Consider the following 60,948-nt stretch of genomic DNA (forward strand, 5'->3'; position numbering starts at 1 on the left):
TAACAAGCCAGGTTGTCTTTAGCCCAGAGGACACAGTGTCTATGTTTTCCAAATAAAATTTCAAATTATGATTCGTCGGACCACAGGACACTTTTCCCACTTCACCTCAGTCCATCTTAAATGAGCTCGGGCCCAGAGAAGGTGGCAGCGTTTCTGGACCCGTGTTTATATATGGTTTCTTGTTTCCATGGTAGAGTTTTAACTTGCATTTGAGGATGCAGCAAAAAACTGTGTATACAGACAATGGCTTTCAGAAGTGCTCCTGAGCCTATGCAGTGATTTTCACTGTAGAATCATGTCTGTTTTTAACGCAGTGCCTCCTGAGGGCCCGAAGATCATGGCCAGCCAGTATTGGTTTTCAGCCTTAACCCTTGCATACAGACATTTCTCTGGATCCTCTGAATCTTTTAATGATCTGACGTACCATAGATGATGAAATCTACAAGTTCTTTAACTATTTTACATTGAGAAATGTTATTCTTGAATTGTTGCACTACTTTCCTGTGCAGTCTTTCACAGAGTGGTGAACCCCACCCCGTCTTCACTTCTGAAAGACTCAGCCTCTCTGGGATGCTCTTTTTATACCCAATCATGTTACTAATCTGTTGCCAATTAACCACCAGGTGTTTTTTAGTATTACACAACATTACTAGTCTTTTGTTTCCCCTGTCCCAACTTTTTTTGGAACATGCTGCTGGCATCAAATTCAAAATGGTCATATATTTTTCAAAAAAAATTCTCAGTTTCAAAATTTGCTATGTTGTCTTTGTACTATTTTAAATATAGGGTTTAAATAATTTGCACATCATAGCATTCTGATTTTGCACAGCATCACAACTATTTTGGAAATGGGGTTGAACTAATAAACTGTAATACATGAAGCTGTTTGTTGGATGGTTGGTTGTATGGATGGTTTAATAATCATCCAGATTGGGGTAGTTACAGAATACATATAACAGCATTACACAATTAGAATACAAAAAATGCCTCCTTATACCATTACAGTTAGCTACAGAATAAAAAAAACAATAATCAGATTACAGATACGTTATAAAATATAGGGTTGTTACTAGCAGTATTACATTAAAATCACTGTTGGCACTCATGGAGATTTTCTTTCACAATATAAACTTTGACTTTGCAACTGTTGTTTGTCTGATTATCACTGTTAAGATAATGCTAACTTCTCCTAGCACCTCTATGGGATTATGTTAGTGTCAAGCTAATGGTGCGAAACACTTTCTAACACTGTGTTTAATACCAGCTATGGCAGTTGTGACTTAAACGAGACATTTGAAGCTTGTAAGACATTCAGGTAGCACATGCTTTATTATGTATGTTATATATAACATGTTATATTATAAAAGAGGAGAAAGGTCACTGCTTGGAAAATGAATGGGAATGCTTGTAAAGCTTAACGTGGTGTTTACAGGGAAAGCTTGTTGGAAAAGCTCCCCCTCGTTCTGGAGATCTGTGCACACACAATAACCAGAACAAACAAGCAATCAAAAAAAATACTTTTTGTGTGTTATTTGAGCCAAACGCTGCAAAGTATTAGTCAGACTTTTGTCAGATTTAATCATTAATTTCTATTGTGTAATATGGCCCCATTCAAAGAGATGAGATGCGGGTCTTCTATGTTTGGAAATAACTGCCCAGCAGTGTTACCAAGATGGCCACCAAGTGAACAGATTTTTCTCTAAGGACCTTGGTTTGCTGCAATGAATCCATCAATAAGTATTACAAATTAAAGCTTTAATTTACTGAAAGAGCATGTTTTCTCTCTTTCAGTGATCCACATTACACCTATGTGAGCGCTGATAGCTCCCTCTTGTGGAGAAGAGTTTTAGGCGTAGACATTTTAGGTAATTTGTATATTTAACATATGTAATTTAACATAGTACAAGTTGGCCTACAAAATGATGCCTCGCACAACTTACACCATACAAATGTGTCATCTTTATGTTAGTAATACTTTCATGTATTGCTCCACTTACATTTGAGCATTTGGACATGACTTGGACATGACTCTGTACAACCTTCATGAAGAGCTGGATAAGGGTTGAGAGACGTTTTGAACATGTATTTCCAAGAAGATTTGGGTGACTATTGACTTCTAGTGTTTGTTAGCATCATTAGCCTTGTGGCTTCAGCAAAAAACAAAAGAAGCAAAATTTGGGCACCAAACATGTCTTGCCTGATGAACTATATCTGGGGTAAGTGGAAAATTGTGTAAATGTGATTTTTCACCAAACCATTCTTTTAAGTCTTATTGGCACAAATGACTAAAATTTACCACACTACTGTTTAATTATACTAATGGCAAACCATCAACATACATGCATATATCATAAAATTTTGTCATTCTGAGCAAAGCCACAGCACATAAAGGTGTTGTGATTGAAACCAGCATAGCACAGCGCATACATTAAGCATTCACAGTACAACACGGAGTCATTCATCATCTCTCAAACTTACTGTCATATTAATGCACCGATTGCCTTTTGCTTGATTGTCTGTTGAGAGCTGTCTATTACTTCAAACAGGAGATATCAGGTGGCTGTGGAATTCATTTGAGGGGTGATGCTCGACAGAGCACCTTGCGGTGAGAGTGAGTCAAGCTGTTGTCCTGGCCCTTCCCGACTGGTTCAGATTAATATTTCATATGTATTGCCGCCCATCAATGACCTGTGACCTTGAATTGCAGATGAGTTGTCTGGTAGGGCCTCCACGGGTTCCTGTTTCACTCAGCTCCTCCGTACTCGCCCATAATTACACAATCTCACACACAGGTTGTGTACCTGAAGCTGTCTTTTCCAATCATACAGAGCATTAAAGAAGCATGGGCGCAGTCTGTAATTTATCAGTGAGCATCAGCTTCACTCCACAGCGCTCGTTCTTATTAATTCTTATGGCACGGAGGGGTGGGTGTCCAACGTGGACTCATTCCTCCTGCATGTATTTTTGAAGTTTGACGCAAGACCAGACCCCGCAGGTTATAGAATATATTTCCATTCCAAACAGAGCGAGGTAGCCATTAAATGTGAGTGGGGAGGAATCCTAAGATTCTTCTTCTTCTTCTTCTTCATCTTCTTCTTCTTCTTCTTCTTCTTCTTCTCTGTGTAGTCATAGCACCATGGTAGAAGGGTCTACAGAAGTTTATTTTAGATTGAGTCCTAAACTAACTTGACCTCAAATCAGTCCAACTAATCCACATATATCTAAAACTAGACTGCTGATGACGTCACCATATACAAGAGCTTTAATAAGGCCTGAAGATTTGATCTGAATGCAAATACAGCCTGAGAATTTTCTGTCCAAGCCTGACCCAGACTGAACCCAATCATAAAGTCTAAACCTGACCATAGGCCGACAAAATTCTGTGTGAACAAACCCAAATCACAGCATCAAGTTTAGTGGCTGAAACTGACCCCAGTATAATAAAAATTCAGTCCAAACCTGAACCGGTCCATCATCACCCGAAGTGTGGAATAAAGCCTAATATTACTAACAATAGTGCTTGTGAAATTACCACATAGTGATGATAACAATAGCATTAGTAGTGCTGTAGTACTCGGGGGCAGTCATGGTCTTGAGAGTGGTCATAAAACAGTGCATTAACAGTCTCTGTCTTGTCTTGGTAGAAAATAAACAAGAAACAATTCTTGAGACCAGACAAGCCCAATGCCTCCGTCTGAGGTTATTAGAACCTGAACTTTTCTCCAGTCATTATTGAATATCAGCAAAATTTTCAAACAGAATAAAACAGTCCTCTCTGTACATGCGTACATCGGCTGCTGGTTGAGAATTTAAATGATCCTTTCTGTGATGGTTTAACTGCTTACTTTTTGTTCATTGGTTCCAAAATTCAAACATTCCCCTGAGGACAGATCGTTATGTTATTGTTTTAGAGAAGAAAGGACAGATAATAATGTCACCGTCATTTGCTTCCAAAAGTTATAATGCAGACTAAGACTGGTTTCAATTTTGACACTATGTCACCACTTCTGGTGTGGGACTACTACAAAGTCTTGGTCTTGACTCAGACTCACCTCTAGTGGTCTTGATTACAACACTAGTCATTAGATAACAGACAAATAAGATGAAAACAATACAAAAAGTATCCAACAAAATATATAACATTTATTTACAATATGATATGTACACCGATCAGGCATAACATTGTGACCACCTTCTTGTTTCTATGCTCATTGTCCATTTTATCAGCTCCACTTACTATATAGGTGCACTTTGTAGTTCTACAATTACAGACTGTAGTCCATCTGTTTCTCTGCATACTTTGTTAGCCCCTTTTTACCCTGTTCTTCAGTGGTCAGGACCCCCATGGACCCTCACAGAGCAGGTACTATTTGGGTGGTGGATCATTCTCAGCACTGTGGTAACACTGACGTGGTGGTGGTGTGTTAGTGTGTGTTGTGCTGGTACGAGTGGATCAAACACAGCAGTGCCTGATCGGTGTATATAGTGATTTTTATAAAGACGGCAGTGACAATTAGCATTATATTAATGATAGAAATCAGACAAAACAAAAGCTTTTCAAAAGAAAAATTCATTCTATTAAGAAAGATCAGAAGTTTTTCTCTGCATAAAAAAGATATTGATAGATATCTTCAAAAAAAACCCTTTAAATACCTGAGGAAATCAACTGCAAGATGAGAACGCTTACTTCCAGGAAGTATGTGGCGCCGGATTGGTGGCTTTGGTAGTGCGTCCTCTGTTGGCAGTCTACATATAGATTTCTATGGTCCAAACTCTTTGCCTGCAATATTCTAACATATGGTTCACTGGGTGATGTGTGAATCTTTTATGCAATCGTTTATCTTTTATTGTAAAACACAGATTGTTGATTAGTGAATTCTATGCTATTGCAGGTCAGACATGTTAGGAGAAAAAGTTACAGTCTGAAATAAGCGTTCTATTCCCTGTGCTAGTGTTTTTGGATACGTTCTTGAGGAGCAATTGCACAGTATTTCAGTCCGAATTTCTTAACATTCTTTGCAGTCAATATACAGCACGTTTGGACTGCTGCCTGGGGATCCTGCCAGATTTTTTCTGTAGGTGTCATGTAGCATAGGTGTGCAGACTGGGTAAATAGAGATGAACACCAATCTCTTAAAGGAGGAGTTTGGTGAAAAATCCAATTTGTCTTCCTCCTTAAATATTAATGTAGTTAACCAGCCAGGATATGTATTAAGTTTAAAGTTTGCTTCTTTAGTTTGGCACTGGAGCTACTAGGCTAATGTAGCCTACAAATCATGGATGTTTCTGCCCTATCAGAGATGGAGACTGAGGACTTGAGTTGCACTCAAGTCACATAGTGACCTTGACTTGTTACTTGACTTGGACACAAGATTACAGACTCGTGAAGATTCAGCCAGAGAAAAAGTAGCATTGACAAAACTGATTGAATTTGAAGTGCCAGCATTAAAGTGGGAAACAAATAAAACCTTTTGCTTCCAACCTTATGTGTGTGATTTTGTCTTTCCGTTTTACTGCAGTCATGCACCATGGTGAGGTTTGAGGGCAGTGCAGCATGTACTATTGTGAATTTAGGTTATTAACTTGGCAACTATAGTTACTGGAACTATGCATAAAGCTCTTTTTTCTTTTTGTTATTGGCGCTTTCATATTTTTGCTTGTTTGTTTTGTTTTTGTTTTTTGTTGATTGATTTTTTTTTATTTAGTGAACAATCTGCAATAAAATCCAAGATTCACCAACGTTCTACATGGTTAGAGAAAAGGAAATCGTAATGATTTAGTTAGATTCAGTTTGAATATATTAGCTGGATTAGCTCTTATGCTAGCTAGTAAACATACAGACTAACCAAACATTTCAAGTTTTTTTGGCCCTTTATTACAAGCACTGCATTTACTGCGTGTAGCACTACAGTTCTGTCTTTCAGACTGAAGGTTTTTCTGAAAGGCTTGTTATTTAAAGCCATGGTGGACCTGCCAGGTGCAGCCAATAACCAGATGGAAATACTCCATTAACTCAAAACAACAGCTCTGACTCGCACCCCAGCGACTTGAGACTCGAATCTTACTCGCCCCTCAAGACTTGACTCTAATTTGCACTCAAGACTCATTTGCATAAAGCGACTTCATCTCTGTGCCCTACCAATTAGCATCATACAAACTGCATGGCTACATCATCAGACTGGTACTGTATTCTCTTGTACTCAGACTGTACAGAAAGTTCTATAACTTATCAGTCATGTTAGCCTTGAAGCTCCAGCTAACAATGTAGCTTGTTGCACCAGTACAAAACTAAGCAAACAAACTTCAGATGCCAAATATGTAAAAGTTCTCAAGCTTTCGCAGCCCAGTATCACTGCATTGCTAGTCATGTTTGTTCTCCAGTGAAAAACTTAAGACTTTAATCTAATGTAAGAGGTGCATTAGTTTATTCACTAGTAATTTCATGTATCCAAGACACTGAAGTTCAGTAAATTGCAGCCTGGATGAAAAAAGGACAAACAAAGTCAAAGGGTCGCTTTTTGAGATGCCAGTGGGTTTGTTTTAGTCATGGCACTTTATGAATGAGTGTGATCATTTCACCTCTTCCATTAGTCCACTGAGGGGCATCCGTCATCCTGGGCTGAAGTCAGGTAGCAGACATTAGTGCCGTGACCTGCGCTCTGATGGCTCGGAGTCACATTTACTGCTGAAGAAAATCAAAGCATTCATTTATGATGTTTTCCATCACTCCCCTCCTAGAAACAAATGTGACTGCACAACATCCAAATGTTTACGAGGCTGTATCAGGGTATGTGTTTTGCTGGGTTAGGGTTTGGATGCATTTTAAGGGGATATTTACTAGTTTTGTAGCTCAGTCTTGCTCTCCTTTTTATGTAAACATTTAATTAAAGCAACATTATGTAACAATTCTACCTTAAAAATTACAGCTTTAAAACCATTTTGATGATATACTGTTTTATAATGGGGAGAATGATGTCTCTGTTATTGCTACTACAGGCCCGAAACACCTGCTATAGCACTATGTAACTTTGGAGGAGCATGCGCGGGTCCTCTTGCGAGAACTGTGCAAAACATTATGACACCTCGTCTCACAATAACAACTCAGCTATCCATATGAAGAAGCTAGCTCAGTATTCCCAGTGTGGACATCATAGCAGAGGCTGTGAAGAGACCGAAGAAAACGTTCTCAGATGAAGTAAGAAAGAAAAAAGAGAGATTGACCAAGCAAGAGACCAGACATGAGTAAATCTCAGATTGGCTTTTACTCGTTAGCGAGAGCTAAAACGAGTTAAAAGGATGCAAGAGAGTCTCAGCGCAAATGGGAAAACAATGAAAATGACAACGAAAACGTAGGGTGTAACCTTATCTGTGTCATCCCTGTCTCACAGAGTTTTGTAGTTCCTTTCCGGAGGCAAAAGTCTTCTATCCTCAGTCCTCTTTCAGGCTAGCATGCAAAGAAATAAATCTCATGCCTAAAGGTTTAGTCAGTCTTTGTCAATCTCACACCAAATGGGCCTTGAAAGTTTGCATGTCTCCTGTAATAAAATCCTGTTATATTACTCTACTTTGTAAGTTGACATGGTTAAAGATCTTCTGATGTTTTCTTTGCCAGTGTTGTGCCTGGTTCCAATTCTCTGGCAGAATCCAACTACACTTCATGTGCATGCTCCTCACGCAGGCACATGGACGCTACAGATTACACTTGTAATTTCTGTTATTTACACACACAAACAACTGAAATCGTGAGTGTAATCTGTAGCGTTCATGTGCTTGTGTGATGCATGTTCATGCGAGGGGGAGTCACATTCTGCATCCTTCAGCTCATTAACAAATGCTTGTGTACAGCTGTCCATGAGAGGGGCTCAAAGCGTGACTTGTATTTACAATAGTGGTGTAAAAGGGAAATACAATACGCAACTGTCAGGGAGTCCAAGAGCAAAAATGACCAATTCTTGCATAATGCTGCTTTCAATTGACATCATTAAGTATCAGCTATGGTTACCATGATCATACTCGTTGCATAATAACTACAATGTTGGACACATCACAGTCATAACTGTATGCTTCTGTTTTTGTTCCATTTTCTTTTTTTACATAAGAGCACAGTTCGCATCTAATGTGAAGGAGCTATGAATGTTAGCTACGGTCTCACTGAGCTATAATGATAGCTATGGGCTCACTGAATGGGAGCTAACGTCATAGCTCCAGTTCAGTCAGACAGCATCTTACTTTATAGCTCCAGTTCAGTTAGACAGCAACTTACTTTATAGCTCCAGTTCATTGAGTCAATGGCTAACATTCATAGCTCCAGTTCACTGAGACAATAGCTAACATTCATAGCTCCAGTTCATTGAGACAATAGCTAACATTCATAGCTCTAGTTCACTGAAACAATAGCTAACATTCATAGCTCCAGTTCATTGAGACAATAGTTAACATTCATAGCTCCAGTTCATTGAGTCAATAGCTAACATTCATAGCTCCAGTTCATTGAGACAATAGCTAACATTCATAGCTCCAGTTCATTGAGTCAATAGCTAACATTCATAGCTCCAGTTCATTGAGACAATAGCTAACATTCATAGCTCCAGTTCACAGAGACAATAGCTCCAAATGCCAGTTCTTATTAGTGGATGAACAATGTACTGTTATGTTTTGCAATGTTTTTTCTTCTGTAAATTGAAATATCCATTTTGTAAATTGAACCATCCAATTCATTGCAATTTTGTTTCATTAAATGTAGATTGCTGAGAGCACCACACAAAACCCACTTGATGATGATGACAGCCTGCAGCAAGACAGCAAGAAATGTATGTTGCTTGCAGGTGTTCTTGCATGAGCCCTGCTGAGCACTCAGCAATGACTGCTCAATCATGAGTATCGGTAAAAGTGACTTATATAATTGGGCAATCAATCCATCATCTATGGTTCGGAAGGAATAGCCTTGTGAAAAAACAAACCTGCAGTGATGAGACCCTCCCTGAAGCAAGCCCACAATCAATCCTGGGCGCAGAGTGAAGTATTTAGGCCAAGCGTGAAAATGCCCTGAAGGCGCTGAGACCAAACTTTTGCCGACGACGAACAAACTGTGCTGGCCTGAATTAAGCTCAAACTAAATCTGTAATCAGCCACGATTATGTAACGATGTTGATCTGCTTTCTCATTTCTTATTAGCCTGTGTCCTACATTATATTAATATCCAACGTTCAGACATCACGCTATTGCATACATCCAGTTAAAGGTGTAAAATGTCTTATATATTGAGCCGCTAATACATCTCATTTAAGAGCGTTAAACTCCTGGGAAACTCCTGGCAAATTAAGGTTGAATGAATGATTAAAATTATACGTAGATCTAATAATTCTACACTGCGTGCACATAACCTTTTACCCTTCGTACCCTTGTAACCTTTGGAGACATTTGATGTGGTTATTCAGCCTGATAAATGATGTGTTTACTGGAGCAAAACGACCACATTTCTCTGTACCATGTTTACGGCCCCCAGGCAACGCTTTACTTTTCTCTTTTTCCTTCTCTCTGTCAGAGCATTCAGTCACCGTCTAGGCCTGATCGACAGACAGGGTTGACAAGCTGAGTATGAGGACTGGTTGTTGAACTATTGACTGGAAAACGCTGACTTTTAAAGTCCTTGAAACTTTGAGGATTACTTAAAGGCTTTTGGTGTTGTGCAGTTAATCTTCCTATCCGTAAGCATTTTTACAGTTGCAACCATGGGCACTTTTGGCTGTCCAAATGTTTGGAAAATGGACCACAGGAAAAAAACATTTTAATATGAATAATGTGCCACACAAAACTGGGGAACGGTTTATACAAACTACAAGTGCATGAAGCATTCATGGTATATTCATGAACAGTACAGTCCTATTACAATTACAGTATAATTGGGGCAAATGCATTAAGTACATTCATTAATGAGTTACAAATATGTAAGAATTTAAAACTTGCTTGGTGACGCTTAGTGTAAACGTGGTGAAAATACATTTTCTTTCTTTCCAGGAAAGGACTATGATTCAAAGCATATAATATTGAAAAGATACTCATATTGCATTCATTTTTGATCCCTTAACCCCTTAAAATCCCAGGCTTATTACGTTCTATTATTCAGTAACTACAAGGACTTCAATGCAAACTGGCTGAGCTATTCTTAGGTTATAGAAGTGTGTAATAAAACGTTAGGCCTGCTGGTGGGCCTCAACATTCAAAAAATGTTCATGATTGCAAATTAATGGAATTTACATTTCTATACATTGCATGAACCTGAGCATCTGTTTCATCAAATGTTGTTAATATTTCTCAAGGTGATCATCCTGAATGTGTGATAATGCAACTTTGCTGTAATATTACGCTGCAGCTACAGGAATATTTAATGAAGAAGTATGTATTATAATTTACATAGATTTTGTATGAATCATGAGTTGTTTACCATAAGCAATTTGAACAATAGTGAACGTAATGTGGAAATGTTGAGTAGGCGTACCATGTGTTAGGATTGTAGGCTGTTTATTCCCTCAATAGGTCTGTTAGTAATTAATGAATGTATTCAAAATAAATGTTTCATAGTAATTGTGTAATTTTAATGGATTGTTACTGTGCTGTTTATGCCATGAATTCATCATGCACATGTGGTTCCTGTATAGCATTAGTTAGAATGTGAACTGATTTTGTACTTTTAAAGCAAATTTTAAAGACAAAATTTGTCTTTAAAGCCAATTTTCGCAACAAGGAGAAGTTGTGATAATGACATTTTTTTACACTTTTGAAGGATAAATGAGAAAAAGCATGGCCTGTTACATTAACCCTGGAAAACAATGTCTAATATGTCTGTCCAAGGAAAACTATGCATCTCCATTTTTGTCTATTTATATTTTTCTACATCATTTCAACACACCACCTGTCCTTTACATTGTGTGAAAATCTCATGATGAATGGACCAATAAAAATGCTCTAAAATCATACAACGGAATAAAACCTCTTTACATTAACTTACATTAAAAGGTAAGAGTGTTTTTACCCTCTCCTGTAAAGTTACCATTTTAGAGGTACTTGTTTTTCTTTAGACAGCGACGATATGTTAACATGAATATGAAATGGTTCAAAAGTCTAATTCAAAGCACATTAGTTATAAGTGCTACAATAAAGAAATGCATAAAGTATTGAACATGAAAAGATGATATTTACTAGATTAGATCACATTTCCCACTCTTTTGTTTACATGTTCTTTTGTTGATTTATGTTTATGTTTGTTTGGCTTTTAAAAAAAGTTGGTCATTTTGGTCAGTGTTGGGGTAAGGACATATAAATGTGGGACAGAAACAAATAACAAAAATAACTAATCAACAACAGTATTTATTTAAATATAGTCTCTCTCCAAAATAGCAACTTTACAGGAGAAGGCAAAAAGGTTATTTACTTTTAATGTAAGTTAAAGTAAAGAGATTTTATTCCAAGTAATGTAAAGAACAGCTGCCATGCTCAAATGATGGTGAAAAATAAAAGCAGACAAAAATGAAGATACATGTTTTTCTATATGTTTTAATGTAACATTTATTCAAAGCAATTTTTACTTTAAGTGAAAAGATGTCATTTTGTAATTCAATTCGTTCCTTATTATGCATTGAAAGATTGAAATCACAGATATGGGACATGAATCATACTGGAAATTTAAAAATATGCTTCAGAAACTATAGTACATTTAGCAACAATTTTGTTTGTGGAAAAGTGTTATGACACTAACATATATACACAAATCCTCTGCCAGCACCTAAACTTGCCTCTAATTGCAGAAACATATGTAATCCTAATCCATAATCCTAGATAGACGGCAGATGGCTTCATTCTGAGGAATTCCAAGACCACCTCACAAAACTGAAGCTGTTGTTCACCACACATCTGCGGCATTTCATTTCTTGACTTTAATTAAGCCAGCAAAACTGAATTAATTGGAAATAAAATCCTGATCTGGTTCTTTTCATTTTGTGCCCTTTGAGATGTGATTAGTTTCTGAAATGATTGCTATTCAGATATTAAGCAATAGACGAGTGAATCGTCTTCCCCAGTGTTAAAAATGCCCTCCGAACTGAACTGACTGTGTGTATTGAAATTCAGATTTCAGTCAATTTACATGGAAATCAGACGGCGCACTGATTGATCTGTTGACGCGGAGAAACCAACTATAGGCACAGCCACTGCACTGCGCTGCAGATTGAATTGAATTGAAACTTTATGGCCTTTCTTAAGTTTCACTTTTTGCAATACTTAGCAAGGCCCTGTCTTATCAAGCCAAAGTTGTTAAACCTTGTTGTCCCGCCAACACCTTTCTAAGGTCATCGACTACTTAAACGACACTTCCTTCAGACTGTATTACTTGCCTGTGCTTAAACTTTGGCAAGGCAGTGCACTGAGTCAGTGTCGCAGAAGCCGACTGCTTGTCAGCATATTCAAATTCAGTCATATTTCAATGCTGCAGTTGTTGCGTTTAACCCAAGGTGAGTACAGACTGTTTCTCTGCTCCTGCTCAACTTCTCCAACTCACTGACAGACTGACAGGTGATTTTTTTGCCAATAACAGGCAAATCATTCATTCATATCCTCTCTCTGTGTCTATCTCTCTTTCTCAGCGTATGTGTCTTTTGTTCTATTCTCTTATTTTCCACTTGCTTCTCTTCTCTCTCTGAGATAGGCCTCTGACTGTTCACCTATTTATAGCTTCACCTTGGAGTCGAGATCTGCCTCCGCTGCACGTTTGTTGGCAGAATGATCCAAACGTACACGCACATCCAAGTTCATCACACATACGCCAATAAGGGCAACTCATCTAAATAAACTACAGTTCCAGCAATAATCCTGTATCAGCAGAATTCCAGTAGATTGGGTATGTACTGCCAAGCTCTCCCATCTGTGTTTGTTTATGATACAAGATATTGTTGACGACTGCTTTTCTGCTATGAAAATTGATCCTGTCAGCCTGCTTACACCGGATCAATATGTATAGCCCCAGGCAGTCGCTGTCATGAGGATAACTGGCCTAATATGGCTGTTTTGAGGTGGTGGAGAAAGATATGCTGAAATCATTTTATGGCAGCTGTCAATCCTATCAGTGCAGACAGCCCCCCCGGGCCTGACACCCAGAACATATAGTTTTATCCACACAGTTCACTCGTTGGAGCGCTGGTGTCCCGCTGTTTTACTTTTGATGTCAGCCCCCGAACAGAAAAATGTCTGTCACGAGCAACACTGAAGGCCAAGGGCCAGATTTAGACAACTTATCTCAGGAGTTTTAAAAACCTGACAGAAAAATCACACTTAAAGCACACATAACCCCAAACAGCCCCCCTAGTGGTGTAGACAGTGGTGCCTACACTTTAAAGACACTGAAAATGAAAGGACACTGACAATGAAAACAGTTGACACATCTGTTGTAAAAGTGATTACTTGCATCCTACAGTGGTCCCAGAGTCTCTAGAGTGAGATTTCCTGGTTTAAATACAAGAGAAATCCCTTCTGATGATGTTCCTTAAAGGTGGGGAAACTTTTGAAAAACTACACTTTTTCCCTTTAGCTGATAAGTGCAGAAGAAGCCATATAGCTAACATTACCGGTAGGAAAAATATGTTATTGCAGCCGTGGATTCCAAAAAAGTTGGGACGCTGCAAAATGTAAATAAAAACAGAGTGAAATGACATGCAAATCATTTAAACCCTATAAATAATTGAAAATAGTACAAAGAAAGTGATAAATTTTACGGTTTTGAAAAATTTATGCTCATTTTGAATTTGATGCCAGCAACACGTTCCAAAAAAGTTGGGACAGGGCCAACATAAGACTGGACTGGGAAACATAAGACTGGAACATAATACCTGGTGGGACATCTCACAACTAATTAGGTCAAATTACAACAGGTCAGTAACATGATTTGGTGTAAAAAGAGCATCCCAGAGACGCTGAGTCTTTCAGAAGTAAAGATGAGGAGGTTCACCAATCTGTGAAAGACTGCATAGGCAAAACTAAAACATTTCTCAATGTAAAATAGCAAAGAATTTGGGGATTTCATCATCTGTGGCATAATATATCATTAAAGGATACAGGGAATCTGGAGAAATCTCTGTAAGGGACAAGGGCAAAAAGTAATATTGGCTTGCCGTAATGTTCTGTAGAAGAAATCACTACATAGTCTCAGGAGCGATTCCAAAAAATACTGTCTGTGAACACAGTTGTCCGATGAATCAAAACATGAAATTCTTTTTTGGAAATCATGGAAGCTGCGTCCTCTGGGCTATAGAGGAGAGGGACCGTCTGGTTTGTTATCAGTGCACAGTTCAAAAGCCAGTATCCATGATGGTATGGGGGTGCATTAGTGCACAAAGCATGAGTGACTTGCACATCTGCGAAGGCACCAGTAATGCTGAACGATATATACAATTTTTAGAACAACATATGCTGCCATCCAGGTGACGTCTTTTTCGGGGAAGGCCTTGCTTATTTCAGCAAGACAATGCCAAACCACATTCTGCATGTAGTGCTAAACTGGCCAGCCTGCAGTCCAGACCTGTTACCCATTGAAAACATCTGGTGCACTATGAAACAAAAAATATGATAATGCAGTCCCCAAACTGTTGAGCAGATAAAATCCTATATGAGACAAGAATGGGAATTTTTTTTTACTTTCAGAACTACAACAATGAGTCTCCTCAGTTCCCAAACGCCTACAGAGTGTTGTTAAAAGAAGAGGTGATGCAACACAGTGGTAAACATGCCCTTCTCCCAATATTTTTGGAACATGTTGCTGGCATCAAATTCAAAATGGGCATATAATTTTCAAAAAACAAAACAATTTCTCAGTGTCAACATTTGATATGTTGTCTTTGTACTATTTTCTATAAAATATAGAGTTTAAATGATTTGCACATCATTGCATTCTGTTTTTATTTACATTTTGCAGAGCATCACAACTTTTTTTGGAAGCAGGGTTGTATCAGTCCCATCTGTCATTTCCCACTTCAGAACATGCACAACACAGAGCCACAGAGCTGCCGTTGGAGGAGAGTGCAGATGGGAAAACTACAACATTTTCTGTGAACAGAGTGAACAAATCATACAAAAAAAGAACAGCTAAAGATGATAATAATAATAATGACATGGATACAGGGTTGAATCCCATAACAACTCCATAACAATGCTACAAATAGTTCAGAGGTAGTTAAATGACAAATGCACATACAAGCTAACTAACCAAATAGCGATAATTACAGTGGAGCGATGTAGTGTCGCTCAAGTGGCTACCCAAAACAGCCTAGTAGCTGCAATGTAGCGTTACTCAAGTGGCCAGGCCAAGTAGCCTTGTAGCTGTGGTGTAGTATCACTCAAGCAGCTGGCCCAAACAGCCTCATAGTGGTGCAGCAGCTCCAAAGCAGTTACATACAAAAAAAAAAGCAATCTTTGTGGGCCCCTGTCTCTTTGGGGCCTTCGGAATCTACCCCCCTTTTAATGGCCCCCATGCTATTAAGAGGTTGTGATATGTTTAGAACTTTCTCATCTTGTCAGTACAAACCACAGCTTTCAAAAGTCTGTAGTATGTTTTGGAACAACAAGTGCAAAGAACCCTAAAAGACCCTGAAGAGAAAAAAAAAGTTATTTTATGTTTAGTTGCATGCAGAATCCTGCCAAACACCATGGCCAGCTTTTAAGAGTATAAGGAAGTTAACTTCAGTCAAAAATCCTTTTTTTTCTTTTCTCTGTATGAAGTGGTTTGAGAGATCAACTTCACAGGGTTACTGGTTCTGAAGGCCTCACATCTACCATCTGTAAATGTTCCCAGTCTGTCAGGTTGAGTTACAGCAGCTAACAATTCAGGAAAAAAATTGTAGTGGTGGCCTTGAAATGCTAATGCTACGACTGAAGAGATAATAAGCGGATTTCCGTCACGTACGGCAGATATTATATAAATAACCTGCTAAAATTGATCTGTCAAGAAAGATCTGCACTTGTAGAAAGCTCTGCTCCACTTGCGAGTACTCCTAATCCACAGTCCTTAATTGATCAAGGGCTGAGGCAAGTGGCGTAGAAGTGTGCCACTTTTTTTCGTGAAAAAGTTCAGGTTGGCTGAATAAAAACGAATTACTCAGATCAATGCAGTTGCTAAACTCGTAGCTAATCAAGCCTTGTGGGTTTTGTTCGCCACGTCTCATCCTCAGAACTTTAATTAGGTCTTAACTTGTGTTTGCTCCTTGGAGCTCAGCTCACAGGTGACCTTGTGAGATTTGTAAGCACGAGCAGTCGGGCAAATAAACCGACGTGACTTTCTTCTCTGCGAAGAGAGGCACGTTTGTCTAATACACTTTATTTATCAACCCTGAACTTTTCAAGAAAACTAGCACACCTTTAGAGACTTCGAGCGAATGCTGAATCTATTGTGGGCTTATTTATTGTGAATGCGAGCAGCACAGGGTGCTTTGCTCTGTAGAAGAGTGTAGGTGTGGAGAGCAGGGCTGAATTTCTTGAGTTGGAAACAGGCATGTATTATATGTTGGAAGATCTTCTGTTTCTCTTTGTTTTGTTTTTTTTTTCATACAAGTGCATGAAGTGCCTGCTGAGCTTTTCTCCAGTGCCCCAAAAGCCTACACAAACACATCCAAGCCAGGAAATCTCTGAGCATGCAAGCCTGTATTTTGTGTTGAATGAGCAAGTGCAGGCTGCTCGAATACTAATCTGCTCGAATCCGAGACTTCACAAAAAACGCTCAGAAAGGACAGAGGACCTGGGGCCTTTCACTTTGGTCCTTGATTGGATGCACCCCAGTGGCGACTTCCACTAATTGACTTGTGAAATTAACTCGTTTGCATTTCCGACCCCATGGTCCTCATGGGTTCAATCACTCTTCCTCTCTCTTTCATGATTACCTGTGCATTACTCTAAATGATAATGCATGTGAATTTTGGATTGTGGTGATGTTCTACACTATAATTACTCTGTTCATGCACACCAAGGGTTCAGTTGGTCTAACTCAAGCGCTGTCCACTGTTTACTGTTACTGTTTACTGCATGTCAAACTGCACAAACTGAAATCTTGGCCAAATTCCATGGTGAAAATCAGTTAAGCCACAGGTCAAGTTATATGATTACATCAGAGCAACAGAAAATGATGACAGAAACTGACATGCTTGCAGCTGCTGTTTTTGCTAAGAAACAAAAAGGCTGCATAACCGAAGAAAAAACTCTTGGCATAAGGTTTAGCCTGAAGGGAAAAACATCTACAGTGCCCTTATAACAGTGTAAAAATAATGCAACTACTTTTAAGCAATTTCTAAATAGACAGTAGTTACAGTGGCTTGGAATATGGAAATAATCTCTGTTACAGTATGTACATCATGTGACTGCATGTCTTAATTCAACATGTTGCAATTCACACTACAAGACAAAAAGAGAAAATACAACAAATAGTCTCCACTAAAACTGTTTCAGTATGATTTTCACAGATTTCAGCATGAATTTGTAGATATTTGCACAAACCAACTTAAAAATCATAACTTGATAAGATTAGAGCTGGGAGGACGTTTTGTGGCTATATATTTAATATTTAAATGCATGGAAAGTATTTGTACATGTGCTAAACCCTCACTATAATTGTGTGTCAAAAACATAATTTCAAGTGAATACATACATGGAGAAAGGCTGCTGTTTGGTCAAAGGTACATTGTACAAACCACAAGTGCATGAATGGATTTAAAATCAAGGAGGACTAATTTAGCTATTGCTCTGTAGCTTTGTCAAACTCATGTTTTTGACTCATTGTTCAAATGACGGCACACAATAGATATTTTTGATGTAAAGACAATTACATGGCCTAAACTGTAACTGCACTGCTTAAAATTTCTAATCTATAACGTATCGATCATGTGAATAACAAGTCAATTACATGTTTGACAGTCAAGCTGATACAGTTATAGAAGCAACACTGCGTTTTTCATTTTCTGTCTTGTAATGTGAATTGCAACAAGTTATTGAATTTCAACATGCATTTACATGATCAACATCACGATTCTCACCATATGTAAGTGCAAGAAACCTCATCTTAAGTAATCGTGTTAATGTAATATATTTATTCCTGTGAAACCAAGGCACAAATTTCAATCCAGGAAATTCAAATCAACCTAAAAAAATTACTTAATATAGTAATAAGCAATTGAACTTGTTTTATTCAGCTCAAAAAATGACTTTGATTGAAAGAATCCTTCATTTAAAGTATTTATTTAGGTTGAATAAAACTAGTTAATCTAATTGTTCCCACATGAAGTAATTTTAGGTTGAATTGACAAGCCATTTTTACAGTGTGATACCATTCTCCCAACACAGGATACAAAGTCTTAACCAATGTTGAAAACCTGAGAGATTCCACACATTACGATAGATTTCACCATTTTTTTTATTCAGCAGTTTATGATTTGCACAAATATTATATTACAATAAATGCTGCTGCTGTCGGAACAAAACCTTGTATCTCCATTTTTCAGTTTTTGACATAGTTTGAAAATGCCTGTTGTCCTTTACATTGTATGTAAATTTTATGATGAAACGGCCCAAAATGACTTGCAAAGAAGTCTGTTTCCATTGACTTACATTAAAAGTAAATTTTCTTCCTTCTCCTGCAAAGTTACTATTTTGGAGAAATAAGGTTTTGTTCCGACAACAGCGATATATTAGATGTTATATGCTGTCATTTTATTTAATAATATAACAGTATCATGTAACCACTACTGGTAATAGTCATGACAGATGTCACTGTTTGATGTCAAGTGTTCTGTAGTTGGCCATCATAATATCAAACATTATAAAATCTGTCATAACAATTAACAGTAACATGACACTGTTATATTAATGGACATAATATCATGGCAACTCATGACAGCATATGACATCTGCCATGTTCATGGCATGGTTATGTCAGTGTTATATAGCAGCATTCAAGTAAAGTCTTACTGAGAAATAAATATTATCCTTATCAACATTTAGCTGCCCTGCTTGTGACCTCAGCTTGGGTCTCAGTGATTAGTGGTCTTTCATGTATGACGAGTCATGTTGAGTCTTAGAAATTGAACATGCTTAATATTTATGAATTGAAATTGGGGCTGGTTGGATCATTGCTCAAAATCAACCCAGTTGTCCTGGGTTGTCCAGCCATGTGCTGGCTAAGGTTTGGTGAAAAATAAGCTTCCAGTCTGATATTGGTCAGACTATTTGAGATATCCAGGCTATGGTATTTTCTATGGTTTTTAATGAATGTAAGAGCTGGACGATAAAAAAAGCTGGACAGGAAAAGATTTCTGAGAGAACCTTGGACGACAAAGAAAACAAGCAAATGAATTCTAGATCAAATTAAGCCTCATCTTTCACTCAAAGCCCACATGACCAAACTGCAGCTCCTTTATTTTGTGCCACTTATAAGAAGAACCAATTCATTGGACAAGACAATTATCCTTGGAATATGTGAAGGTAAAAGAGGAACAGGATGTCCAGGAACAAGATGGATAGATACAATCAGAGGAGTCATGATCAAGCCATTAATAAGCCTGAAGACTCAAACAGAAGACAGGATGTTCTAGAGAGACACTATCTGGTTGCCAGGAGTCAGAATTGATTTGATCAAGTTTAATGATACAATATTCTAGATAAATTTGTACATATAAACATTCAGATTGGTCCATTGATTTTAATGTGTTTTACTGCACTTCCTGCAATAACACATGAGCGATGATAGTTTTATGACATCGAGATGAACATATTGTAAAAGCTACACCCGCTAGAGTCTGTTTTTGTGTAGAACCATAAAAATGAATGTCTGGAGGACCGCATTTCTAAATAATTGCATTACTATTGAGAAAATAACATCTTGCGAGCTTCAGAAAGCCTGGCAGTGTGTTCTTAAGAAAGGAGGAAAACTCATACGTGGATGTCATGATGAGGACACTTTGCATTGTAGTTAAGTGAGAACATAGTAAAACTCTGCCACATAACATTGACATAACTATGCCATAAACATATCATGGCAGATGTCATATGATGTTAGGAGTTGTCATGCCATTGATGTGCCATTATCAGTAACTGTTATGGCAAATGTCATAGTGTTTGATAGCTTGATGGCTGACTAGAGTACACTTAAAAAAAATGGTAACACTACTTGAAGGGTGTCTACATAGCACTTTCATAACATCTTACAATAACACTTCATAGCATGCTAATGGATGTTTAAATGAACATTTATAAAGCATACATGTTTTACATGATATTAACATGGACTACTGTGTCATTTTACTGAGATACATCTTTCAAAATAAAAGTCTTCATTTTTTTATTCCAGAAACACAACTGTATTTTCAGTGCAACACCTAATTTCTGGATAGCCAAAATAAAAATCACATGCTTTATTCCTTTGGTCATTATATGCTTGATACTCGGGCACATGTTACCTATACTTTTTTTAATTATTTGTTTTTTCTTAAGCATTTGTTGCTTTGCATGTCATTTTACTGTATGGACAGTAAATCACTCATAAATATGCTTAGGAACAATCATTCACCTGAATCTTAGTATGGTGGTGGGACTGCATGAAGGAATATTGTAAGGCCATAATACTCATCCATTCCCTGTAGATGCTGGATAGCCACATGAATGTAAGTAGACTACTTTGCATTGCAGTTTAAAGATCCATACAACATGAATTTCAGTCAGGTTAATTTCCATCGCTTTTGAGCTAAAGGCAAAACAGAATTGGTTCATTCTTGAGATAACAGTGCAACATTTAGCCTCAAAGACTGTCTAACCAATGCACTGTCATACTTGTGCCTTCTCCAATACTATAAGTGAGGAAGAACATCACTAAACTCTAAAGTATTAACCCTTTACCAAGTAATGGGCCTGCTGGTGGGCCCAAAGTTTTATTGCACACTTCTATAACCTAAGAATAGCTCCATTAGTTTGCACTGAAGGGACTAGTTAATGAATAATAAGCCTTAGTATGTAAAAAGCCTGAAATGTTAAGAGGTTAATCAATCCCTTGGATAACAGTGCTAGCATTTAAAGACATTGAAAGTATATGCAAATGCCTATATTGCCTATGTGTCAAAGCACTTAATGACCAAAGGGGTAAAGCAAGGTCATTTTAATTTTGGCTGTCCAGAAATGCACTTAAAATAATAATGGTTAGTTTTAATAATAATAATAATAGTTTTTCAAAAAAAATGAAGACTTTATTAAGGACCGTATTAATATCATGTAAAACATGTATGCTTTATGAATGTTGATGTAAACATTTATGTGTATGTTATAAAGTATTTATATAAGATGTTATGAAAGTGTTAAGTAGACACTCTTCAAGTAAAGTGTTACTGATGAAAATGCTTGTCACATAAGCTATCATGACATCAAACATTATGGCATCTGTTATGACATATACTGGAAATGGTAACGGGATATTTTTATATTACTGAACAAAACCTGTCAAAACAACTCATGACAACACCTGACATCTGCTGTTACATGCTTATGACACAGCTATGTCAGTGGACATGTTGGCATGCATGAAAATAGGACTACAAATACATTCTTATATATCAAATACTGACTCTCTTACTGTGAAGTGATTGTGGTACTGAATAATCCAAAAGGAAAGCCGAAATGCTGTAACAAGGACCAAAATGCATTTCAATCACAAAATATATGTCAGTAACGAGTGAAGTATGACTTCCCAGCATGGTTTAGAAAAATCTACTTTCTTGTGCAGTTAAATGAAAACAGCAGCTCTGTCTTTTCACTGAAGTGTGATGGCTTTTTTCACCCACTGCACTCAAACACGTCAATGTTATTTTGAAAGGTTTGAAAGGTTTTTACAGCGACAGTCTCAATAGACACAGTATGAGCTAATATTAGGAGCGCTAAACCAGCGTGCCAGGGTCACCAGGCATTATGGATTCTCTCAGTAGGCCTTCTCCCCTACTGAAAAGCCAAAGGACAAAAAAAATGTTTTTTTGCAGAGCATTGCTATAAAAAGTGTAACAGGGCAGAAGCTGGCAAAGTGTTTTTGAGGTTTGAACTGATGTAAAATATTACTTTTCTTCATTCTAACCTAAATGGATTGTCAGGTCAACCTAAAAATTACTTAATGTAGTAACTTCCAGTGAGTAAAACTATCAAAGTGTGGAATGAAAAAACTGATCTAGTGCTTCAGGACTGCTTTGACAGTACAAACTGGGATGTGTTCAGAACTGCTGCTGTGAGAGAGGACAGTACTGTTGATCTAGAGGACTATACTTCTGGGGTAACGGGCTACATCAGCAGCTGCACTGAAAGCATTGTTCCTACAAAGCGCTGCAGAAAATACCCCAACCAGAAACCCTGGATAAACGGTGACGTTCGGTCCATGCTACGTGCTCGCCATGCTGCATTTCTCTTAGGCAACGCTGAAGACTACAAAAGGTCCAGATATGACCTGTGTAGATCTATCAGAGGCCAAGAGATGGTACAGGCTGAAGCTGGAGGGCTATTACACCACCGCAAACTCCCGGCGCACGTGGCAAGGACTGCAGCACATCACCAACTACCAACAGACGAGCAGGGTGGTCACATCCAGCCACACTACACTACCTGATGAGCTAAATGAGTTCTATGCTCGCTTCAAGGCCCTCAACCCTGGCTGACTGAGAGACATTATGGCCAAGGAGAGCACACAGAACACATCGCTCGCTTGACATCAGGGGATTTGCGCAGGACCTTGAAGAGAATAAACCCACGGAGAGCAGCCGGCCCAGACCACATCCCCGGGCATGCACTCAGGGTTTGATCATCAGAACTGGCTGACGTGTTTGTGGACATATTCAGTCTGTCCCTCACGCAAGCTTTTGTGCCATCCTCCTTCAAGATGACCACCATCGTGCCCCTCCCAAAGAAAAGCGTTGTGACCTGCCTAAATGACTGTTGCCCTTTTGCACTCACCCCAATCGTGATGAAGTGCTTCGAGAGAATAGTCATGACTCATATCCAGGAGACCATTCCGAACACTATAGATCCTCTCCAGTTTGCATACCGCCGGAAAACTGCCCTTCACACAGCCCTCACACACCTGGAGGGCAAGGACACATATGTCAGAATGCTCTTTATTGACTACAGCTCAGCATTTAACACGGTCATCCCATATAAACTCTCAGAAAAGCTGCTCACCCTCGGACTGACACTCACCCTCTGCAACTGGGGGCTGAACTTTCTAACAGACAGACCCCAGTCAGTCAGAGTGGGCAGCCGCACATCCAGCACAAGAACAGTGAGCACAGGGGTCCCCCAGGGCTGTGTGCTGAGCTCCCTTCTGTACACGCTCTTCACGTATGACTGCGTGGCCTCCTAGAACAACACCAGCATCATCAAGTTTGCTGATGAAACTACAGTCATTGGACTGATCACTGGTGGGGACGAGACAGCATACAGGAAGAAGGTGGCTGAGCTGGTGACCTGGTGTCATGATGACAATCTTTCCTTGAATGCAGACAAGACCAAGGAAATGACTGTTGATCCAAGGAGGAAGCGGGAGCTGCACACACCCCTGTACATAGGTGAGGTGGAAAGGGTGAAAACCTTCAAATTCCTTGGCATCCACATCAGCGAGGATCTCACCTGGTCTCACAACACGTACCTCATCATCAGGAAGTCCCAGCAGCGACTGTACTGTCTGAGAAGGCTGAGGAAATTTGGCATGCCAGCCAAAATTCTCAGCACCTTCTACAGGAGTACGATCGAGAGTGGCAGGAAACATCCTGGACAGGTCACCTGTCCATTACAGGGCAAACACACAGAAATATACAGTCACACTAGGGCAGGGCGATGTTGCAAAAAAGTAAAATCTTGATTATTTTCAAATTTATTAACGATTCTCAATTCTGATTTTTTATTTTTTTGGTTCTTGTATAGTGCCATTGAAAAAAGACACATTAATTTAAAACACTGCAGAAGTGCAAAACTAGTAGAAGCACCACCTATAATTATCAAATTATGCAAATAGTGGTTACTTTTAAATATCCTAAGGGACTCTTACAAACTGACAAAATTTGTAACAGAAAAATAACAATAATTAAAACATAAAAGAACCGTCTTCATTAGTGATATTCTTTTAAGAATAGAAAGCAGCTTCCTTAAAGCTCACAAGCAACTCTCTACTGTTTCAGGCTTGAGAGACGCCCTCTGACAGGTAACAATGTTCCCAGCCGCACTGAAATCTCACTCATTTTCATTGCATTGTTTCACTCATTTCAGTGTTCATGTCGTAAGAGCAGGAACAGATTCGTCGTACTGCTACATTTGGTTGAAACTGTCTTTCGACACAACTTACACTTTACATGAATTTGTTCAATATCTGACTTTTCAAATCCGTACCAGCTTCATACCACTGCACTGATTCCACCTTTCTTTGGTACGAGCCCACTCCTCACGCTGCCTGCCTCCATCTTGGAGTGTTTGTGTGTCAGTGCACAGACCTGTGAGAGGCAGCATTTTTTTTATTTAAGATGCGTTTTTCGTACATCTTGACCATTTGAATAGTTTTTGTTGGTATTTTAATTAAAGTATGAGCAATGTAAACTTGTAGACTCTTGATTGTCACATTTCTGACATCGTGTGAAAATGTTAATTCGTATTAACCAAATTAATCATGAAAATCATCCAGCACTGGACTGTCGGAGGAAAACGGCATACCTGGGGGAAACCCACAAAGACACAGAGAGAACATGTAAACTCCACACAGAAGGGACCCTGGTTGCCCGACAGAGGAATCGAGCCCAGGCCTTTCTTGCTGTGAAGCAACAGCAACCAAATCTACACCATTTTCCTCAGATGTAGTTAATCAGTCAAGACGTTTGGTGTCCGATTTTTGCTTTTTTAGCTTAGCACTTAAGCTACAAGGCTAACATTGTTAACTAGAAGTCAATAGTCACACAAATCTTTTCCATAAATGCATCTCCAAAAATTTTCTAAAACCACATCCAGATCTTCATTACGAATGCATGTGTTTGCAGTCACAGCTTTCAAACAAGATGTGAAATATTTAAAAAAAATACTCAGAATTACATTATTTATTATGTACATTTCATTAATGATTTTCATTAAATGAGTTAATATTAAAAAAAACGTGTTTATGGCATATAGGCTACATTATGATGTAAAAAGCACAACACTGGCTATAGAAATCAAAATAGAGATGCAAGCATCATTTTAGAACTAATCTTGGCATGCTGAACAAAAATTAAATTGAATTGTGCCTAGAGATTCCCCCTAATAAATAAAGTTAAATAATCTTAGAATATTCTTACAGTGATCTCACAAAAAAACTACATTTAAGATGAGATTAATTGCAAAATATCAGTTTTTTGCAGTATGTATGATTGCCACACAATTTAACAGAATTAAATTTTACCACTAGTGTCAAAATCAAGCGAAGAAGCAAAAGAACAGTGGACTGTCAGTTTTCGGTGCTGTCATTTTGCTGTCCATTAATCAGAGTACGGCCTCACAGGAAAAGAAAGTGTGGCCCGCTTTCCCATTATGATCAAAAAATACCGACAGCAGCCACAACCCTATGAATTATGTTGAGAATATTATTGTGCATGTTCTACTGGCCTCTATGTTCCATTGTTAATCAACTGGGCACAGAGCAAGTCAGGTATAACGCATTAAAGAACTGGGGGAATACCATTAGTGTTAGGTCCCACTGCTGGGAAGCAGGACTGGATGAACAAGAAATTTATTGACTGTCACGGTTGTCTACACTTTGCACTCTCCCATGAGCCATCAGCTTATAACTAGACCTTCACTCTTTAAAGAGAGAGTCAGGAATTTTTCTCTCACTCTCTTTGTCTTTTGAGTAAAGGCTGATCTGGTAAAAAGCAGGAGGACTGCAAATTTCTGCTCAGATGATATTCCGACTCGAGTCAGCATGACTCGATTCAGATGCGCACTTAACTTGCAACTTAACTTGAATTTTTTCCTAACTTACTCACAACTGCACTCCAACTCGTGCTTAACTGACTCACGAGTCGATTCAGTTGCGAGCTTAACAGACTTAAAATTCGACTCTGACTGATGCTTAACTGACTTGTGACTCCACTCAGATGAGCACTTAACTGACTCGTGGCTGGACTCAGACTTGCGTTTAACTGACATGTGACTTGACTCGGACTTGTGTTTAACTGCCTTGTGACTTGACTCGGACTTGTGCTTAACTGACTTGCAACTCAACTCAAATGCGTGCTAACAGAATCAAGACTCGACTCTGACTCATGCATAACCAATTTGTGACTCGACTCAAACGTGTGCAGTAATGCACGGCCTCTCATGGCTTATTGCTTTAATATACAATGGATATCTTACAACATTCTGGAGCTACTGTAGCTTGTTTAGGACATCATCAGGTCTATTATCTGCTGTAAGCCATTCAAATCATTGAATTTTAGCTTCTTTCTTCTCCACCTACATTAACTGCACTCTATCTCTTCTCCTCGTTCTCCTGGCAGGTCAAGGAGATTGGGTTGTGGACTGCGTGAAAGCAAAGGGTGAGAAAGGGAAAGAGCAGGGAGGAAAGTTAAAGGAGCTTTGGAGGGAACATCATGCCTCAAGGGAGAAGCAGAAGGAGGGAGGCAGAGATGCACCAGGTTTAGCTCTATATGCTCACCAAAAGAGAGACGGTGAGAGGATAAAGGAGAAGAAAAGACAAGGTCCATTGATTTTCTTAATGGTAAGAGTAAGCCTCTGACCCAGTGCTTGGCTGCTGGGGTTCGAGGGAAGGGAAAAAAAACACAACAAATGCCAAAAACAAGCGCTGATGGAGCATTCCTCCTTTCCCCTTCATCTCAACAGCACGTCAACGGTGGCAGTTAACCTTTTCTCTCTGCCGATGGGCACTGTGCGCTGTCTTTGAAGCCTGGATAGGGAGCGGCCGGCAGACTTTAATTAGAGCCTGATTAAATGGGAGTCTTTAGACTATGACAGTGTTTGCTTGTTGCTTCTTCAGCCCCAGATACTTAATCAGTGGCTGTCATGGTGCCGGCGGATCAAAGACGCGGCAATTTATCAACTGCAGCACACCGTCTCCCTGCAGGTCAGACCCTGCAGGAGCTGACCCCCTGCAGCACATGCACATATGCAAGTCATCCTTGAAAACTGTTGAAAATGTAAGGGCTATTACACATAATTAATTTTTTTTTTTTTTCGAGACAATGGAAGTAAATCTGCTGACAGCCTGTCATTCATCTCTGCTAAGCCAAGATAGCCCTTTTTCCCTGGCAATGACAACGGAATGGAGGGCACTGGATGGATAGTGGTGTGATTGCATTAGTGGGCAGTGTGCCATCTTTAACAGTGGGGTGATTCTTTTGATACGTGAGCAAGTGTGCCCGTGCAAGAACATTGTTTATTATTCATTGGAATCCAGTGCCATGTCCTTGGCAGTCTTCTTATGAGATTGCTGCGTAGCCTCCAGAGGGTGTCAGGCAGGATGAGGGAGCCTCTCCTGCTGAATGGGTGCAAATTGAATCTGCTGGCTACGATTAGCAATGGGAGCTGACTTGACACACTCTGGCTAGTTCCCTCACCGCCTCTTCTACACCTTGTGAGCTCATCTGAGATTTACAACCGGTATTCTCCACTGCAGCATGAAACAAACTGTGCTCGACTTCATAGTGGGACTGCGCTCGAGCCCCCTGGTTGTTCTTCATCTTCAGAACACAAACTTCCAGTCCAGGATCAGCCTTTTCGCTTCAAAACAGGCAAAATGTGTGACCTCTTGACTGACCTAAAAGGCCCATGTCTGATCTTTTATTTATGTTTAATTTTTCCTCTAGAAGGCTAGTTATAATATTTGTGTGGTTTTGCATACCATAAAACAGCCATAATTCATTTTGCATGATCATCTTCTGACCCCTTAGAATTAAACACGCTGTTTTGGTTGAGGTGCCTTAAAAAATCATAGGTAAATGACCTCACTTCTGATTGGTTGCCCTGCATTCATAAAGCAGTCTGGGCTGAAACACACCTTATAACTTCAGTGCGAGTGGGCAGGGTTAAACTGCTTTTGACAGATTATCGGTAATTAGGATGGTTTTCATGACATCACAAGAACAGTTAATTCAAAACAAACTTTTTCCACCTTTTTAGCTAAGTTTCCATATTCACCTTGCGGCTGTTAGAAAGTTAGGAAGTTGAAGCAGTTAGAAAGAGCAAGCGAAAGTGTCTCATTTAACCATTCAGCCTGAGTTTAGCTGATTAGTAGTCTGAGCTCCAAAGAGATATTAGCAAAAGCCAATATCCTTGCAGCCAAAATACGATGATGAAATTAATGACGAAGTCTGCGCTACACTGTGTCACCTCAAAGTTGTTTAAGATGAATGCCTGAGAGGGAGAACACAGCCGACTCAGACAATTGGAGGCTGTCTGGGGTCTGCTGAGATCTGATTCTTACAAAAACACATTCAAACACGTCCAGGAAATGAAGAGAACCATTTTAACCTTCATTTTGTAAGTGACTGCTTCTGTTTTCCAAGCGAAGATTTAAGAATAAGATGGTAGGAGCTCAGACTTTCTAGGTCATAGAGGTTAGGCCACTCAATTGGACCGTTACATGGAAAGGCACAGTAAATTAAATGTGGTCTCTCGGTCTGCCCGTGCTAAATTAAATATATGGAAATACATTCTGCTGAAAAACGAAGCCCCCGCTGCGCTCAACTGTGTTCTCAACTTTTCTCCTGTTTAAGTCAAACTTTAAAAGTGTAATCAGTAGCACTATGTTTTAAAACATTGTTTGTCCAAGTTGTAAGAAGCTATGAACACATTAATAACACATTGAAATGCATTAATTAAGCTATAAGGCTATAAATATTTCTAAAAAAATGAACTATAGGCATGTTTATTATGCTTTATTCATTGTTAACAAAATGCAATATAAGTAGTTCATAAGATGTAATACTGTGTTGTCAGTGCTAATGACACAAAGCGCCAGCGTGATTAAAGCTTTCTTTGCATTGTTAAATGGTTCTTCGGATTGATAGAGAATGTGCTATAAATGGTTCTGTATAGAACCTTTTTGAAAAGTGTTCTATATAGCACCAAAAAGGGTTCCTCTATTGTTGCGATGTCAAGTCTGTAATAATAGAAAAACCCTTTTTGGTGCTTTAACATTAAAAGTGAATAGAACATTACAGTACATATGATTTAATATTATTTAGTGAGCTGTTTAAAGTTCATTTAGTCCTCTCTAGCTCTTTGTCAGTTCTCTTTCTCAACACCACGATTATCACTTTTAAAGCATCGTCAGGTCACTTTATCACCAGCATCCGATTATGTCATCATATCACCCAGTCCAAGTGCTTCTGTAATTAAATTTATTGTTCTGTATTTACAACCCCATTTCCAAAAAAGTTCAGACGCTGTGTAGAATGTAAATAAAAATAGGATGCAATGATGTGCAAATCATGTAAACCATATTTTTAAAGGAAAATACTACAAAGACAACAAATCAAATGTTGAAACTGAAAAATTTTATTGTTTTTTGAAAAATATTTGCTCATTTTGAATTTGATGCCAACAACACATTCTAAAAACGTTGGGACAGGGGCACGTTTACCACTGTGCTGCATCACCTCTTCTTTTAAAAACACTCTGTAAGCATTTGGGAACTGAGGAGACCTATTGCTATAGTTCTGAAAGGTTTTCCCATTCTTGCTTAACATAGGATTTCAGCTGCTCAACAGTTCGGGGGCTCATTTGTCATATTTTTAATTTCATAATCCTCCAAACGTTATCAGTGGGTGACAGGTCTGGACTGCAGGCAGGCCAGTTCAGTGCCTGGACTCTTTCAATACAGAGCAATGCTGTTGTGCGCAGAATGTGGTTTGACATTGTCTTGCTGAAATAATCAAGGCCTTCCCTGAAAAAGACGTCGTCTGGATGGCAGCATATGTTGCAAAAAACATGTATATATCCTTCAGCATTAATGGTCCCTTCACAGATGTGCAAGTCACCCATGCCCTGTGCACTAATGCACCCCTATACCATCATGAATACTGGCTTTTGAACTGTGCATTGAAAACAAGCCAAGTGGTCTTTAGCCCAGAGAACACAGCCTCCATGATTTCGGACCACAGGACACTTTTCCATTTCCCCTCAGTCCATTTTAAATGAGCTCGGGCCCAGAGAAGGTGGCAGCATTCCTGGATCCTGTTTATATACAGTTTCTTCTTTGCATTTTAGAGTTTTAACTTACATTTGTGGATGCAGTGATGAACTGTTTTCACAGACATTGGTTTTCAGAAGTGTTTCTGAGCCCATGCAGGGATTTCCACTACAGAATCATGTCTATTTTTAATGCAGTGCCCAAAGCATTACACAACTTTACCAGCCTTTTGTTGCCCCCGTCCCAACTTTTTTGGAACGTGTTTTTGGCATCAAATTCAAAATGGACATATATTTTTCAAAAACAATAAAATTTCTCAGTTTCAACATTTGATTTGTTATCTTTGTACTATTTTCAATGAAATATAGGGTTTAAATTATTTGCACATCATTGCATTTTGTTTTTATTTACATTTTGAATAGCATCCCAACTTTTTTGGAAATGGGGTTGTATTTATTCATGTAAGTCCAGTGGTCTTTATTTTCATTCTTCAATATAACTTATATACATTGGCATGAAGTGTCAATCTTCAGGCCCCATAGAGCAACACAAAACAGCAACACTTTATATAGGAGTACAAAAAGATATGCAAATATGCAATAAGAACACTATCACACAGGACAATAAATCCACATGATGCTGTCTAGACCAGACAACAAAACAACCATTTATACAACTGAGCATCATATACAAAGATGGGCGTCAAAGCAACCAATGACTGGAGGAACTGGTGCTGGTGTCCGGATAAGTTGAATTTAGTTAAAAAAATTGAGGAAACCGGTTGCCTTAAAAAAATTAAGTAATGTGTAATGAAAACTTGAGTTAGAATCACTATCATTTTTGAATTAGGCTAACATAAACATATGTTTGCGCAACTCGTAAATTCTAATTATTTTAATTTAATGATCTTGAAATTGCAATTCAACTATATTAACTGTATTCATTAGGCACTTTAAATTTTTTGTTGTGTAAGTGATATTAACCACTTTACTAAACACCGAAGGGTTAACCTTTACAGTGAACATAGTCACTGACCAACACAAATGCCCACTCATCAGCAAAGAGAACAATAACCGTCACTCTTAGCCAACAACACAATGTCAGGCAGGTGAGTAAAGAATATATATAAACCATTCAACTGAGAAAAGGCAACCTGGGTGGAACGAAAGCACACTGACGGTGAGTAAAACAAAGAGAAAGAAACACTCGGTATGCAAACAGATGGAGCCAGGAGCCAATGGGAAAGAAATATATGTTTTATCTAATAAAATTGTGTTAACAAAACAAACATGTAATTGTATTTCACAGCTTACTTAGTTTCACTCAGTTTCACACATTTGTTCAGCAACTTTAATGAGAAAGAAACAATTAAAACCAACAGAAATGTCGTCATTTTTTGAATGTGGGGTTTCAAAGTTGCTATAGCAACAGACTAAACTAAATAGCAATGAGTTAATTCAACTCAAAAATGTCATTTGGGTGTACAAAATCATCAAAAACGTTCCCTTAACTTAAAATTGTTGAGCAATGTGTGGGATGTACTTAATTTTATGTACAACTGACTTGGTAAAAGTCTCCCGCAGAATAGAATTTGTGTGCAGGTGTGCAGTGATGGTTAAGAAGTGTGTGATTAGTCTCTGGTGGATGCTGGAAAGGGTCTAGATTAGGCCAGGTGGTTACTGGGGGCCATCACTGTGTTCAGCAATCTGAATGCCTCGGGGAAGAAGCTGTTGTGGAGTCTGATGGCGGTGGACGGATGCTGCCGTATGTTCTGCCAGATGGCATGAGGTATGAAGTGTCCATGAGAGGGGTGGGAGGGGTCATCCACAATGTTATTCTCACAAGCCTTACAATCACAAGAGTCCTACGATCTGAGATGATGCAGCACCCATAACAGACAGTGAGAGGGCTGGTCAGGGCACTCTCTATTGTCCCTCTGTAAAATGTAGTGCTGATGAAAGGGGTAGCTTTACTCTCTTCATCCTCCGGAGGAAGTGAAGTCACAGCTGTGCTCTCTTGGCTAGGCAGGTGTTGTTGATGGTCCAGATGAGGATGTCGGTGATTAACTGAACATTCTTTAAAATACATCAAAAAAAAAAACAAACCAATGAAAAGATGTGTTGAAGATGTGTTTGTGGGGGATATGCAATATCCCATATTAAAAATGACAAAAAAGTACATATTTTAGCTTTTTATCTTACTTCATGGCTTGTACTGACGAACATCATTCCTCTGGTTCTCAGTCATAACAACACTGATTACAATCATTAAGAGAAACAGCTTTTCAGCTTCAATCCAGATAGAGCACAAGTATTACACAAGCATAATGAAGTGCCCAGTTATATAGCATATTAGATCCGTTCCTACAGGTAACCAAAGCACATGCAGAAATCAAGGTGGGATTCAGGCATTTTTTGTGGTCTCTTTAGTATTCTGGTTGTAACTCCTCCTTCAACAGCAACATTCCAACTGTTTGCTTGAAAGCAATAGAGGATAATGAATAGCAGTAATCAGAACTACTTACGATGCTCCAACTTCCTTTCTCCTGCTTGGGGAACGGATTGTTAATGTTTGCTCTCCAGATGAAGCAATGCTATCCTAGTGACCTTTTCATAGGTTTGCAGGTTGATTTCATAACTTTTTGGTTGATATAACTGATAATGCTTTTGTGGAAAAGCACTTAGAGTCTCTGAAGATCAAAAATATACATATGTGACATATACAGTCTCTATAGAAAAGCAGTGACAATAGAACAGGAAGCTCTGGAGCGGTGGAACTGCATACTTTGAGTCAGTTTGTGACCAAGATCTAATCATCCAACATCAATGTCTAAAATTACCAAAGTGTGTTACAACTAGTGTAAAATCTTGTTACATCTATTAAAAATAAGAACATTTTTCCTTCTCCTATACAGTTACTATCTTGGAGATATGTCATTTTGTTGCAACGGTGATAATATCTATATATCCATTAAGTCCAGCATGGGCAGTGACCACAGTTACTGAGCACAAAGAACATTATACCTGTAAATTGACTAACCTAATACTAATTTAATTCTTCTGCCAGTATTTTGTAACATGTCATGTTGGCATCCTAAAGTGTGCATGGCTGAGAACAAAAGCTCAACACAATATAATATGTTTGCATTAAACTGCAACAGTAAATCAATACATTTTGTAAGTCCTGTACTGTCTTTGACTATGACTATGTATTGAAATGTGTTGCCTTGAGAGACAAATTTAATCATTGGACACAGGTACTGAGAGAGCTGTCAGGTTCTGTCTGATGAATATGAATTAAATGTAAATTAATGTGAAAATGTCCTTAAAAAATAATACCATTGCTGTTAAGCAACCCCCAGCTGGTGTTAATGACGCAGTCCTCATGAGCAAAATGTCCAGTTTTATGTTTTCCCTGTTCTAATACAACTGATTTAACTCACCTGATAATTACCAAGGCCCTTCATGAGTCCAGTCAGCTGTGTTAGGGCAGGAAAACCAGCAGTGAAATGTCATAGGAACCACTGAGTTAAGTAATGATAGGTAACAAGGTGACCACAAGGATATTGACTCGTGGTGCACCAAAGAAACAATATTAAATATCAGAGGGCTGCAGATTTTTATATCCTCTGCCCTTCCTGTCATTGCACCTTTAAGTCAAAGCACTCTGTTGTAATGAATATACGTTTAAAAGTTACCACTTTTGGATTAGGGCTACAGATGGAGGGTTAGTGGCAAGAAAAAATGGCTTCCCTGCAGAAAAAAGTGAAAGCGGCGCACAGTGGCCTTGAGGTTTTCTAAGACTATGGCTGCCTTGATCACTTCTCTACCCAGAAGCCCTGAAACTAAAACCAATCAAGAATAGGCAAGCCTACAGTGATTTCTTCTGGATGAAGGTCCATTCTGATTTCCTCCCTGCATGCCTAGAGTTCAAGCAATCAGAGTACATTATCACTATAAGAAGCACTGTAGAAATAACTTCAGGCATGGGAGCTTTATTTTGTTTTGGAATAGGAGAGTTTAGGAGGGTCTTGAGTCCTGGGAATTACCGCCATATATCTTCCCATAGAGGCTGAGTTATAGACAGAGTAATTAGTTGCAGATTAGTTATTTTAACATAATAAGGAACAGCATAGTACTTGAAGCCAAAGGCCTCTTTCAAGACTGCACAAAAATCATAGTGACCAAAACAGAACTATGCTGATTCTAAGAGCATCTAGCTAGCTAACTCGGTATAGTAGCCCATTCTGTAGGCCCCTGAGTGACCATCCGGTGGAATGGAAACCAATTCTACTTCTTAATTGATATGATGGAATAAAACATTTCTTTCAGAGTTATCAGAGTAATTAGGACACAATAGATGCTTATTGTGTGGAATGTTGGGACGCTGTGTTGAGCTGCTAGTGAGCAATTAGGGATGAAAGTTGAGGTGTGAGAACTGCTCACACGTCTCCACAAAGACAGTATTGCTGGGTTACAACAGACCAGAGGTGGATATAGTAGCCATAACTGAACTCATTTAAAAGTACTTTTACTTTAAAATGATAAATACTCACGTAGAAGTAAAAGTACACATTTAAACTATTACTTAAGTAAAGTAAGAAATACTACTCAAGTACCTAATTACTTCACCGGATCTCATTCAATAATCAAAATAGAACTGCAAAATCACAACCTTAGGCAGCACATACAAACACCAAATCAGATATGTCCAAAACATAATTTCAAATTAATTGTAATAAAATAAAATATGAAATAGCCATTTGCACATTCCAATAAGAACTAAATCATAAGCTCCATTAAAACTACAACAAATTAACAATAATTAATATATTTTTAAAGAAACAATATAAAGTAATTGCAGATCCACAAGAAACACTATTATAACTGGACTTAAGATCTCATGTCTGGATTTTATATGTAAGGCAAACGAAAAAATTTTGTGCCTTCACTCTCTTTTTACAACAGCCACAATGCCAAACACCTATTTAACAATCCAGTGTGGTAAACCTTTTCACTTTTCTTGTAGTCATAGCTCGACAATGATGTTTACTGAAATGTGTCAGTAAAATTGCATTCTTGCATAGTATGTCTTCAAACAATCATCTAGCACTTGTTACGCTTTAAAAGCTGTTGGCTTTCAAGATCGTTTTGCAGTCAACAGGAGTCCAGCGTGACTAAACGGTCTCTCACAGGCTGCACATGCTGAAGGCTTTTGTTGACTTTGAGCAACAATTTCTGAATGCAAAATATCCATACCTCCCACAGATGAACATGAAAGGTAACTCTTCAGCTCCCCTGTTTGCAAGTTTCCTGACTTCATAGATGTAAAGGAGTCTTCTTCACCAGAGTGGCTACTGTTTGTAAGAACATCATCATCAAAGTTGATCTCAAGGTGATTCTGGATGTAGTCAAGCCCTGTGCCAAGAAATGTTTCAGTCTGCATACTGTTACTGATTTTTTCTATATGCTAGCAGGGCACTATTTTGGAGGTGTCTCCATTACAAAGCCTTACTTCCTCTGTGGTCCAAGATATTCTGAATTTTGGTAGAAGTATAGCTGCAGTAATCAGCTCAGGATCTTTCATGACCTCCCTAAACCACTTCTGAATTCCTCTCTATAGAGCTGAAAGCAGCTCCAGCTTCTTTAACTTCTCCTGTAGTTGAGAAAGAGTTGGCAGCAGAAGCCCCAACAGGTTTTATTACAGCAGTGTGCTCAGCCAAAAATCCCATTTTGGCCAGATTCAGCCTGCAAAGCAGAAAACGGTGGTTATATCCTTTGAATATCAACTCAATTACAATTTAAACATTTCAACACAGCTGAAAAAATCAAGCAAATTCTGGCAACTTACATCTTTATCTTTAATGCCGTGTATGCATTGTGGATTGCCTTTTCTCCTTGCTCCCTCTGGATGCACACAACCCTTTCTACAGCGAGGAATAGGGAGTTCCAACATGTACGACTCAGGCGAAGGAACTGTAATTTGCATTCATTTTTCCTGTTTCAAAAGCCATGACTGACCTGCTTGTTTTTGCCACAGTGCATTACATTTTGCACAAGCAGACCGACACAGCCTCTTAAATGTCTCGTTGCTAGCTTCTGCAGAATAGGCATCAACTGTAGAAACAAGATTCTGTAGATGGCATGCACACTTTTGATGCCTTGGAAGCTGGTATTCAAGGCCGGCATCATCATTCAAAATAGCAGACACATCTTGGTATTCCACTTCTAAAGCACTTTCATCTTCTGATTCATGAATGTCAGGAATGGAGACATCAGGAATCATCAGGAATAGAGACTCCTATCTCTCTCCTGTTCATCAACGACTCCTCCCCATACACGTGAAATGACTTCAAGATGTTTGAACCACTATCTGTAGTTGTACTGGTAATCTTTCCCCTGATGTGAGACCCAATGTATTACCACTAATGCAGAAGCAAGAACATCAAAAGTGTGTGAGGCTTTCATATGTTTGCAGGCCAGGGCAAACAAGTTCCTCTCTAAAGAGGTTGGATCTATGCAGAGACAGTTGACACCCAAGTAACTACTCTGCTTTACAGACCAGGAGTATGCTGTGGTAGCAACATGGTTCACAGTATTCAGCTTCTTGATGATTAAGCTCTTCATTGCCTGTGCAGCGTCTTGCATGTTCAAGCATAGTGTTTTCCTTGTCATTACTGTACACTGAGGCTGCAATGTTTCTATCATACCATTGAATAATGGCAGTTATAAAACGGACAGTTCAGGGTATGATTGGCTGAGCTGCGTTCGAAGCCGTTGTTAAATCCACACTATATGGACACCTATGAGCGCCTCACAACAACTGAAGTGTATATTACTGCGCCAAGGCACAAAAAATTAATGCTATTAATGGAATAATCTTTGACTCTCATGCTGATCTCATAGACCACAGAGTATATTGATAAAGTAGGGATCCGTGTTTTGTTTAAACTGAGGGGCTGGCAACTTATGCTCTTAATTAGAACTAGGCTGGTCAGCTAGCTAACAGGCTAACAACTCCATCATTAATATCAAAGGCTTGAATCAAAGTACTTACGATATGATTAAACTGTGAAACAGCAGTATAAAAGTCTAAAAGTGTCACTAGAACGAATTACACACTTCAAATGTCCATGTTTCAGTCAGAAGTCGCATCAAACCCAGGCTGAATCCCAAACAGCTCTGTACTCCTTAAACACTGTGCTAGCTATGAAAGTTTAGAAATTCTAACCTCTCCAGCCAAATAGTGCATCATTTATCGTGTATGGATGAGTCCCAAATGACTATTTCTTACTCTTTCTGTATTTTTGCACTGTTGGGGTACAGGATCCAGTATTTAAATTCCTACGTAGTGCAGGGAACCATTTATGATTCAGCCACAGCACAAGAAGAGGGGCTGTGGCGCCTCTGGATTGGTGCTTAATAAGACTTGTGGTGGTAATTTGGTGACCAAAAAGTTTTTGCAATAAACAGTGCTGTGTTATCATACATTCATTCTTATATGACAAAAAGTTTAAAAATTCATGAAATGGCCGCAGTATACAGCAATAAGCGACTGACCGTTCTCCTCATTCAGCGGTCCATGGTTGCTTGGCAATGATACCGTACTCTAAGGGAACTTAATACTTGTTTATGTCGATTATCATTATTAATAACTTAAATTATTTTCTGAAAAATTCTATATTTTATCCTTTTTTCTGCTGGCCGCCATTTTATAAAAGTAATAAACCACTTGAGGTTGTGCATTACTGGGATTTTATCACAGGGCAGGGGGTTTTAAGAACACCCTTCCAGTGATAAAATCACAGTAACCCATGGCCTCTCATGGCTTATTGCTTTACTCAGTCACAGAAAATGGTTGGGTGCCTTCGCAAATAAAATCAAGCAACAATTTATCTACCATTGCTGCGTTACTTTAGGGACAGAGAGAGAAGCGTTTCTGAGCTTTGCGTTCTTCATAGAAGGCTCCACAGCTGATGACAATTTTGCACTTTCTAGACTGTATCAATTGAAAATATGCCTTCAGGTTGTTGGGATGAACCCTTTGTTGAAGAAAAAAGTTTAAAATTAGGCTACAGGGTTGAAAAATACTCTCATAACAAAGACAGGCCTTCTCAAATTGAAATACAATAAAAGCCAGCAAGAGAAGGCATTAGCAAGCAAACTTAGCTCAAGAAGTGAGCATCACAAACCGCTATATTAGAAGATTATCAGGTTGTTTGCAGCCACTTGATTCTGATGTCACATGAAATCCAGAAGGAGGGCACTTAAAAGCAGATGGACAAGATGGAAGCAAGCCCATACTCTGCTAGTTTAGACAATATCACAAGAGAAAGGTATAAACAGAAAATAACAGCATATGTTGGACGCCATCCTCATGTTATGAAGAGCAGCAATTTTTCAACTGAATTGAAAGACATGCTTGCTTTCGAGGCAGTAGATATAAGGAGCCACCTTGTCCACCAGACATCCTTCTACTCAAGAAAACAAAAGAAAGCATACAAAAGTATGCAGGCATTCAACTTTACCAGGCTGAAATTGGCTTCTTAAATGGAAACAAATTCAAACAAGGAGCTGCCATGGCAGGATAATTATTTACATTTGTCTGTCTTGTAACTGTTCACCCCAATTTAAGTGTTAGTTGCTTGTAATTATTGTTTTAATGTCTTAAAATCCCAGGTTTATTATATACTAAGGCATACTGCCGGCCTAAAGAGGTTAAAACTATCACCAGCACACACCCACAGATGAACTGTGCAAAATACAATACTCTTCTCATCCCGACCACAGACGAAGGTTTGCAGGCCACTTTTGCTACAGTTTATCGATCAATTTCTTGCCTTTTTTCCCTTTGTGAACTTTTGGAATCGACCTTTGGTACCTAATAAAAGCTCAACATGGTTTCTCCTTTAGATCGACTTGAGCAACAATAAACGACACTAGCTATAGGCATGTTGAGAGTTTGTGATATTCATTCCTATGTAGAAAATCACTTCCTGCCCTCCATCTGCAGTTCACACCACAGCAACGCAGTGAAATGTTGTCATTTGCCAACAACCTGTTCATGCTCAGTGGTCACTATTAACATTACTATTGTATCATAAAATAAAACAGCTTTTAACATTAGCATCATGCATGGTGCTCTTTGCTTGCTAGATAGACACAATGCTATTGTTAGCTGCTAATGCCATCACACCCCATTAGCCAAATCCATAACTTACTGCAACATGTTTTCTCAAGTTGGATGTTGAGCTTTTGAATGCTGAAAGTTGGTTCTGGTAATCTGTAGAGACAATATTGCCTCAGCATGAGGCCAGGGCTGCTCTCCTTCCGCAGCATTGTCTGCCGTTTGAACCACTGCTGTCCTGCAATGCGCTAAAATTGGTGGTTCTACTACCAAACACACTGCTGTTGATGACTATCTGTAGTTACCTGTAGTTTACATTACACATATCACTGTGTTTGACTGGTCAAACAGTCAGGTAAGATGCTTTTGATCAATGAACAGAGTTGGGTAAGTAACTAAGTAATCTAAGATTTGAAAGAAGCACACCAAATGTGCTTTGAATTATATTTTTGATCTCATAAATGTACTCTGTATAAAATACTCTCTTTTAAAGCGACTTTTAAAAGTACAATTTGTTCAAAAGTTACTTGAGTAAACATACCGCAGAAAATGTAGCATATTCTGGACACGCCTGAAATTAGGATGAGGGTGCATGTCTTTGGAAACAGCCCCTCAGGTGCTTTAGCTATTTACAGCCTAAGAAAAGCTGCTCAAGAAGATGCAGATGAACACGGCCTGAAAAGCATGTTATTTATGATGCAGCACTTCTATGTAGATGATGGCCTGATATCAGTTACTACTAAGCAAGAAATGATTAACCTACTAAATAGTACTTAGAAGATGCTGGCAGCATCCAATCTCAGGTTACACAAAATAGCCTCCAACGGTAACAGTCATGAAAGCTTTCCCTACAGAGGATCTTGCTAAATATTTGAAAAACCTTGACCTATCAATAAACCCCTTGCCACTTCAGCATAGCCGTGGGGATCTCCAAAGTGACTGCCTCACCTTTTGAGTCTGTTCTTAACAGAAACGTTTTACTCAAAGAGGAATATTATCAACAGTCAGTAGCCTGTGTGTTCCCCTAGGATTGCAGTCTCCTATAAACATGCAAGGAAAATTTCTGGTTAGAAAGCTATCTTCTGAAGAATGTGAGCCTATGTTCCTGTCCCTCTTAGTTCATCTCAACAGAGAGAGCTATGTATCGTCTTTGATGCCTCTACTATGGCTATTGCTGCTGTAACATACATTTGTGTCATTGATGCCAAAGGTCACTGTCACCTGGGGGTTTGTAATGGGCAAAGCCATGTTAGCAACTTGTCCAGCTCATACAGTTTCACGTTTGCGCACCTGTCTTGGCTGTCAAAATGGCTGATTTGATTCTCAGAGAAGTGGACATTACAACCTGTGCTGTTAAATTTTATACAGACAGCAAAATTGTACTTGGGTACCTTTACATCACTTAAAGAAGATTTTCCATGTCTGTAGCACACAAAGTCCAGTCACCCAAGACAGTGGCACTATATTATAACACACAATAATAATCCAGCAGACCACATCATGAGGCCTATGCCAGCTGTTCTCAGGTCCAACATTTCTACAAAGGAATAAAACAGAGAGGAGTTGCTAAGTGACCAACTATGAGCTTGTTCAACCAGATTTATATGCAGATCTTTGGGCATAAATTTCATCTTTCTTTACCAAGACTACAAAAAGTCAGCTTGGCGCAAGTCACTTTCAGAGATTTTTAAGTTGGAAGTCGTCAAAGCGTGCCATGGTGAATCACGTCAAGATTTCAAGAACTGCAATCAGAAGTCCAACTGAACATGTCAGGGATGCATCGGCAAGCTAAAGCAACTGTAATGGAAGAGGAGAACAAGGAGATGGAGAAAGAAGGTCAGATCAGAGAAGATCAGATCAAAAACGAAAGTGAACTTAAAAGACTCAGTCCCATCATTGACGAAGATGGCTTTTTGAGAATCGGGGTTGTCTTTCATCCTCTTGGTCAGATATGACCATGAAAAGGTTGCAGCCATTTTACTGAGGGAGCTATTCAAGCAGCAGGGTCATGGATAATAGGCTGCATGTATCTGGTTTCTAGCATGATCCATAAATATGTGATCTACAGAAAACTAAGAGGAAGGTTAGCAGATCAAAAAATGGCTGACCTATTGACAGACTTCCTTAAGAACCCCCATTTACTCATGTAGGGTTAGACATGTTTGGCCTATGGAACATTATTTCCCATCGCACCAGAGGAGGCTGTGCAGAAAGCAAGCAGTGGACAATAATTTTCACATATGTGAGCACAAGAGCAGTATAGAAGTGATAGAGTCTGATCAATACTCTGCAAAGATTTTATGCCATACAGGTACGTTTGTACCGTCCAATGGCAAAAAAACTTCCTTGGAGCCTGTAAAGAAATAAAGATGCAAACTGATGCTACAGAGCTGAACTCTGCAACGAAGGCTGCACCTGGACTAATAGATTCAATAGATTCATTCTTCTCATGTGGGTGGTGCATGGGAGAGGATGATTGGGATTGCATTTTAGACGGAATGTTCCTTGGCTCAATCACCACTCTTTTCACTCATGAAGTGCTTACCAATCAGCAGAAGTCAGCGATCATGAACTCTCAACCACTTGTCCCAATGTGTGACAGTGTGCGCCATGCACCCGTCCCCCGGGCCCCAGTGACAGGTGCAAGAGCCGGCGGAGTTTGGGACTCACTTCCCGTCTTCGTGCCTCTGGTGGCTGTTGTCGTCGTCATCCCCACTCTGGCGACTGACATCCTCCTCCCACCGTCACTCACATCCCTCAGCAGTGTTCGGGATTTGGGCCCCGCCCTCCCGCCGACTCTCGCGGCTGTCATGGGGCCCGGGGGACGGGTGCATGGAGCACCTGTTTATAAGTGCTGTTTTATGCTGTTTCAGTGAAGTGCATGGTGAAGCATATACACAGCTTATTTAAGTAAAATAAAAGACAGTGAGACAATGTTTATTTTCCTTTTATTCATTTATTTTCTGTCAGGTTTATCAAGATAATTCAGACAAAATATGATCAGTTATAACCAACATTCTTTGAGTGTTTATTTGGATTCTGAGCTACAGGTTCACTGTCTAACAAACTCAGCTAGGAATACCTAAATGCTTGAGGGCAGAACAGTAAATAAATCATAATACATTATTTCAACCTCACAGTTTGAACCTGAAATAGAAGGATTAAAAACATTTTTCTTGTATTTAGCCGAATCAGGCTTTTGTACATAAAGCACATGAGACAAACATGTGGTTTTATTGCGTTGATTATATGTAAACCCTCTACCGCACACATTATGATAGCAATTTTTTTAAAACATTTGATTCACTTTTCTTGCATAAAGTGGACCTGATTATCAAATTCAAAAAAATTTTTTAAATAATAATGTGTGCAGGAATCTTTTGGTGTATGTTGCCTTGAGGCAATAGGAAGAAATAGATCAGTGTTCCCTGAAGTGGTGGCTTTTGACTGGCTAAATCCATTCCACTGTTGTGCAATGTTGCTTCTAGGCAACAAACATATTTTTGCAAATCCTCATAACACAAAAATTATACTGAATGTTGAAAAAGAGATTTAAAAGTGTCCACTAAGTGATAGTATGACCACGTACATGCTTTTTATTGACTTACTCAAACTGTTCCCTTTATTGTTGACTCTGTCATTGTTGCTAAATATGTATAATTTTATTGTGAAATGAGGAAAATGGATTTGTTGCCATGAGGCAACATCGTGCAATAGAGGGTTAATTACAACGTTGTACCTGTGCTCATCGCTACCCAAATAGTATCATAAGAGTAGGACAGAGGAAACTACAATAGAAGGTTCCTTACACGTGTAGCTGTTTTCCTTTGAATGCTGTCTCTTCTACGCCTCTTCCTGAGCTGCTGATGGTGACTTTTGCATTGACTCATGGCCCTGTGAGAAGGAGGTGATAAGACATGCATGCTGGCTGGTATTTCAAGGCTTCTATTGTCTGTAAGCCGGACACGACTGCCATCAAAGCCAGGACGGCGGAGAAAGGTCAGCTTCTGACCTCTGGGTTGAGGCCAGTACTACTGTGGCTATCATGTAGTTTCCATTATCATGAGGCTGGTGAAGTTCCCTTCATTCACACAGACAACAAGCTCACTCTCTCTACAGCATCATCTGCGACTCTGACTGCTGTGTGTAGCTGCTGCGTCATTTATATTTATTCTAAACTGTTCTCTGAGCAGTATTGGAAAGGTCATTGAGCAGACCGAGATATCTGATCAAACGCCTATCACAGTGTAATTTGCCCTGCTGCCTGTCAGCAGCCTTAGCTAGTGCTCCTGACTGAAGAGTCAGCGTGACATTTCGTGCTTTACTCTCCAAACATTGACTCAGTGGGGTTTTATCACAAGCTTTCATTAATTGAGCAGCGTGTAACATGGCATAGGATAGGGGACCTACAATTTCCATTTCAGCAAATGGCTGGTGTTACGGTATATTTAAGCTAATTGGTTTTCCCTTTTACGGGACAGAAGCGTGCAAACAACCACTTCACACAATTAAAACAGAACTATGGCAGGCTTTGACATTGATGATTTATAATTTTAAAATTATACAGTATGAATAAAAAACTTTGTGTGTGTCACATTTTGCATCATTGTTTGGGGCCGCATAGTCCTATCCAAAAGTTTGAACACCCAAATTACATGTTTTGTTGATTTTCTATGCGAAAAATAAGTCAACACATTCTCAACAGGGAACGCAAGAATAAATAAATGCTTACTGACCAGATAAATATCTGTATCTGTCATTTTCTCAGATATGTAATTCTAAGGGCCTGTGAATAACAAGGGTCCTAAATAAATATTAGAACATTTGGTATTTTTTCAGCATTAAATTATTAACCCATCATCGTCAATAAAATATTGTATTTACAATGTACCTATAAAACTAACGGCTTCTTTTTCTTGTTTTTCGCAAAAAGTAAACATCCAGAGAGCCTCTGTATTGCCCAACCCTCTCCCTCCCCCTTTCTGTAGAGCAATGTGTCCCAGCTTCCTAAAGAAAAATCTGTCCTTCTAAAACGAAAAGAAAGACAGGAGAGAGAAAAGAAAGGGTGATAGTATGTCACCCTGTTTTCCACAAAGAAAGATGGGTGTAGTCCATGAGTGGTGAAAACGGACTTTGTCCACAGTGAAATAGGCTACTTCTGCTCCCCTAACATTAGGTAGTATCATCACAGAAAATTCTGATTGTTTACATTTCACTCCTCTCTTAGCCAACATTTAATCAATGCAGGCAAACTTTTAGCAAGCTATTCATACTGTAACATTCTATGCTGCTGAAGGAGACACACAGTTTACGGCATAATTTGTGTGCTTTATTAAAGGTTGCATTAGCAACAGCCATGTCATACAAATAAGCAAGGCTAACTGCTAGCTCTACCTCAGCTCACCTCTGCACTCTCTCGCTTCCAAGCTCTGAATAACTAGTTTCTCCGTTGTACAGGGATAAACACAGAATAAAGTTGTTTGGCCGCCTTAATAATAAGAGTCCTTGTAGAACAAACCACTGAAACAGCCCTACCCCCATCCCCATACCCCATCCCAAACAGCCCTACTCCCCATCCCCATACCCGTACCGGTGAACCAGCTCTGTCTCCCAACTGTAGAAGGAGGTGAACAGCATTGTGGCGAAAAACATGCCAGTGGGCATAAATGCAGGGGGTCTGAAAGAATTTCTTTTTTTATTATTTATTTTAGGTTCATGTTAAGAGAATTTTACCATTTAAATTATATTTAACTGCAAAACATGGCCTTTGGCACATTTCTTATAAAGTGTATCAGTCTTGCATCAAATAGTGAATTCCACTGTTTGCAGAATGTTGCATGCATGTCTGCACAGTGTTATATTTTAAGGGTTGGAGTGGCCTGTCATGTTGGTGCCCAATGTGATATCTTTTCATGAGACCCAAAATCCCTGGTTGCGCCCCTGCATACTGTGCAACAACAGATGAGCACCTGTCTCTGTCGAACATAACTTACTCATTCAGCATCTTGAGCACATGGTAGGCCTCAATGGGACAGCGCTGAGCTGGTCCTATCTATGTGATAGGACTTTTACAGTACATGTTGGTAATTTCCATTCCTCTACTTCTACCATCAGCTGTGGAGTTCCTCAAGGATCCATTTTAGGTCCAGTGTTGTTTTCATTATACATGCTTCCATTGGGAAAGATCATTAGAAAGTATGATATTAAATTCCACTGTTATGCCAATGATGCAAAGCTGTATCTCCCCCTGTGGCCTAAAGACCCATGTTCACTCAAACGGCTGAATGAGTGTCTATATGAAATTAAGCGTTGGTTGGAAGGCAGTTTTCTTCAACTAAATGAAGATAAAACTGAAGTGATCCTCTTTGGCTCTCCCAGATGTACCAATCTCTTAATGAATAATCTTGATGGACTGTTGGAGTGTGTGAAACCTCAGGTAGAAAACCTTGGGGTAACATTTTACCCTGACCTCAAGGTTGATAAACAAATTAACTATGTTGTCAGGAGTTCCTTCTAACAACTTAGGTCAGTCAGCAAAATTAAATCGTTTCTGTCACCCCAAGACCTGGAGAAGTGTATACACGCTTTCATTTCATCTTGCTTAGACTACTGCAACAGCCTGTGCATGGGTGTTTTTAAGTCCTCAGTAGCTTGTTTACAGTTAGTCCAAAATGCAGCAGCTTGTCTTCTCACAGGCACAAAAAGAGGGACCACATCACCCCTGTCTTGGCATCCCTACTCTGGCTTCCTGTATACTACAGGATCCAATTCAAAGTTCAATAATTTGTTTTTAAGTCACTGAATAGGATCTGTGCCGCCTCATATAGGAGATCGGAAGTCTAGATTAAAAACCCATTTTTATCAGTTAGTGTATCAATCTGTGTATTGATTGTACTGGATCTTGTTTGTTATATACTTTATGTTGTCTTTTATATGTGCTTTAAATGTGCTTTATGAATAAATACTTACTTACTTATTTACTGTCTCTGACTTTACATCTACAAGGTGGACCAACAAGGTAGGTGTGACTAATAGAGTGGACAGTGACTGGACACAGTGTTTATGAACTCCAGCAGCACTGCGGTGTCTGATCCACCAGCACAAGACACACTAACACACCACCACCACATCAGTTTTGTTAACATGTTCACTAATATGTTCACTTAAGGTACAACATTCTCAACATTGTTTTGGCTTTTATGGCCTGTGTCTGTCCATTGCCGCTCTCCTAACCCCACTGCCAGCTCATGAACTAAACAAACAATTTACCCTATACCACTAACAACATCTGGCAAACTTGACGCTAAAGTGGGTAGCTGTGATTTTCAGTTAATCGCATGTATGTAACAAAACGCATGGCGAGTCCAGTACAACACTGATACTAAGCTTAACTGTGAACGTGTTCACTACTGAGCCTGAGTAGAATGTTCAGTTCCATCGTCCCTCAAAAGAGTTCAGTAAGATTAATAATTGACCCTTCATATTGATTTATCAGTCTACTCAGGCTTTAGCAGAACCTTCAGTATCTGTAAAGAAGCCATTTTTTTACACACCATGATTTTAAAGTAGTTTATAAATGAGTAGTGATGGTGTTTCTTTTAAAGATGGTATGTATAATTTTTATTTCATGACTAAGTATGCTAAAAGTATTCTCCTAAAATTTATCAAGCAACTGTATTCTGAATGCTGCCTTCACAAAATGCAATTTGGACTGAGTACAGATACATAATTTATGTATTCTGAATATATATACCCAATACTTGTATTCTGTTACATCCCAATCATGGTGCTGAGAATGATCCACCACCCAAATAATACCTGCTCTGTGGTGGTCCTATGGGGGTCTTTAATGACCATTGAAGAACAGGGCAAAAGGGGGCTAACAAAGTATGCAAAGATACAGACATAGATATAGACTACTATCTGTAATTATAGAACTATATATATATATATAATGTACGTCAGTAGTAGATCATATTGGCTTTTCGAATTTGCCACTGTTGGCTAGATTTTCTGTTCAATCTTCAGACTGGCATATTCATTCTAAGCTGAAAATATATCACAGCTTGAGCAGAAGCTGCAGGATTTCCTAGAGTTGAGGTCGTCACAGGTAATCACGCTGACAGGTTTTATCTCTGTGCTGCTGTTTGGGATCTGGACCAAACCACCACTACTGGTCCTGTGTATGTTTAAATACACCCTGCACTATTTATCCGCTCATCAGTCTAGTTCTTAGGTTCTAGTTGTTAGGTTGTCTATATTTTACCTGCTCTCAGGTGCACACAGGACCCTAATGTGACCTAATCTTCTTCTAGTGCCCCACTATGACCTGACTGTTTTTGCAAAGTTGCGCATACCATGAAAGTATTTATGATATTTAAAGAACTAGAACTGCTATGAATAAGGAATAATGGAACAAATAAATAGGTGTCTGGTTAATTTAGCAATGTGAGGCAGATGGCACTGAAAAATCAAATGACCTTGATGAAGTGCTACTAGCAGAAAAGGCAGAGGTGATGTGTGTGCTGGCATTGGTAAGGAGTGCTGCGCTCCAAAAACATCCTCAAACTGTCACAATTGTAGCCTACACAAACAGATAAAATCAGCAGCTTTAGCTCCTTTAGGATATCAGGTTCAATAAATAATAATAATAATAATAATAATAATAATAATAATAATAATCATCATCATCATCGTCATCATCATCATCATCTTATGGATGATATTAGGATTTGCATTTTTGTATATAAATAGAATCTATTTAGTATATCAATAGTATATAAATAGCATGTTATGGCATTATAGTATATAATAGCATTAACAGTACACAAATTCCTTTTTCAAATAATCAACTTCCCTCAATTTGCCCACTTGGGCAGAGTGCAACTACATATTAACCATAACTGAAAATGTGTATAAATTAGTCTGTGTACTTGGACACCCATGTAAACCTTTGTCCTTGAACTCAAGGTTATGCTTTTGTTTTCCATTATATAATGACATATTTTCATGATTTTTCTGGGGGTCACAGCACCTGACGTCATAAACTGAGCCAGCCTCAAAAACAATTTTTTCTATATTTAAGAAAAGGCAACTGACCTTGGCATTGCATCATGAAGGTCATTTGAGGTCTTCTTCATGATGAACTACGCTGCTTACTCTTTCTTAAAAGAATGTCAGAATAAAAGTCTTTTGTTGTCAGTTATGCTGCTTGACATTTGAGGAAATCAGATTTTTTTTCAGGAGGTTTTTAAAGCTTTTAAACTTTTAATGCTGGCTTCTTTTGCAACATGCTGTGATTTTAAAGATCTGTGCCAAAAGGATTCAGTGTGCAGCAGCGCTTAGTGAAGCAAGAAGCCCACCAGCTTCATTACCTTTTATTAGCGTCAACATTACATGACTATTCTCTATCTACACAGTGTCCACATATGTAATTCATGTTAATAATATTGTTTTTTTTGTGTGTTTTCATGTTGAATATATAATATATGATATCATTTATCATGAGAATATAATAATTCAGCATCCTTTGGTTACTAAGATTTATGTAGGTAGGCAGTTTGCACCGTTATGGGGTGTGCATATTGCATGTAGACCCCAGTCTTTCTATTTGTTGTTTGCTGTCCCTCTCAACTTAACAGACCAAATGTGCACCTATGATGAAACAGTGCTTACAGTACTAGAATATTAGCACCTGGAGTGGTTAACCGAGTATCCATCCAAGCAGAAAACCAAACTGTGGTTTTATGTTTTATCTCTTAAAGGTCTTCGATAACCCTTCTTGACAAATGAAGCTTTGATAAACCTTTGTTTTCATTCTGCCTAGTTGTGCTGTTTTTCCCATGGATGCTGATTAGGACAGCAGCTAGAACTCTCCACAGTCTAACAGAGCTCTGGGAATCATTGTGTTTACAGTACAGTCAAGGTCTTCTGCCTCACTGCCATGAAGGTAACTTGGGATTGTATATATATTTTTCAGTGATGCGGTTAGAATAATGGTTTTCTATGCTATACATAGCTTGTCCATGTTATTAAAGATAAAGGATTAATGAATGTATTTTAGGTTTTGCGGAAATGTCGTCCTTTCATTTTCTAAACGTAGTGCAAAATGCTCATTTCACACTTATAAGAATCTTTTCTTCAAGCAATTGAGAAGACCTAATGATTCTATTAGGAACACTCTGCTTAAAGGGGCTTAGATATGCCTGTGTTTCTGAAAACTATCACAGTGGGCGCTTCGCTATTTCTAGTAGCCTAAATCCGATATAATGTAGCTTTAATTATGCATGTGTTCTGAGCAGAGAGGGAGAGCTTTCATGTGTTTTGTCTTAGTCTGCTTGTTTATGGGCCTCACTTTGAGTGCTGTGATTGATTGATTCTTCTCCGCAATGCTTGAGTGGCACATGGTAATTGTTAGCTCACTTTTCCAGAGAAGAGACAGCCTGAGAGATTGTGGAGAAAATAGGGCAGAGGAAAGAGAGGAGGAGGGAGGGAGAGAGGGAGAGAGGGAGAGAGAGATCAGCCTTCTTCTTCCGACTCCTCCAGTAATTATTTTAGGCTCCGTTTTATCTGAGTGGTGACATGCACATACACTCACGAACGCGTGGTTTTGGCCTAGGATGCATTAAACGAGAACAAAGACTCCAAAAAAAAATCTTTGGTGCTCCAAAGCCTGTCTGAGACATGGAACCTTGATGTCTTCGTTGATCTTTCGCGTCTTCCCCCCCACTCAGCCAGATGAGTTGGAGCTGTTCTTCTGCTTGAAAACTGTTGCACTTTCATTGTGAGCTCGGCTCAGAGGCGGCTGAAATCTCAAGAGAGGCCACTTTTCCATGAAACGTCGCCCTGAAGAAGTCAAGCAGAAGGATCTTGAGAATAATCGGGCACTTTAATTTTGGGGACTGGGTTTTCTAATGAAATTGGATGATAAGCCCATTCTTAAGGGTCCAGGAAAGGCTGAATATTTTCCCTGGGCTTGACTAAGCACACTTTTTGTCGTATGGCTGTGACTGCCAAATAGAAGATGCATTTTTCAAGAAGTGTTTGGAGAACGCTCGCCTGCTCCCCTCCCTCACAAAATAATCAGACTGCAAAAATGCAGCCATATTGAGTATTAGCCTGGGTCACAGCAGATAGCATTTATCACCGCCAACACCCCTTAGCTGGAAAGCTAAGCAGCCTTGGGGAGAAACGTCTTGATTTTTGAGGGACTGAGAGAAAGCGTAAAAAGGAAAATCAATATTGACATAAGCCTGTCACTTCCTAATGAGTTTCCATTACATTAGCCTGTTATATAGAAGCAGATATGGTCTGGAACGATGTCATTGCCTAGACTGAGAGACATTTATTTTATTCCTACCATGAATGGGTCTACCTGACTTGGGGGTGGGTTTTTTTAGAACCAGTACTAATTGGGATCCAGCTCAACTGTTCCCTCAGCGTTCCCCGCCAGCTCCCTTATCAGCTGTTAATGAGCAACAATTAACCATTCTAATCCCCCCAACCATCACATGCAAGCCCACCGAAAGGTCACCAGCAGGAAGCACCATGTTCTGGCTTCCTGTCCTGTGAAATACAGATACATTGATTGTTTGTGACATGTAGGCTTGTGCCGGTCACAGAATACTCTTATTTGCATTACTGTGTGGAAACTAATCACAATAAATGGTTAATCCGGGTTGGGGGTTGGCAGGGGGCTGTATTGTTTTTCTTTGCTTTACTTTTTATTTCACAACAGTGAAGCTGCAACTTGCACATGATTATTCTGTTTACTTTACCATTCAGAGTTAGGGAACGTCTAAAAAGTACTTGAAAAAACTGTTTCTATTATTATTACGCCTGTAAGTACATCTGCTGTTGCTTCAAGAAATATCACTGATGATGTGTCTAGAAGCATTAGCTTACAGAGATACTGCTATTACAATTACTACTACTACTACTACTAATAATAATAATAATAATAATAATAATGAAAGCTTTTTTTTCTTTCATTTTAATTTTAAGAAGTTCTTAGCACTGAAACAGACATGGGAGCACATGCAGTAATAGTGTACGAGTTGAAGCCTAATCTTCATTAAAGGAGCAGTGTATAGATTTAGGATGATCTATTAGCACAAAACGGAATATAGTATACAAAACCAAGTCTCCATTAGCATGTAATCACCTGTAACTGTAAATCGTTGTGTTTTGTTAGCTTAGAATGAGCCCTTCTCATCTTCATAGGGAGCGGACCCTCTTCCAACAGAACCGATTTCGCCGCCACGTTACTACAGTCGCCCAGAACAAACTAACCAAACACTGACTCTAGAAAGTGCCTTTCACATTATTCTTTTAAGCAGCAGCTTGAAGTTGGAAGTGTTATAGCACTAGTTGGAAGACGTATAAAGAAGAAGAATCAGTGATTGCTGCTGGTGCTGGCCAACCATTTCGTGCCATGAGAAGTTTGAGAACCCAAATTTTGAGAAATAGAGGATCACACCTATTAGAGAGGGGTGAGTGAGGGGTATACAGTTGGTTGCAGTCTGCAACTTTACTGCTAGATGCCACTAAATCTACATTGTTCCTTTAAATAACAGAATAAACAAGAACTTCAGCAAAAGTTGTAGTTGTGGTATATTGTCATCTTTCCTTCATGAAACCATAATTTTTCTAGTAATAAAGAATGGAAATGCAAATGTTACACAAACTTTACTGTCTGAAGCTGCTTAGCTTAGTCTGATGCTTTCCTCCTCTCATTAAACAGCGTATTTCGCCTGATGTGCAAGAACTAAGACATTTTCATGGGAGAAGGGCTGCGAGAGCCTAAACGTGAAATTTAAAACCAAACCTGATACATATTTTGAGAAATGACACCCAAACCTGACATGAGCAGTTGAATTCTGTCAGGTTCAGACAAATATTTCAAGCTCTACATCCTGTAGTACTGAGTAAATTTAACCAGCTCAGCACAACAGCCACGTTTTCATCTTATCTATATTAGGCCCAATTAATGTGGTATTATTGTGAGATATCGCATCACCCACCATGCTTAAAAGTTCAAATATGTTTATTTGTGGGAATACTAGTGTCTTGCAGTGCATGAAATAAATCAATAAATGAACAACAGGTTTTTAAATCAATGATAAATGAGTTTTTACTGTCACCTGGGGCAGTTACCATGAAAATTTGGTTAACAGGCCTTGTGACGTGCAGTGGAAAAATTCTCAATCACTTCTGCTCTATGTGAGACAATTTCAAGCTGCTGATTTATGGCTTGAATAAGACGCAGAACACATCAAAAGGGCACAAGTCAGGCCGGCCAAAGCCGAGATCTTTTCTTTGTGGGATAAGGTGAAATAAAGGCAGTTGACTGCATTTCATCTTAGGCTGATTAAGATATTCAGGCACAGCCCCCTCAAATCAGATTTTAAATGGCCACACAATGCAGAAACGGCTTTGATTTCGGGGCTCAGCATGCGCTCGCTTCTCACTTCTCTCCAGGCGGTTCCACCTCATAAAATCTTCTCTCTGAAATGAAAGCCCTGCCCTACCCACACATTTTACAAAAAAGCTTTCAAAAAGCCAGCTGACGCTCTTCATAATTCATTGTCCCTTTCAGCCCCACTGATAACAGCGCTGAAGACACCCTTATGATACATGCTATAGAATTCCATCAAAAGGATAGGACTGTTTTCTCTTACAGTCACTTCATCTCTGATTTAATGCAGTCACTTTTGGTGGTCTTTAATGAGGTCTGTCATTTGATATTACGAAGCACCCAATCCTTACGAAGCAGACATTCTTTACATATGAATGCTTCAAGCATATACGTATTTCATAAGCACAGAACAATCACAATGGGTTCTCTTCCAATCTATTTTTCATAATTTATGTCATTGTGTCCACTATGTTTATCTTCACTGCACAAAACAAGTGTCAAAAATTAATCACAGACAGCAGATCGTTTTAAATTAACAGGAGGCAAATGTAGCTCCCTCCCACCCCTCAAGTTGTTAAAATATCACCAAGAAACCATTACTGACTCCTCTCTGAAATGTCACCAATTAAGTTCAGATTTAAAACTTTAAACCCGTCTAGCTCATTAACTCTGTCTCGTTTACCCCTCTGCAAATCTCACAGGAGTCACCTCAGGAAATACCCAGTCTGCACTTTTTACACAGCATATAACAACCTAGATGGGCTAGATTAGGCTGTTAATCAGAAACTCTAGAGATATGTACTCCTTACACTTCTAAGGTATTGACATCATATTAAGATACTATTGCACAGCAGAGACATACTACCACTAAAATCTTGGAAATGTGAACGTTTACACAAAGTCAGAGCACGTAGATCTATTCTCACTCTTTCATATCATAGATTAAAAGTGAGAGAAGTCAGAGACCACCCTTTTGTTTACTTAATTTGCAGCCAAAACAGCCATTAAGTACAACACAAAAAATATATACAGTTGTGTACAAAAAACTATTTACATGTTGTACTGATTTTCTAAGTGAACATTTAGAGGCACACATATTATGCTGTTTTATTTTTTTCCCCAATAATGTTCAACTCAGCAAATAAATAGAAATTGTGCTCTAATGTTTGCAGAAAAAAATATTTCAGTTACATTTAAGTTTGTACTCTGTAGAGAATATGTTGACTTATTTTCTCTTTTAAAATCAGCAAAATGTCATTTGACCAAAGGTGTTCAAAATGTATACAACTGTATATTTAACAGACAGTCACACTAAAGTATAATATTAAATCTATCAGTATTTGTTTTGTCCACTCTTTATTTTGTGCACCTGCCACTTTAACTGTTCCATCCTTCCAATCTTAGAACCAGTGAGTTCCAGCTATGTCCTCCCAACAGAAGCTGTTCCCAAAGGAGTCACTGCAACCAACCAGAAAATCCAACCAACTTCTAGACTGAACCTTGGAGGTGTGAAAAAATATCCCTGCAGATTTCTTTGAAAAACTGAAAGTAAATCTCCTGAAAAGAACAGCTGTAATAAGGGCAAAGAGTGGACACACTAAATACTGAACAAAAAATGATTATATGATGTTTTATTTAGTTGTTGAGGCTTCTGTGTAATGTTCTGCTAAATCTCTGTTTTCTGCTTTTTCTTGACATGAATAACTTTTGGAAATAACCCTTTAACATTCCAGGTTTAGTTCTTACAAAGGCTTATTATTACATAACTACAGGGACTTCAACGCAAACTAAAGGAGCTACTCTTAGGTTATAGAAGTGTGTAATAAAACTTCTTAAAAGGGTTAAATAACTAAAAGGCTGGAAATTAAATACATGAAAGGGCAGTCTTTGACCTTTGCACTTTACTGTACAGGTCTTTGTTTCACGATGAGTGTAAACTTAAAACTAAAAACAAACTTTTTTCTTCTTTTTTGTTCTTTTCATCACACTGTATACCAAAATTTTTATTTGTGATCAGAAATATTTGTTAATATTGAGATATTTTAATTTAAAGAAAAACATTTACATATAAGCCTATGTGAAATTCCCTTTATGATAATTAAATTGTGCACTGATGCAAATTGACTTTTCCCCATCTCTTGAGATAAGAGTTTATGAGTGGTTTAAAATAAGTTTATTGTTAGTAATTAGGTAATAAACATATTACAAATCATTAATAAGCAGTTATAACACATAAATGTGTTAAGGGCAACAGTGAGCTGTTATATCTGGTGAATATGAATATCTGAAGACATGTTCTCCATTTTGATTATGTGTTAAAACTTCTTATTAGTGATTTTAAAGTGTTATGACCTAATTAGTGACAACTAAAAGCAATTTTATACAATTCATAAACTAAGGGCAAAAAATAAGGGCAAACTTATTGTAAATTGTGTAATTATTATACACATTTCTACAACCTATAAAAACAGTCACAAACCACTTATGTTTTTAAATATTTAACAAGATGCATTACTAACAAAATGCATCTCTAACCCTTGTATATCTTTATATAATAACTAAACATGAGTGAATCCTGAAATACTGTCCTTGAACAGTACTGTAAAAGATTGGAGGAAAAACAACCTTTTCTAACAAGAAGCAGACAAAACAGTGGCCTTGCCTTTGTCGTTAATGTGTTTACACCATGGACCCCAGTTCGTTATTGTGCCTTGCTCTTACACTTCAGTGCCCAACAGACTTGACCATCAATTTCTATCTGGTTTATTCTACTGATGACTCAGAAACGGCTATTCAGATCACCAAGCTAGTACAGAAACTGTAACTCCCCTCTCAGAGCAATCCCACCAGGCACTGAATATTCCATTCCTGAATTATATTTCCCCAAATATGTTTTAATGATGTGAATATGTTCAAAAATAACTTTGCCCCATTTCTGTGATTTCAAATTCGAATGCTGCAGGGAAGGGATTTTTATCACATACATCAAACTGTCTGAGAATATTTACAATTTTAACAACCTATGGAATCATTATGAAGTTTTCAGAGAAGTTATCATTCAGTACACTTTTCTTTTGCATCAATGAAGGTACAGTATTTGTCGATGAGTGCTAATAGCTATCATGTTTATTAGCAGTTTCATTGATTTTGTTCTCATAAATATTCAGTTCTCACACACAACATTTGTCTTATGCACACTGAATGAAGGAACCGGAATGCAATACGTAAAGCTTCAGATATTTCTGGAAATGGATTAATGACTAAGCATTTGATGTTGCACTTCTGACAGACAATTTTGTCCTTTTTCATCTCTTGTGAAACAGCGAGGTGTTGTAAAGCGCTCGAGGGGATGCACCTCGCTTACAATCCGCCAGCACTTTTGCGCCGGACTTCAAAGGTTGAACAACACAAATGGATAATTTATTGTTCCCTTGAAGGATGTCCTGGGCAGAATCCTTAAACAGGGTTTCTAATCTGCAGCACCGAAACAAAGGTGAAAAGCATTGGTCCTGAACTGCAGCGGCCCCCAGATGCACCTGCTGACCGGATATGCATGCCAAAGCAGGACCGGAGGCGCTGCATCCAGGGAACAACCCATGAAACAAACACCAGAAAAGAGAGAGGTAAAGAAACTGGAGCATCTCCCACAAGGGATTCCTCATGTCTGCTCCTGTCCATCAGTCAAAAGGGGGGGGGGCAGCTTCAAAGAGCTGGGTTGAACTAGTGTGGATCCAGGTTTAAAAGTCAACCAGGTGCATCTCTTTGAGCCTATTTACACTTCCTGATCGTGAAAAAGCCAAGTGTGAGAGTAACCAAGACACACTGGAGGTGGATTGGATTGCTGTCTGGTCACCTCAGACATTTGAGGTGGTTTGCAGCTGAGCCAAGTATAAATGTTTCCATCTGTAAATAGAAAGTTCACCAGTTTCTGCATTAAGATGTAAACAAAGTCATTCAAAAATGGTTTGATGTGAAATGCGCCACTCCAGAAAAACTTACAATCAGAATTTTTCAGTGGTGATGATAGGAACCAGATGTCCAAAGTGCTCTAAAAGCTCCAATTTAATACCTCTAAAAGCTCCTACCAGCACCAAAGTGGTTATGAATGCTTTCATGATGCCTGAGACCTTGGTTTACAGCAGTTGTGAGACAAGCTTTTGGCCTAAAACATATTTTTCTGGACAGGTACGTTTAGGGTGCTGTGAGGCAAAATGGTCCCCAGATGAAATGTATTTATTATATTTATTGATTTACAACTATTTTATATTATTTACCTACTTTCATCATTGTAAAATCTCATTGGTCATTATGGATAGTAATAAAAAAAAATATGGTCATATTTGTATTGTAGACATTGAGAGCCCTGGTTTCTTACATCACCATTGTAAAGAAATCAGTCACTTTGTTTCTCTACAGTTCAGCATTTCACATCAAAACATTCTGATTTACTCACCAGTTGATAAAAACACAGTGGCATTTCCATTTAAGCTACCAACACTGAATTAAATCAGTACTATACACAGATATCTTTCATTACTAATCAACAAAAAAGTGGCTCCTGTCAAGCATCATAAAAACTGGATCTTACTTTAATTCTTCAATAACACGTTAACTGAGCTAATCTTCTGTTCAGTTATGCATTATGTGGCATCATCCTGGAAAAGAATTCCTTAGATTTGCATGAACCTCCAGAAAAGCAGCACAAGTGCCCAGGTGTAAACAGAATGTGGATTAATCCAAATATGAGATGCATGAAATGGCAAGTGTAAACAGGCTCTTTTAAACATCCATCTGCACCAGCACCAGAACAGGTGGTGCCTCAGCCACCTTAGCCTTACGGGGCAGCAGCTGGGCTAGGCTGCGGTAGGACGGCGTGGCCCTGAGCAGCAGGTCCTTCAGTCCGGCCCGGAACTCGCGGCGGATCAAGCAGTAGAGTACCGGGTTCAGGCAGCTGTTGGTGTGCGCTAAGCAGACAGACAGTGGGAAGGCGTAGGCCTGGGCATTGTAGAAGGCCTTGCTAAAGGGTACAAGGTCGAACTTAATGAGGACAGCCCAAAGGGTCAGCGCCTGGTTGGGCAGCCAGCAGAGGAAGAAGGACAGCACCACGATCACCACCGACTTGGTGACCTTGGAGCGACGCTTGTGGCGGCCATGTTCGCTCTCCGAGCTGACGGCACCCCTGACCCTGCGGCTCAACACGAAGCGCAGCAGCAGGAGGTAGCACAGGGTGATCACCACCAGAGGGATGACGAAGCCCAGCAGAACCTTCTGCAGCTGGTAGAGGCCCAAGAGCAGCTGTGGGTCCCAGCTGCCCGATTCTGGGAAGCGAACCAGGCAAAGTTCCTCATCCGTTGCCACTTGGGCGATGGTGGAGTAGATGGCATGTGGCAAAGTGGCCAGCAGCGACACCACCCAGATGCCCAAGCTGATCCACTTGGCCCCGGTGGCTGCTGCCCTCTGGCTGCGCATCTTCAGCGAGGAGGCGACGGAGTAGTACCTGGCCACGCTCATGGCGGTCAGGAAGTAGACGCTGGCGTACATGTTCATGGTGGTGACGGAGCTGACGATCTTGCACATGACTTTGCCGAAGGGCCAGCGGAAGTCCAGCGCCGTGTCTATGGCCCAGAAGGGCAGTGTCAGGACGAACTGTAGGTCGGTGAGTGCCAGGCCCATAACGAAGCAGTTGATGGATGAGCGTTTCTGCCGGTGGCGCGAGTGCAGCAGGTAGAGCGCCAGCGAGTTGCCCACCAGCCCAAGCGCACACACCACCGAGTAAACCAGTGCAATCATCACGCGCACCACCAGGCTCGAGCCATCCCCCTGCAGTGCTGCGCCCGACTCTTTGGTCAAAAGGTGCAGCCAGCAGCGCAGGGACAGATTTCCCACCAATCCATCTGTGCAGTTCTCCAGCCCAGAGCTGCTCTCCAGCCTCTCCAGCCCCGGCTCGCATTCGCCTGGCGCCGGTGCTTGAGTCGTGCCGTTCCTCTCCATGCCAAAGTGATCCGTTCACATCTGAAGGCGCGCGCCAAATGCAGAGAAAGCTATCTGACGTGCGTGTGGAGCATCCCGCGCACAACACGGAGCGCATGCAGAGTGTCCCGTCTCCGCGCGCTCCGCCGTGCGCTCTGCGCTCCGCAGCTCGACTCCATTCTTTTATACGCCACGCTGAGCGTCACGCGCAGCGCACGCAATCACCCGGCGTTTTTTCTTTACTCCACATAACTGCCCTCGCCTTCTTTATCCAGCCATCTCAGCCGTCCTTAACAAGCCACTTACGATTGCTTTCGAACGAAAATAAGCTCCGTGGGTGCTGCACACGTCCCAGAGTTTTGGTGGGGTTTTTTTTTTTCAGATTCATTTTTTTTTTTGTTCTTTTTTTTTCCACATCAAAGGCAGCATCGACTACAGCGATGACTCATTTTGTCAGAAGGTGTAAAAAAGCAGCCTCTCGCACCGGGAGGGAAAACGTTGCCGTCAAGTTTGCGCTGAGCGCAGCAGAGAATAAAGCCCAGTGCAGTTCGAGACTGACAAAACGTGGTAAATGAAAACGCTGGGAAAACAGACCGTTTGGTTCTCGCCTTTGTGGAAAGCGAGTCGTTCCTGCGCTCGCGTTAAAAAGAAGTTTGTTTGTTTGCCTTTTTCAGATTACGTTAGCTTAAGTTAAGCTTTATTATCCATAAACAACACAGTTCATCACATTTACTAAACAGACAAACATGCACACTTGAAAAAGATGGTTCTTCAATGGCTCTTTAGTAAAGGGAATGGTTCTATTTGGTGCTATGAGTTCTATATAGAACTATTTCATGCTTAACTCGTTCTTTGCATGGGAAAATGGTTCTTCAGATTGATGGAGAATGTGTTGTATACGCTTCTATGTAGAACCTTTTTGAAAATAGTTCTGAAAAGCACCAAGAAGGGTTCTGCTATTGTTACAAGCTTGACATCGTAACAGTGATGGAACACTTTGGTGCTATATAGAACCATTTCATGCTTAAATGGCTCTTTGAATGGTGAAATGGTTATTTATAGACTGATGGAGAACATGTTGTATATGGTTCTATGCAGAACATTAAAAAAAAAAAAAAAGGTTCTGCATAGCACCAAAAAGGGTTCTGCTATTGTTACAAGCTTGAAATCGTAACAGAACCCTTCTGGTGCTATATAGAACTATTTCATGCTTAAAAGGTTCTGTGCATGGTGACATGTTCTTCAGATTGATGGGGAATGTTTTGTATACACTTCAATGTAGAACATTTTTGAAAATAGTTCTGAATAGCACCGAAAAGAGTTATTTGCTATTGTTACAAGCTTGACACTGGAACAGTAACAGAACCCTTCTGGTGCTATTTGGAACCATTTTCAACAAGGTTTCACCAAGCAAAGAACAATTTAAGCATGAAACAGTTCTAGACAGAACTCAAGAACCTTTATAGTGTGTAGAGGCTAGGTGGAGTGGGGTTACTGTAACACAATAAATACTCAAATATTAATACAATAAGTAGTGCCCTGCTGAAGAAAAGAAACATAGAACCCATTAAACATTTCTGTTCCTAGTGGCTTAGTAACATGTTTCCTTTTTTTTTGATGGGCTGACCTTACAATGTAAATGATCCTAATGGTCTAACAGGTAACCTGTGACTGATTGTAAACACACTGGATGTTTTTTTTAGAATGTAAAGGTGTTCTAAAGGTCTGTATTGGTAACCATTCACCATAAGGTATTGATCCTGATTGTTCTAGTGGTCTTTTTTTCAGCAGGGTTGTTTTACATATATATTAATGTGTTCCTTTAACTATTTCCAAATCTCTGCCAGTGGCAGCCCGGTGTCATTTGTAGTGACCATACAACGTCTGGTTTGACTAATTAATACTTCATTATGTTAAATCAGGTTCCGGTGACAGAATTTAACTGATCCATATGAACCACATTTTGTTGTTCAAACTAGCTCACAACAACCTTTTCTGAAAATAAGAAATTATTGTTACTTTTTTACTGTATTTATGTGGATTTGCATGTACTCTAATGTTATATTGTGTTCTCACTGGCAAAAACACACCCACTGCTGAGATCAATGGTTTTAAAGAGTTTGCTTAGCTGTCTAAGACTTTTGCACAGTACTGTGTGTTGCTGAAGAAAGCGTCACATGCAAAGAGTTTGATATCAATCATTTGATCAAGTTCTGTCAAG

General features: G+C 39.2%; 1 protein-coding gene across 1 annotated transcript; it reads right to left on the minus strand.

The window, feature by feature from the left end:
* Nucleotides 1-57,536: 57,536 nt before the first annotated feature.
* Nucleotides 57,537-58,748, minus strand: rxfp3.2b (relaxin family peptide receptor 3.2b). The gene has a single exon (XM_036586907.1). It carries the CDS (start codon nt 58,746-58,748, stop codon nt 57,537-57,539), a length of 1,212 nt encoding a protein of 403 aa, XP_036442800.1.
* Nucleotides 58,749-60,948: the final 2,200 nt, after the last annotated feature.

Source organism: Colossoma macropomum, unplaced genomic scaffold, assembly GCF_904425465.1.
Source record: "Colossoma macropomum unplaced genomic scaffold, Colossoma_macropomum, whole genome shotgun sequence".
Lineage (NCBI taxonomy): Eukaryota > Metazoa > Chordata > Actinopteri > Characiformes > Serrasalmidae > Colossoma > Colossoma macropomum.

What these genes read in the sequence shown, in the direction of transcription:
- rxfp3.2b (XM_036586907.1), bottom strand. Translation starts at nt 58,748, where the DNA reads ATGGAGAGGAACGGCACGACTCAAGCACCGGCGCCAGGCGAATGCGAG.